Source organism: Gossypium raimondii, chromosome 3 (genome assembly GCF_025698545.1).
Source record: "Gossypium raimondii isolate GPD5lz chromosome 3, ASM2569854v1, whole genome shotgun sequence".
Classification (NCBI taxonomy): Eukaryota; Viridiplantae; Streptophyta; class Magnoliopsida; order Malvales; family Malvaceae; genus Gossypium; species Gossypium raimondii.
This window is the reverse complement of record NC_068567.1, coordinates 59,531,224-59,603,312: the sequence shown is the minus strand read 5'-3', so window position 1 is coordinate 59,603,312 and position 72,089 is coordinate 59,531,224. Positions and strand designations below refer to the sequence as shown.

General features: G+C 32.2%; 6 protein-coding genes across 6 annotated transcripts in view; 4 read left to right on the top strand and 2 right to left on the bottom strand.

Annotated features, from left to right (window-relative positions):
* The window catches only part of LOC128039996 (uncharacterized), an 18,536-nt gene extending 2,757 nt beyond the window's left edge, over positions 1–15,779 (bottom strand). The window contains exons 1-5 of the mRNA XM_052628961.1: positions 15,596–15,779; positions 15,360–15,421; positions 15,101–15,256; positions 11,787–11,845; positions 10,476–10,719 (exon numbers count right to left, since the gene is read on the bottom strand). Coding sequence (XP_052484921.1) covers positions 10,476–10,719; positions 11,787–11,845; positions 15,101–15,256; positions 15,360–15,421; positions 15,596–15,779 — 705 coding nt within the window. The remainder of the gene's footprint in view (positions 1–10,475; positions 10,720–11,786; positions 11,846–15,100; positions 15,257–15,359; positions 15,422–15,595) is intronic.
* Positions 15,780–33,879: 18,100 nt separating this feature from the next.
* Positions 33,880–35,145, top strand: LOC105795109 (uncharacterized). The gene is made up of 2 exons (XM_052628960.1): positions 33,880–35,003; positions 35,103–35,145. Exons 1-2 carry the CDS (start codon positions 33,880–33,882, stop codon positions 35,143–35,145), a joined length of 1,167 nt encoding a protein of 388 aa, XP_052484920.1.
* A 9,645-nt stretch (positions 35,146–44,790) lies between these two features.
* Positions 44,791–46,768, top strand: LOC105795108 (peptidyl-prolyl cis-trans isomerase FKBP12). Its single transcript, XM_012624585.2, has 5 exons — positions 44,791–44,960; positions 45,165–45,198; positions 45,319–45,380; positions 46,093–46,145; positions 46,532–46,768. Exons 1-5 carry the CDS (start codon positions 44,873–44,875, stop codon positions 46,631–46,633), a joined length of 339 nt encoding a protein of 112 aa, XP_012480039.1. The 5' UTR covers positions 44,791–44,872; the 3' UTR covers positions 46,634–46,768.
* Positions 46,769–48,822: 2,054 nt separating this feature from the next.
* Positions 48,823–50,014, top strand: LOC105795107 (mitochondrial uncoupling protein 5). Its single transcript, XM_012624584.2, has one exon. The coding sequence runs from the start codon at positions 48,900–48,902 to the stop codon at positions 49,848–49,850; it is 951 nt and encodes a 316-aa protein (XP_012480038.1). The 5' UTR covers positions 48,823–48,899; the 3' UTR covers positions 49,851–50,014.
* Positions 50,015–55,313: 5,299 nt separating this feature from the next.
* Positions 55,314–59,308, top strand: LOC105795106 (transcription factor bHLH143). The gene is made up of 4 exons (XM_052628651.1): positions 55,314–55,481; positions 56,363–56,926; positions 57,054–57,215; positions 57,308–59,308. The coding sequence occupies exon 4, from the start codon at positions 57,325–57,327 to the stop codon at positions 58,456–58,458; it is 1,134 nt and encodes a 377-aa protein (XP_052484611.1). The 5' UTR covers positions 55,314–55,481; positions 56,363–56,926; positions 57,054–57,215; positions 57,308–57,324; the 3' UTR covers positions 58,459–59,308.
* A 3,987-nt stretch (positions 59,309–63,295) lies between these two features.
* On the bottom strand, positions 63,296–66,201 carry LOC105795105 (root phototropism protein 3). Its single transcript, XM_012624581.2, has 4 exons — positions 65,678–66,201; positions 65,528–65,597; positions 64,133–65,440; positions 63,296–64,059 (listed from the first exon to the last, which is right to left on the bottom strand). The coding sequence occupies exons 1-4, from the start codon at positions 65,788–65,790 to the stop codon at positions 63,511–63,513; spliced, it is 2,040 nt and encodes a 679-aa protein (XP_012480035.1). The 5' UTR covers positions 65,791–66,201; the 3' UTR covers positions 63,296–63,510.
* Between the last annotated feature and the right edge of the window lie 5,888 nt (positions 66,202–72,089).

Sequence of the window (72,089 nt, the reverse complement as noted above, 5' to 3'; positions counted from 1 at the left end):
ATGTTGTCTTGCATAACCCATAATGATAAGCACCAACAACATGTCACCCACATAAAATGACATAGTTACAAAATTTTCTTTCCTTGAGTAAAGTGGTCTTTATCAATTATGATTAAATCAAACTAAACAGTTTCTTAATAATAAAAAAATAGCATACCACTATCTGGAAAATCGCTTAAGATCATAAAATTGATCTTCATAACTTGCCCAGACTATGCATTTGACCTTTGTCAATGAAATCTACTTTGTCTGTGTAGATTCCAGATTTTCATTTGGAAAAGGTAGCTTTTACATCTGTTTGACCAACTCCAAACTCCAAATATCTAAAGTTAGTATATTGGAAAAAATAAGTGTGAAGGTAAATCTCACAACAAGAGAGAAAGTCTATGCATAAGAGGATTGCAAATCAGTTTACAAAACCGATTCCTAGAGATTTTTTAAAGGAATGTCAAAACTCTAGGATTGCAAGTTGAATAATATATTCTTGTCCTCACTTGAGTTAATGTTGATAATGATTAATGCATTCAAAAGTTGTTGGAAAATTTGTAATTTATGGGAACTTTGAGGCATATTTTCAATTGGTAAATGTTGAGAGTTGAATCATAAAATTAAGATTTTATATTCTACTCCATGAGACCTTTACAACGGTATATTATATGCTCAAAATGGTTGAGTGATGAATGAGAAATTTGTGCTCAAAATAAGCTACTTGTGAATATTTGTTGAGGAAAAGAAAAACTTAGATCCCACATTGGTTAAATACCAAGTGCGAGATGTGTATATATATGAGAACCCACATAAAATGATTAAGTTTGGAATCTTGCTTTGCATGTAGGAAGGGCACAAGTCCAAACTTGTTGGGGTTAAAATGTGTATTTATTTATTTATATTTATATATTTTTGTTCTCTAATCAATTTGATTTATGTTCAATAATTTAAATATGAATTATTCACTTTATTTTATTTTTTATATATATTTATTTATTTATATTTATATATTTTTGTTCACTAACGTGTTTTGTCCAACAAAAGTTTAATACTTCGCTTCATGAAAGCATATACAAGTATATATATGTTAAGTACATATATAAGATTAAAGGTATGTCAAACAGATGATTGACCTTCTTACACAGACAATCACCTCTATGGCTTAGTGGTAGATAGAGATTATGACCGAAAGTGAATATAAGATCCCATATTTCACTTTATATGTCTTTTATTCCAGGTGAAAGTCTTGTTGTTGAATCTATTAAGAAAATAAAGTTGTGGACTCGAGTTAGATACTAAGTGTATTTGAATTATCACCTGTATGGTATTTATTTTTTGATAAAGACATACACTTCAAGGAAAGTGAGAGTAATACCATAGCATGTGTTTCATACCACGTGTATTATACGAACAAAATGGGTAATAGAAGATTTGATCTCTGCTTCTATGTTGTGTGAAACCCATGAGATCAACTGAAGATTTATACTAAGTACCCTTATGACCTTTAACTGTTTCTTGAAGTTTTACATCAATATTAGCTATTTTAGTAGGCTATCGATGATCATGTATGATTCAATCTAACGGGACATATCTAGAGAGTAGTTGAATTGAAATAGAGAGATTTGAGGAAAAGGAAAGAACATTAGAGTGTCTCATTTAATTGTATTCACAAGTCGACCAATTATGTTTTATATTGTGAACATAATTGTGAATACAAAAAGTTTATTATATCATTGACAGCAAAAGAGATCATGGGAAACTTTGAAATGTGGCTCAATGAATCTAAGGTACTGCATATTAATTCTACTCATACTTATGAGTGGCTATATATACCTGACAATTGTATGGCAGTCAGTATGTTGGTCCCATGACTTATTTTTAGGGGTGTTCAAACAATTAACCGATCAGTTAACCGAATCGAATTAGTATCTTTAACCGTTAACTAAATCGAAATATTTCGATTAATTCGGCCGATTAATCAAATTAACCGAAATTTATATATTTTATTTTTTTGGTTAAAACAAGTAAAAAAAACATATCAAAAAATCGATAATATTCATTTGACCGAATTAACCAATTTAACCGAATTAGTAATAGTGTAATATTTAGTAAATTTAGTTAATTCGGTTAATTACCCGATTTTGACTTATAAAACAACGAGTAGGTTGGTGGATAGAGTGGGGATTAAAAATAAAATAAAAAAGGTTGAAAGTGTTTTTCTTTCTAAAAATTTAAACAACTTAAAAGTGTGGTTTACAATGGATTATTTTTCTAGTCTCTTGAGTTTGGATTATTCATCAACGATTCAATGTGCTTCTTAATTTTTTAATTATACTAAATTAAGTTAAACTCTTAATTATCTTAACTAAAATATAAAATTGTATTCAACTCATTTAATTTCAATTAACATCTAAAATATGATCAAACATTTCTAATTACCTTAACTAAATTAAAGCTTTAATTATTAGCATATCATTATGTTAATCTATCTTTTATGTCTAACTTATCTAATTCGGCCCTTAATTTAATCCCATAACTAAACCATAATTCAATTGTTTCACAAGTTCAATATCAAATTATTTACTTTTATTTTAAAACAACTTGTATTAATATAAATTTAAATGCATGAATTAATATATTTTAATTTCTTTACACATATATAGGAATATTTTATTCCTATAAATATAATCTCAATCACAATTACTTAATTTCATTCACTTCTTTACTACTATTACATTTAGAGCTGTGTATCCCGGGTAAGAAAATTAGTTTTAAAATATAATTTTGTATCGTTTATACTACTTTTTATAATTTTGTTCATTTTTATATAATTTTATAACTTTTGTAATTTTTTAATATTTTATGATTTTCTAACATGGCTTTGAAGACCCTTTAGCCAAATTTAAAATAATTAAGATTAAAAAATTTTAAAATTTAGTTTAAAATATCAAATTTTATACTACCTAGTACAAGCCGATATTGACCAAAATAGGTCGAAACACACCGAAATAATCAAACATTTGGTACTGATCAAAACCGAAGCAACACATACAGATCAATACCAGTATTGTACCAACTAATGCCATTTTAATACTTACAAGAAATTTGTAATGCTTTAGGGATGCCATGAAATCTTTACTTTTTATTAAAAGAATTTGGCTTACCTAATTGGCTTATGACAATTAAGAGAAGGACCGATTTGAATGATGACACTCCACTTTTACACTTTGCCTTAATTAGTTCAATTTTAACTTAACAATATGTTCAACTTTTTCCTTTTTCTTAGGTTACCTCATATTATGAAAAAGCACCTCCATTGGAATCTAAGATTTTATTAAACAAATGCTTTAAGCAATAATTGCAAGTGTGGACTTAGATAACCTAGCAATTAAATCAACTAGGAGTTGGGATGCTCTAATCCCATTGAATTACTATAGGATATGTTGTGTCAAACCAATAAATTAACCCAAGTAGCCAACTTACTAATTTTTTGATTTATGTATTCTAAATATGTTTCATGTCAAATTTGGACCAACATTTAATGTTCAAATTAATGTTAAGTTGCTAATAGTAACTTCCTCAACTCGGCCTAAACGTTAAGACTGAATTCAAAAGATTACATTGGCTACCGAAACGGCCTACTAGAACTATCGGAGTTTTTATAAAATAGTTGTTTAAAACATTTGCTTATTATTGAAGAAAAACTTTGCGTGTAATCATGTTTTCACTAAAAAATAAAATTTTCCAAAAAAACAATGGATTTTAAAGTTTAGGTAGTAAAAATTGATTTCCAATTCATTTACTTTTTTCAAATTCTTATTTTCATGATATCGTAGCGGAAAAATGATATTCAAAATATATTTAATGATGGAGAAACCATAATTTCATGCATAATTAGTTCAAAATCCATGTTTCAATATCCTAATATTCAAATTAAATGTCATGCATGTCAAATAAACCCAAAACTTAAGTCTCGTGCCAAAGTTCGAATAAAACAATACAATTCCAAATAATAGAAATTATAATAATAAGTCTAAAATACTTTTAATAAAAAAAAATATTAATCTGAGCCAAGACCTTCCAGATGTTGTGTCTGTGTCATAACCTGGTGGGTTATCTATAAAGATGGAAATTAAAAGGGGGTGAACTGAAGCTCAATGTGAGTCCAATCACAAGAAAATCTGTGTAACACAGTGGTCAAAGCATACGAAATAACAATTCTTAGAATAACCACAATCGTATAGCAATTCACAGTATCGGTTTTCCAATTCAACACTTCACTATAATATTTAGAATCCATGGTTTGTATGCACATGTTTATGAATGGCAATGCAATTTCAGTTTATCAGAAAAGGTCCTACCCAACTTCACTGCACACCACACTATGAGTTCCCCAGAACTCTTCCATCCATACACACTGAGTTGTGGATAAATCACCACTGATTTGTATATAAACTACCACTTCGTTGTAAAAATTACGGATAAACAACCAGTATTTTTAGATAAAACATTTGCAGATAAACTGCCACTGGGTTTGTGGACGAGCCACCACTAGGTTGCAGATTATTAAACGGTCACCCTTTCTCCATACATATTGTCCCACCCCATGCAGTGCAATATGGCATGCTTTGTAACAGAACAATACAAAAAAAATAATAGACATGCTTATCATGCATTCAGTTCAACATTAGCAGTAGACATGCTTAACATGTACTCAATAGGGTGGTAACAGTATTATCATTAATAGTTTATCAACATTACAATGACAGTAGGCATGTAATATTCACATCTCATACAATATAAAAATAGGAATTTAGTCATTAAATCACAGATTCTAGAATAAACACAATATCAAGGACTTAATTGGGAGAATGAAAACTCTAAAATAATTCAAGGGATAAACGAGGACTAAATTGAATATATGATAAATTTTTGGGTAAAACTGTAAAGCAGGGTCACACGGCTGTATGGCTAGGCCATGTGAGAATGGTAAGACCCTGTGTAAGGGTTAGACGGTCATGTAACAGCATGATTCCATGTGGAAAATGATAAACCTTACAGGAAAGACACAATCGTGTAACAGGCTGAGGCCGTATGGTTCATGAAGTCCCTAAAATCTACAGGCGCACATGGCCGTGTGGCCTTAATCCTACACAGATCACCACTGATTCACTTGGAAAAGACACACACCTTTCACCACAGTTCCGGTTGATGTTATTCACGCTTGATTTTGGTCTGATTCACCTAAATTTGATTTGTTTCTTGGCAAATATAGAGGTGCTATTGACGACAATTACAAAACTAATAGAAAAATAATTTAATGAAAGATGATTTGATTCAAGAAAGAAAAATAATCAACAACAATTATGATAAAAATGTGGTGTTTGTAACATCCTGAAACCCGATCTAGAAGTTTTGACCTTGCAAGTGAGGGTTCACCAGTGTTTCAAAAAACTAGGGTTCGCAAAAGGGGATACCAGTAAGGAGTTCACCAGTGTTCTAGCGAATAGCTGCACGCCAAATGATGTGGTAAGAGGTTCGCTAGATTCATTGAAAGTTGTGTTCGCCAATCTGTTTAACGAGCTGGGGTTTAACAATTGAGTTACAAACTGGGGGTTCGCCAATCAAAAGTCAAGTTAGACTAAACTTAGGAAATAAATATATTGTGTATCTAGGATACTTTTCATGCACGTAACCTTCTTTTAAACCGTAGAGGGTTCCTAAGTCAAATAGGGTATCCTAAGATCACTAAGATACTTACTACCTATAAATACAATCCTTATTCTAGGAAAAATTCTTTCATCGTTATTTTGTTGTCAAGTCTTTGTTCTGAACCGAATTCGTAGCAACCAAGGTAAGCATTTTTCCTATTAAGGTTTATTGTCCAGAAAGCTAGGTTCGCTTGCATGTGTGAAGTTCGTAGGTTTTGTTTGTTGAAGTAATTTGTGTGTTTATGCATGTTACGAACAAACCAGACCATCTACAGCAAGGATAAAGGCAAAGCAAAACTCATTTAAATTTTCAGTTTTATCGATGAGTGGTTAAGAATTGCCATAAGTGTGGTAACTATCATGTTTTTCGGTATGAATGCTCAGGTTTCGTAACTTGTGTGCGAACTGTTATGTTTTCCAAAAACCTTTTTTTAAAAACTAAGTTCCAAGAGTAAGTTTTTTTTTCCTATAAAACTATGTTTTTAAAAGTTTTGATAATTTGTTTTCAAGATATGTTTTAAGCTATGTTTTAAAGATATGTTTTACGTATGCTCCTATGCAAGCCTATGTTTTAAAGCATGTTTTAAAAGTACAGTTCTATAAGCTATGTTTTTGCTAGCTCTATGTGCTAAGTTTCTGTGCGAGTGCCTTTGTGAGCTTATCTGTTGGATATATTTGTATACCAAAGGATTGTGAGTATTCACCAATAAGTTTTGTGATTTGGGCATTGAGGCTTTGGGACATGTGGAGAGATAAGGGAACGCCAAGCTATGCTTCATTCAATGGGACATGTTGGTGTACAAGAGAGTGTTTAGCTTATGTTACACTTATGGGACATGTTAAGGACTCTTTGAGTCATTCTGAGGCGTTATAAGGAGATCCACATATCCAACAAAATAAGACAAGATAAGATAAGTAAGTTAAGAAAAGTACGAGAACATATTTTATATTCCTCAGCCATTCCGATAAGACAAGTATGTGAGCATGTTTCATTCTATAAAAGATCCATTTTCAAACAAGAACAAGCTAAGTTTTTAAGTATAATTTTCAGTAAGTACATGCGAAACTATTTCCAAACTTATATGACTTTATGACAAGCAGGTTCTATAAAGTGGGTCTCGCACATTCACTGCGAACCCAGCATTCACTGCGAACCCAACACGCGATACGATGTTTTTTTAGACTAAGTCTTCTTTCTATTTTAAACTTCGTATTTTAATCATACGCTGATGATTCCTGATTATTCACCGAGTTCGTAATGAACTCACCCACTCTTCTCTTACTTCGCAGGTAAGTAACTCGCCAATGGCAATAGCGAGGCTATCTCTGAACAAATAATGCGAACCTAGGGAAATAGGAGATGGGGTTTTATTTATGTGGGTTTAGATTTATCATTATATGATTCTGTTAATGAAACAATTTCCCTAAAGTTTAAGTTTATTCTTTTAATATTTTGCGAACCATGAAGTTAAACATTTATTACTAATTTCTTCTCAGCATGAATATACTTTGATGTTTCTTTAATTCTCCTAGCATGAGTACCATGTCGCATTCTTTCAATTTTTCCAAAATATGTATTAACATCATACGCGAGCCAATTTTTTTTGCGAAGTGTTATTTTCTGCGACCTTTGTATGTTTGCGACCCCCTATATGCTTGTGAACCCTTAGGTGCGATAACCTTACTACGTAGCCTTACGTAGTAATTAACATGTGAACCCTTCCCTCATTTTGTTTGATAAGGTTGCATGATTTACATTCTATATGTGATATTATTTCACTGTTATGCTATAACTTATCATAACATACGTTGCAAGTAAGTGGTGTGTTGGAGGTTAGGTTGGGAGTTGATGGAGAGTCACTTCGGTGGCTAATGTAACTCTCCAAATTTGGGTCGAACCTACTCAGCCGGGTTTTGGGGTGTTACATTGGTTTTAAGCTTGCATGATTTACATTATATGTATTATATTATTCCATTGTTATTATATAACTTATCATAATATACGTTGCAAGTAAGTGGTGTGTTAGAGGTTAGATTGGGAGTTAATGGAAAGTCACTTCGGTGGCTAATGTAGCTCGCCAAATTTAGGTCGAACCTATTCGACTGAGTTTAGGGTGTTATAGTGAAAAGAAAGGAAAAGAAAAGAAATATAAGAGAAATATAATATGAGTAGAAATTTTACAAGAATTTGAAAAGAAGCAAAACTAATCCAAATGGGAAAAGAATGATTAAATAGCTAGGGTTTGAAAACCCTAGGGGTGGCACATATTGTCGAAATTCAAAAGAAAAATGGGAGGGGAAAAAGGAAACTTACACCTAAGATCTCTAAGATAGGGGATTAACACTTAACCATTGGACCTATTGCCCATTTCTTATTTATTCTTAATTCCTAGTCGTATATATTTTGAGTGTGACTTTACCCTAAAACTAAGTTGCCAAAAATAAAAAGGAAGGAAGGGAACTCGAACTTAAGTCTCTAAGGTGAATTCTTTAACACTTAGCCATTAAACCTAGTTCATTTCTTATTTATTCATTTCAATGAACCTTCCTATATTTAGGGGTGTGACACTAATATTTTAAACACCCAGTTAGAATCATTTGAAGTTTAAAAACTTATCTAAAATTAGACCAATAAAATTTAAAATATAAATATGATTTTTTTTGAATTTATTAAATAATGGATTGTTATATTATATTCTTATTGTTTAATTTATGGATTTCTTTTCTTGTTTCTTTTGAGATTGATTAATGATGTTTATTGAAGAACATTTTATATTTGATTTATTTAATCTCATTAGTTTGTATTTGTCTCTCTCTTTTTCTTCACGGAAAGTTGTTGTAATTATAAGTTCAACAAATAATAATTAAAAACAAATTTTAATTATATGATGGAGAAGGTTATGTTAATTATAATTATAAATTATTTATAAATTTAATGTATATAAACATAAAATAGTTGTATAATTGAATAATTATTTTTACAATACTTGATATAGTTATAGTTTTAAGAAAATATTTTATAATTAAAATACTATTATCTTATTCAAAATATTGAGATTGATATTATTGAATATGATTAATTTAGGCTTGTATAAAATTTTATAGAAAATATAAGTAAAATATAATTTATTTAACTCAGGGTAAATACAACGTAATATCATTATTTATATATTGCACTTTGGTACTTGAAGTTTCCAACCATGTATTAGCTTGCCCCAATTGTTAACGATGGCGTCACCTAATTCATATTTTCTCCAATCAGGAAAGAAGGGAAATAAAAATATTGGAAAGTTAAATAACTAATTTTCTGCAAATTTCTATCTTTTTGGAAAAACTTTAAAGCTTTCCATATCTTTTAGTTTTAAATTTATTTCATATTTTTCTGAATTTGTTGATATTCTTCTGTATTTTCCTTTTTTTTACTATTGAAAATTATTTTTTTAAATATTTTCAACTTTTTATATTCTTTTGTATTTTCATTTTTTCCTTTTTTAACTATTGAAAATTATTTTTAATTGATTTTTTATATTTTTAAATATTTAAAAGTATTTTTAGAAATTTTGTATACCTTTTCATGTTTTTTTCTGATTTGTTAACTTTGTTTGAGATTTATCTAAATTTGTTTGACAATTTCTTGTATTTTATATATTTTTAAAAATAAAAATAATTTTAAATTTCTTTAAATTTTATATAATTTTACATAAATTTTGGATTTTAGAAAATGATAGTTTTATATTTTTCAATTTTTGAATATATTTCAAGAAAATATGAATTAAAATTTTTAAGTGATACATAGCTATTTCCATTATTAGCTAATGGCGAAAGATTCCTAGATATAACCATTTTTGTAGCATTCAATTATAGAAAACCAAATGTGTGGTTTGGGTAAGAAACCCAGTGGTCTCATACCTCCAGAGGTGATTAAGATTAGATAACCCACAACTAGGAACTTCATCTCCTAATCCCATTCAATTACTTTTGTTCTATCCAACTTACCATTGTAGCTCTATGGGGCAATTAGTTTAAATGTTAAATTAGTATTTACATCTTGAATTTTTTAATTTAATATTATACCAAACATTCTAGTATCTAAGCTTGGGTTCAAGGTTTAAATTAAATATCTAAACTTGGTCTTTTTAGTTCAAATAATTAAGCACTAATTTGAACTAAGAAATCAAGTTCAAGTATCTAATTTAAATTCAACTTTTAAGTTGAGTTCAGGTATCTAAATTGAACCCTAAAGCCAACATGTATAGTTATCTAATATTTAAATTTGATCCACCTAATTTAATTTTTTTAGTAGAGTGCGATAAGAGAGTTAGTACTTACACACCACACATACGCAACTCAAAAAATATTTATTTTTAACTGGGGAAATAGAAAGATATAGTTCACACAAAATTTAAAAGCATTTAATTTTTAACTAACATTAGACAAATGGAAATGGAAAGACTCATTCAGAATATTTTTAAGTTTAAGGATGAGTCTAATTTATCTTCTTCTTTTTTTTTTTCTGGTGATGACAGATGGGTGAGAAAAGGTAGTCTGCTAAGTAGGGGAATAATATCTCAAACAAATAATTAAAAAAGTCTTTCAAATGTGGCTATAAATACCTGAAAAGCAATCCTGCTTTCCTCAAATCTTCAATCTTTAGTTCATCTCTCCAGAAAAAATGGCAGGTTCCAACGTTTTCATTTTATTAGCTTGTTTCATTTTGTTGGGTTTTTCAAGCATGGAGGTTAGCCTAGCAGCTCGAAATCTTCAGCAAGTAACTACTCTTCCACCATTTCCTAGAGTACCAATTCCACCACTTCCTAACCTTACCCCCATTCTTCCACCACTTCCTAGTGTACCAATTCCACCACTTCCTAGAGTACCAATTCCACCACTTCCCAGATTACCAATTCCACCACTTCCTAACCTTACCCCCATTCTTCCACCACTTCCCAGCTTACCAATTCCACCACTTCCCAGCTTACCAATTCCACCACTTCCTCCTATATTGCCTTGAATCCCAAAGCTACCAACAATCCCACCATCTTAGCCTAAGCTTATCACTATTCTTCCACCACTTCCCAGCAGCAGCTTGCCTTCCATTCCTTTCATACCACCACCTCCATCTAACTATTGAAGACAGTTTGATTCCTAATTAGTATCACATATATTACTGAGAATGAACTCTGCTATCACATTCTCTATGATGTTATTTCATGAAACAATGATGTAGCTTCTATTTACATTTTACATATATAATAAAGTGTGGGATTTTTAAGTTATTAAATTATTAAAAATATATGTCCAAAAATATATACATGATTAAATGTTCTATAATCATTTATAAATGTATTCTAATCGATGCTATCAACTCCAACATAGTTATACTTCAAAAAATCATATCATAATCACATTCATGCTTTGCCAATGAGTGATGTGATTATTTTACTCACAAACTCAATCCAACCCCAAGTATTAATATATTAAACTTTGTTGACACTTTATTTGCTCCACTTTTATAGAGGGTGAGATTCAATTATTATATTTATATTTAATCCTTTTATTATATTTATATTTGAGGTTTAGTCTTTATATTTTAATTTAAATAATTTTCTCATCTACTTTTACTATGTCAAATTGTGGCTTTGGTCCTTTTATTATACTTGGATTTGAGAGTTAGTCAAGATAAATTAATTTGAAACATTTTTCATCTACATTTATAACACAATTAGTTAATCTAAATAATTAACATGGTTAATAATTCCAATTAAAACATTAAAGTGAACTTTTCCTTAAATATACTCATTCCAACAAAAATATGTATGTTAGCATGATTAGTTAGAAGGTGATTAAGTAATGATTTAGTTAGTCCAAATAATTAACATGATTAATGTACAAGCCCAATTTTAGCCCGGGCACAAAACCGAAAACAATTAAACCCCCCAAACTAACCTACCAGCCCAACAAATACAACCCCAACTATCCAAACCCTAACAGCCCAAAGCATCAAATCAGAAAAAAGAACAAGTCAAACCCTAGTGCTACAGCGCCGCACCTAGGGTATTCAGACCCTTCTGCCACCACCGTCAGCACATCCCATCGCCACCTGCTTCGCCTGACACCCCCACTTGCCCACTTGCCGCATTAGTTACCTACAAACAATAAAGAGAAAGCAAACCACAACACAAGGGGGAAGATATAGGATTTTGTATTTCGGTATAAAAATCGATTGTAAACCATTGTAATTGGGGGGGTTTTTTTTAAAAAAAACACAAAAAAACAAAGAGAACTAAAATAAAAGCAGAAGTCAGATTTTTTAAAGGTGATTGTTTTTTTCTTTTTTTTATTTTTATTTTTGAAACATTAAATAATAAAAAAGATTTCTTTTACCTAATTGACGACGCCGGAGTGTTCGGAGTGTCGGAGGGACGATTCGGCGTAAAAAGGATAGCTTTTTAGCTTTTCGATCGCCGCACATGGCGGCGCTGGCGTCGGCGACCGGCGGACGGCGTGACGGGCGATGACCGGACCCTTGGCCGGAGAAGAAAAGGGAAGTGAGAGCATTTTTGGTTTTTTTTTTCTCTGGAAAGTGGGGAAATGATTTTTTTGGAAAATTTTTTTACTTTTATAAGCGCGTAAAACGGCGCCGTTTTGGCCCATCTCTAAAACGCTCAAAACGGCGTCATTTTGGCCTAACCCGATCCAACCGACCCGACCCGCAAGCAAGATCCGCGTGTTTTTGCAGAAGGGTTTATTTCGCAATCAGTCCCTCCACTTTTGAGTCGCTTTCAATGTAGTTTTTTCATATATTTGCAATTTTGGCCACAAAATTTTTCTTCTGTTTTAATTTGGTCCCTAGACCATGCACACGCGCCTCATTGGAACGACGTCGTTTGATCAACGAGGGAATATTTCCCTTTTTGGTCTTTTTCCTTTCACACACGTTGTGATTTAGTCCTGTTTGTGCTTTTCTTTTTTTTAATTTCGACCCTAAAACTTTGTTTATTTTTAATTTAATCCCCAATCATTATTGTAGTCATTTTACTACTAAATTAATTGTTTAAATATTATTAATACTATCATCATTAATTTTGTATTAGCATTTATTATTATTATTTATTCGTTTACACCTTTTTAAATCCAAAATTTTGTTTTATATATATAGGCATGCATATATTTTTATAATATACGTACACATTTTTTATATAATTTATATATATACATACTTATATATTCTTTTGTTTATCTTATAATTTATATATTTATGTACACATATATATATGCTTATTATTTTGTATGTTATTTATTTGTCCTTTTATTTGTCTTATTTTCGTTGTTATTGCTCGTATTATTTTTACATCATCGTATTCATTTTTGTTTTATTACGCATATTGACACCGTGTTTCATTTCTACCATTTCGTGTTAGATTAATTTTATTCAATGCATAAATTATGATTTTTGGATAAGCAAAATCTCGTGTTTAGATTCGAGAAGGTCGTACCCTAACTTACTGGGTTTCGATTTTCACAATAAATCTAAATACATGAATCTTTTCAAACTCAAGTTTTAAACGATCTTGAGAATTAAGAAGAGATCGTGTCCTAACTTATTGGGCATGATCCTTTTTTTTCCTCAAGTTTTTAAACGATCTCGGGAATTAAGAAAAGATCGTGTCCTAACTTACTGGGCATGATCCCTTTTCTAAACTCAAGATAATTAAATATCATTTTAAATAAGTAAATTTTGGCATTCATTCGCACATCGGGAATTCAAGACATTATGTTCTAACTTATTGGATATAAGTCTCTTTCTCGATTAATGTGAAATATGTCCTTTTCTCGAAAATTTTCAAACATTTCAATAAAGGATCGTATTTAAAATCTCTTTAAAGTTTTCAATCTTCGACACTAAGACATTAATTAATCAACTAGGTACCAATTTTGGGCGTTACGAGGGTGCTAATCCTTCCTCGTACGTAACCGACTCCCGAACCTATTTTTCTAGATTTCACAGACCAAAATCGTTGTTTTAATAAAATTAAATTGTTTATTAAAAATAACCACTTTTCAATGTGGCCCGATCACACCTCACAGAAAAGGATTGGTGGCAGCTCCCATATTCGTTTTCATTTTTAAAATCCAAGTTGACCCTGTTTTATCAAAAAATGGTGCCAACAGCTTGGCGACTCTACTGGGGACTCAAAATAAGAGAGTCAAGCCACGAGTTGATTATTTTTTGTCTTTTTGTCAAAGATTGAAAACCTAAATTAAATATACAATCCCTTCGTTACATTTTATCCGTCTTTATTATGATCTTCATCATTGTGGTTTATAATTGTTGTGTTAGTTTAAGTTTCGGTATCTTTCTGCACATTGCATTGCATGACCGTTGGTCACACCCTTTTAAGTAGGAGTGAGAAACTACGCCTTCGTGAGGTTTTCACCTCCGCATGGGATAGTGAATCGCTTCCGGGATACATCCGTACCTATGTCTTCGTGAGATTTTCATCTCCTCATAGCCATAGGGAAATGTATTCCCCTGAACTGAACTCGGTCTATATGAGCCTGTGATGGGTGAGGATCGAGGAATCTGCTAGTTCTGGTACCTTTGCTTTAGAACCAAACCACATGTATAAGGCCTTAGGAGCCCGCCCTAGTTAGAGCCACTTCAAACCCTTAGTGGTTACCCGAATAGGTACTCTATTTTTCTTGTTTGCTTCTGCTTTGTACTAACCCGTTTCGTTTTGTTTTGGTTATAATTGCATTGCATTTTCATCTTAGAAAAAATGTGTTGATTCAAATTTGATTACTAAATTAGAAAGCTTGTCATGGAAAACGAATTTTTTGATAAAGTGGAAGATAATATGGCTGCCCGAATATATCCCAAGAAACATAGTAAAAGAAGGGTGATGGAAAAGTACATGACTTTACTTCATGGCCCGAAATTCAAGCTAATTATTTGAGGGTCGCCGACATTCGGACTTCCTTAAAGAAGCTGATGAGCATTACGAGGATGGGCAGACGATGGATCACAACTAGGATCAAGCAAGAAGGAGTTAGTAGTGGCATTTCGTGAGATTCATTTTAACATCCGGATGAAAAAAAAAGATCGATGTTGTTTCTTAGAGTATGAAGGCAAGGCCGTACATGCATCCGTTTTATGTAAAGAAATTTGTTTTTTAGTAAAGTTTTTTAAATGGAATTGAATCAGAATCAATGTCTTTTTGCATTCATGCATCTGTAGTACATTTCATTCCATGCATCAAATTTCACTAAAAGACCCTAATTAAACAAAATCATTTCAGAGTCAATGGAAACTAACCTACCAAACCAACACCCTTGCGTTACCCGAACAGAAACTAAGGGAATGGACCAAAGGTTAGAGAGATTAGAGCAAATGCAAATACAGATGCAAGAGCAATTGACCAAATTTCAACAAGATATGAGGGATCAGCTGATAGAAGTCCAAAGAAATCTGAGGAGCCAGTTAACCTAGTTATTGGATAGAGGGTTAGAAAAAGGAACAAACCCAACGGTCCACTTTGGAGATGATAATGAAGACCCTGCTCATTTTTCAGGCTTTACCGCAACAAACATCCAAGCACAACCAAATACATATCCACAAAGGGTAAGTGTTAACATCCGACCATAATACCAGACCAGTACCTCGACACCAGTGAATTTCGCTACAGGCTCAGGTTCTAATCTTAGGGGCAATCTAACTAATCCTGTTGTCATTGATGATCTAGCGGAAAAAAACAGGTGAGAGTAGAGTTCTCAAAACAATTTGAAGATCGTTACAAATGGAAAGGGCGAGAGTTAAACTCCCAAATCAATACTTTAAAGGCCCCGAAAAAGAATAATGCGGGTAAGTATAACGAGGGTTATTCAAAGCCGATTACCGTAAGCCAGCCAAGGACGGTTATTATTGGCCATCAGATCCCCCCAAGACAAGAATCTGGCACAAAGCAAAACATTGAGAAGTCCCAATTTGACCAATCCCAATGTCGTACTGGGAGCTGTATCAGAGTTTATTTGACGTACATGTTGCCTCCCCTTTCTACTTGAAGCCTTTACATCTGCCATACCCCAAATGGTACGACGCGGATGCATAATGCAACTATCATGCGGGAATTACGGGGCATTCTATAGAAAATTGCACTGCCTTCAAAAAGTTAGTTGAAAGATTCATCACTATGGGCATTATCAAGTTCGATGACTCATCTAATGCAGAAAAGCCGCTACCCAATCATATCGATAATGGGGTGAATGCAATGTATGAAGAAGTGTTGGGAAACGTTCATATCAACGCCATATATGATGACGCAATTGAAAAGGGATCTTGTTAGATACTCGCCCTTATAAACTTGGGAGTGTTCTGAATAATCGGACTGCAGAAGAAATCCCTGTAGTATTTAGAGCTTGCTCAGAGTAATATTCAGAACACACTTGTTGCTTTTAGCCTAGAGGCAATAAGAACTCTTTTGTGAAATAGGTTCATGTCTGAAAATTATTATTTTAATACTTCTTTGTGATCATTTTTGAGCCAATATTCTTTCATCTTTTATGAATAATCATTTTTTATTCTTTCATTCTTTTGGATTTTCTTCCAAATCCTTTATTCATTCATTCACAGCCATACTGTACAAACAATTATTCATAAATTTAAACATTCTTTGTATATTCTTTTGTACCTACAATGGGTCCCTAGATATTAATGACATGAGTGACACTGCTACATACTCAGAATTTCCTTTTGAGCGAGACATGTGTTTAAAGAAATCTCATTACTTTGAAGATGACATAGATTGTGACCTATCTCCGAACTTGTTGAGGATGGTAGAACAAGATGAAAAAATAGATCCTACCTTACAAAAGTCAGTGGACAGTGAGCCTATGAGAAAAGAAAGAGATTGGATCCTGTCTCGCCATCGAAGCAAAGTGAAACGTCATTCTAAGAATTCGAAAATGATTTTGCACAATCGTATCAAGGTATGCCTGAGCTACTAAGATGTGTGGACGCTATTGAGGTCCATAAGGGTGTCTAAGTAACACATGTTAATGGTTTTGCAATGACCAAGTAAATCATGAGATATGGGTACTACTGGTCTACCACGGAAGGGGATTACCTCAGTTATACCCAGAAATGTCATAAGTGCCAAATTTATGGAGACAAGATTTATGTGCCTTCTTTATCTCTTCATGGCCTTTCTCTATGTAGGGCATGAAGGTCATTGAGCTGATCTCGCCAAAAGCTTCTAGCGGGCATCGATTTATCTTTGTTGTCTTCGATTACTTCACTAAGAGGGTGGAAATAGCTTCATATATCAATGTTACAAGGTCGAAGTCATTAAATTCTAATTTCAAAAAAAAAGGATCAGGCATCAATGAGGAATGCCAAAAAAGGACAATGCCAAAAGTTTGTAGTCTGTTCAAAGATTAAACGCCATAGGCAGCCAAAAAGAAAAATAAAACAAGGATCGTGGGAAAGAGGATCGAGACTGGTAAAGATTGGTATAAAAAAGTTATCATTTACCCTCTATGCTCATCAAACGTCGGCCAGAACCTTTACCGGGGCAACACCTGGCCCATTGGTTTATGGAATGTTAAGAGCTATCCGTCATGGTCAGATAATGCGAGCTTACGACAAAGAGGTTCAACCTAGAGAATTTTACGAGGAGGACCTGATGTTGAAAAAGATCCTTCTTATACAGAAGGATTTTAAAGAAAAATGAATGCCAAAATAGGAAGAACCTTGTGTTGTAGAGAAGGCCTTCTCTGGAGGAGCTTTAATTTTGAGCGAGATGGATGCTAAAAACCTGCCAAATCCTGTAAACTCAGACTCAGTCAAGAAACACTTCACTTGAGGAAAGAGAAAGGGACCAAAGTGAAAACCCGCAAAGGGGTATTTTGAGTCCTAAAAAAGACTAAGGTGAAAACCCGCAAAAGGCGCTTTCAAAAAAAAAGGGGAGAGGCCAAGGTGAAAACCCGTAAGGGGCGCCTTGAGACCAAAGGGGATTTGAGTTGAAAACCTGAAAAGGGCGGCTCAAATTTTGACCAGAATGGGATATAATGTGATCAGAACAGCTCAAATTTTTGATTATATTGGGGCATGTGGTGATCTTGTTATACCTGAATCAACAGGAAAGAGTAGGTGACGTCTTGGGGCATCGACAAAGTCCTGTAGATCTCCTAAACACATGTCAAACTCAGAATGGTCTTTCAAAGAGTTAGTACAGAGAAGTTCAAGCTGCGATAGTTGGCGAACCTAATCTTCATGATATTTATATTGAATTTGTTGTCTTGGAATACTTCATTCTTTTTCAAGATACGTGTTCCTAATCAATTCCTCTTTTATTCTTACTATCCTTGATAATTTATTCATTTCGAGCTTTGCTCTTAATAAAATTCCATATTGTCCATTGTGATAATCTTTTTCATTTTATTCATTCTGAATCTTAGCAAAATTTACTATCCTGATTAATTTATTTGTTTAGAGCTTTGCTCTCAATAAAATTTCATCTTGTCTTCTGTGATAATCTTTATCAAGCATTTTCCGTTGAAATAAAGACTAATGGGCTGTTAATATTTAAGCAAAAGGAGTTTTGCATATTACTCTGAAAGCTTCTAAATAATACAGAAGTTTGGAACACACCAAGTTTAAAGGTACAAATGTCTAAGGAGGAAAAGTCTAAATTAAAATTATCCTTTCAGATTTTGTTGTCCAAACATGGATTGAACAAAATGACAAAATGTCGTGTTTGTGACAAAGCTTCAATTAACAAACAAGTAATGATCACCGAGTGATAAGAAAAGGTTTCTCAGAAGAGAAAGTATTACAATTGGGCATAAACATTTGGTACGACACCCTGGGAATGGTGTAGGAGACTAAAGAGATCCAGATCCTATATCCCTGAATTGCAGTGGGAGAGGATTGAGAAAGAGCCAGATCTTATACTCAGTGGAAGGAAGATGGTTCAAATTTTATGTCCCCAGAGATTACAGTGGATTGAACTTTGAAAATTACAGTGGATCGGACATTGAATATTACAGTGGGGGCAAGCTGGTTAAGTAGGATATGAGCATTACCAATAGGACAAGATAGCATTCTAACGTGTTGGCAATAAAGTCTTATTAAGCAATAAGCAATAACAACTCAAGCATTAAGGGATCATTTTCATCTTACATTCATTCATACACAACTAGTTAGAATCATTTGATTCATTTTGATCATAACATCCTAATCACTAGGCATAAATAGGTCCATAAAATAGACTTTACAAGTCATGTTCCCCAGAGAGCAGATCAATGGAGTTACTCATACCCCTGATGTTGCAATTAAAAATATTAAAGCCACAATGGTGAATCTTACTTCCCTGGTGGTGCAGTAGAATAGATTGAAGCTACAACAATGAATCTTGCTTCCCCGACATTGCAATTAAAAAGATTGAAGCCACAACGGCGAATCTTACTTCCCAGGCGGTGTAGTGGAACAGATTGAAGCTACAAAGGCGAATCTTGCTTCCCTGACATTGCAATTTAAAAGATTGAAGCTACAACAGCGGATCTTACTTTTCTGGTGGTGTAGTGGAACAGATTGAAGCTACAACGGTGAATCTTGCTTCCCCGACATTGCAATTTAAAAGATTGAAGCTACAACAACGGATATTATTTTCCTGGCGGTGTAGTGGAATAGATTAAAGCCACAACGGCGAATCTTGCTTCCCCGACATTGCAGTTAAAAAGATTGAAGCTACAACAGTGGATTTTACTTTCCTGGCGGTACAGTGGAACAGATTGAAGCTACAACAGTGAATCTTACTTCCCCAACATTGTAGTTAAAAAGATTGAAGCTACGACAGCGAATCTTACCTCCCTGGCGTTGCAGTGGAACAGATTGAAGCTACAATAGCGAATCTTACTCCCCTGACGAACCTTACTTCCATGGCACAGATTGAAGCTACAACGGCTAATCTTGTTGGCCTGGCGTTGCAGTGGAACAGATTGAAGCTACAACAGCGAATCTTACTTCCCTGACAAACCTTATTTCCCTGGCACAGATGGAACAGACTAAAACCACAAACCTCACCCCCCTAAAGTCACAGCAGAGTGGATTGAAGCCACAAGTCATATCTCTTTTTGAAGTTGCAGTGGAGTAGATCGACGCAAGAAGACACAGTGGACTGGAATGAAGCTACTTGGAGAAAAGAAGCACCAGAACAAGTCCAGAATTGGTGAGATCGGGTAAAATTGACCTTTTTTGGTCTTTGCTATATTCTCGTTACACGACAACGAGCAGAGAGGTGCAGCTGTACAAGCCCAATTTTAACCCGGGCCCAAAACCCAAAATAATTAAACCCCTCAAACTAACCTACCATCCCAACAAATACAAGCCCAACTACCCAAACCCTAACAGCCCAAAGCATCAAATCAGAAAAAAGAACAAGTCAGACCCTATTGCCACAGCGCCGCACCTAGGGTATTCAGACCCTTCTGCTGCCACCATCGGCATGTCTCATCGCCACCTGCTTCGTCTGACACCGCCACTTGCCCACTTGCCGCATCAGTTAAACGCAAACAATAAAGAGAAAGCAAACCACAGCACAATGGGGGAAGAGATAGGATTTTGTATTTCGGTATAAAAACTGATTGTAAACCATTGTAACGGGGTTTTTTTAAAAAAACACAAAAAAACAAAGAGAAATAAAATAAAAGCAGAAGTCAGTTTTTTTAAAGGTGATTGTTTTTTTCTTTTCTTTATTTTTATTTTTGAAGCATTAAATAATAAAAAAAGATTTTTTTACCTATTTGACGACGTCGGAGTGTTCAGAGTGTTGGAAGGACAATTCGGCGTAAAAATGGAAGCTTTTTTTCATCTCGTATACCAAAGCGCCACAATTGTGACGACCCATGACGACGCGACGGGCGATGACCGGACCCTTGGCCGGAGAAGAAGAGGGAAGTGAGAGCATTTTCGGTTTTTTTCTCTGGAAAGGGGGAAATTATGTTTTTGGAAAAAAATTTTACTTTTATAGGCGCGTAAAACGGTTCCGTTTTGGCCCAGCTCCAAAACGCCCAAAACGGAATCATTTTGGCCAAAGCCGATCCAGCTGACCCGACCCGCTAGCAGGATCCGTATGTTTTTGCAGAAGGGTCTATTTCGCAATCAGTCCCTCCACTTTTGAGTCACTTACAATGTAGTTTTTTCATATATTTGCAATTTCGGCCACAAAATTTTTCTTATGTTTTAATTTGGTCCTTAGACCATGCACACTCGCCTTACTGGAATGACGCCGTTTGATCAGCGAGGGAATATTTCCCTTTTCGGTCCTTTTCCTTTTACGAGCGTTGTGAATTAGTCCTTTTTGTGCTTTTCTTTTTTTAATTTCGACCCTAAAACTTTGTTTATTTTTAATTTAATCCTCAATCTGTTATTGTAGTCATTTTACTACTAAATTAATTGTTTAAATATTATTAATACTATCATCATAAATTTTGTATTAGCATTTATTATTATTATTTATTCGTTTACACCTTTTTAAATCCAAAATTTTGTTATATATATATAGGCATGCATACATTTTATAATATACATACACATTTTTTATATAATTTATATATATACATACTTATATATATTTTTGTTTATCTTATAATTTATATATTTATGTACACGATATATATATATGCTTATTATTTTGTATGTTATTGATTTGTCCTTTTATTTGTCTTATTTTCGTTGTTATTGCTCGTATTATTTTTACATCATCGTATTCATTTTTGTTTTATTACGCATATTGACACCGTGTTTCATTTCTACCATTTCGTGTTAGATTAATTTTATTCAATGCATAAATTATGATTTTTGGATAAGCAAAATCTCGTGTTTAGATTCGAGAAGATCGTACCCTAACTTACTGGGTTTCGATTTTCACAATAAATCTAAATACACGAATCTTTTCAAACTCAAGTTTTAAACGATATTGGGAATTAAGAAGAGATAGTGTCCTAACTTACTGGGCATGATCCCTTTTTTTCCTCAAGTTTTAAACGATCTTGGGAATTAAGAAAAGATCATGTCCTAACTTACCGGGCATGATCCCTTTTTTTCCTCAAGTTTTTAAATAATATCGGGAATTAAGAAAAGATCGTGTCCTAACTTACTGGGCATGATCCCTTTTCTAAGCTCGAGATAATTAAATATCATTTTAAATAAGTAAATTTTGGCATTCATTCGCGCATCGAGAATTCAAGACATTGTGTCCTAACTTACTAGATATAAGTCTCTTTCTCGATTAACGTGAAATATGCCCTTTTCTTTAAAATTTTCAAACATTTCAATAAATTGTATTTAAAATCTCTTTAAAGTTTTCAATCTTCGACACTAAGACATTAATTAATCAACTAGGTACCAATTTTGGGCGTTACGAGGGTGTTAATCCTTCCTTGTACGTAACCGACTCCCGAACCTGTTTTTCTAGATTTCATGAACCAAAATCGTTGTTTTAATAAAGTTAAATTGTTTATTAAAAACAACCACTTTTCAAGGTGGCCGGATCACAGCTCATCAAAAAGGATTGGTGGCAACTCCCATATTCGTTTTTATTTTTAAAATCCAAGTCGACCTCGTTTTATCAAAAAAATTACTGTCAACAATTAATAATTTCAAGTAAAATGTTGATGTGGTTTTTCCTTAAACATACTCTTTCCGACAAAAAAAAACTATGTTAGTATGTGTTAGAGTTGTGACCCAAATTCTTATTAAAATAAAATACATGTGGCAAGATAGGGGGATCCACGAGGAAAAAAGCCGAGGGCCGTAGCCCATCGTGGATCCCCAATAAGCAAGATATTGGACTGGGCTTGCAATCAGTGGTGCGGGGGTCGGAGGCCCCCGCGGTACGGTACGGTACATGCTGCACAAAAAGAATCTATATAGAAGTTTACTTCCTCTGTTTGATATTGATTTGAATAAGGTGTTTCAACCTTATTGCATTACTTCTATTAGATGTTGATTAGAATAAGGTTTTCTAAACCTATAAATAGACGCAGTTTATACTCCTTGTAATCATTCGAATTCGACATATTGAATTTTCTTCTCCCATGCCCATGGTTTTTTTCCCGAAAAGGTTTCCACATAAAATCTATGTGTTCTATGTTTCTCTCTTTTCTTGCCATTATCGACATCATATTTTGACAGTATGATTAGTCAAAAAGTGATTAAGCCATTATTTAGTTAGAAGTGGTGATTTTTTAAAAAAAATACACAATGTTATTTTAATTGGCACGATTAAAAGTGTAAGTTATTTAGGATAACTAATGGTATTATAAAATTAAAGGGATCAAATTATGTCAAAATTAAAGTGTAGGGCTTAAATCCTAAATTTTGGCATAATAAAGAGACTAACACCAAGTAATTATAATTTATTAAAAATATTTTAAAATATATTATATATTAATTAAAGAAATTTTAAAACCTCGACATAGAGGGTCACAATTCTAGTAAAATAAAAATAAAAAGACAACATTTATAGAGTAATATCTATTGTTATTAAAAAAGGGTGATTTTTAAGTTTTTTTTTTTTCTTATTGGGCTTGGTTTTCAACTTATTTCTAACATGGATGCTTTATTAGTTCAAATGTTAAGGAGTAAGTATAAACTTGAATTTGGTTGTCCAACGTTTGTGACCAAATCATTTTCTTCTTTTGTTTAGATGTCTTTGTCCAAATTTTGGGATGTGCTATGTGATAGTATTCATTAGGTTGTAAGGGTATGGTCGAGTATTTAAGTTTTGGGAAAACAGCTAGGTGTCAGGTATGGGACCTTTGGTAAGCCATTTCTCAATTCCTTTTGAAATGAAGAATTCTAGTTGTGTGGCTGATTATGTGGCTTCGAGAGGTGGTTAGAATTGGAGTTGTTTTGTTCCTTAAATCAACTATCAAACAACTATCAAACTTGCCACTATGACACCTCCCTCTAACGGTGCCAACCCTGATTTATGTTTGTGGCATGACCCGACCAATGGCAATTGTTCGATGGTAATGGCATATGATAGAGTTATGTGTGACTCTTGGAAACTAACAGATGATAAGTGGAATTGTATTTGGAAAATCCATGGACCTCAACGTGTAAGACAATTCGTTTGGCTGGTAGCCCAAGGCTGTTTATTAACTAATAGTTAGTGCTTAATGTGACACCCCACACCTAATCTGATTACCAGATCTAAATTTGAAATACCACATTCGTTGGTGAAGCAACTCGAACTAACTTCTACTTCACATTCATCAAGTAGTTCAAACAATCATCCATTCAAATCAAATCATTTCCATTGATTAAAAATATTTTCAAGTCATTTAAAACAATTTAGAAACATTTTAAAATGGTTTCTAGGTGATCGGAGGTGTTTAGGACCAAGTTCGGGTCCCAAGGGTCAAAATAACTTGAAATAGGGGAGGGACACTTGTCTTCTTAACTTGTATCGGTACAAGTTTATACCGATACAAGCCCCTGATACTGTAGCAGTTGACATATTGCTTGACTTGTATCATAACATCATCGACCTTTAGATATTGTAATATCCAAATCGAAAGATCTTTCACATATTATCATTCATGTCATTTGTTTTTGTAGTCCTTTAATCTATCCAAGTAAAACTACTTACACATGAATATGGATAATCAATCATTCATAGATTATTTTGTGGCTCTTGTTAATCGAACATGTACTCAAAATAGATACATAGATCAATCTACCATCACACTAATATGATTTGCATCTAGTGCATCATCTATATTCTGAAGTAATATACGCTCTGTGTCGCATCGATATAGATTGAAGTATTGCGTGCCTAACACCTCATCAATACGCCTGAAGCAATATTTGCACCATGCCTCATAGGTATAAACCAAAGAAATCCTTGTATAACTAATCTTATAGTATGCCAACTATACTCGAACTCTATCTAAGACTGTTTAATAGAGAATTCATCATATCAATGTATACAAGTTCACATGTCATTTACTAATTACATAGCATTTTCATATCATGTTCATATCGTTATCATGCTTTGACATACCAATCATATATTGAATCACATTTTCATCATATTCACCATTTCAACATAACACAGGTATATTCACCTCTCACGAGACAAAGAACTTAAACATTACCTTACTTAAATTAACATTAATGAGTTATGTATTGAAATTGAATCATGAAAGCACAAACCAAAATAAGGCTAGTCGTCAATAGCCTTCATCTTTCACTTATCCCGTGATGTCTTGGCATTATCTTTAGCTACATACGATAAATCCAATTATGGAAATGATATCAATTTCACATAAAACTCATAGAAACAATCAATAACTCATGGATTCAGTTTATTCCTTTTTGTCCCTCTCAGCCCTAATATTCGAAAACTTCGTATTTTTTTATTTTACTGATCAAATCTAAATATGACTTTGTATTTATTCATTAGGAACCTGAAGCTTTCAATCTATATCATAATTTTCCAATAGCTTTCATTCTATCCAATTTGATCCCTAATGTCATAAAATTAACTATATAGCTCAACTAAATCTCTACCTTAATCTAACATTACCTACTACATTCTACCATGGTCCTTACATAATTTAAACATATCATCCATAATTTTATCATTATCAAGCTTAAATCTCCTAAAACTCATTAATGGCAACTTGATAAACATTTGAAAATTAAGAAATCTAATACATGGATTAGCTTAATCTCTCATTTCTTCCAAACTACGGACAGGCAAAGAAAAATAAAAGTTGAATCTCTCTTCTCTCTCCCACTCACTTGTGTATATATATATATTCTTAGTGATGAAATTAAGCTTGATGAGCCTTAATTAATAAGAAATAAATGGCTAAGATTTCATGTCACAAAACTTAGTGGAATTTAATGGTAAGGATTGAGCTTAACCACTAACTTATACTTCTAATATGGGAAATTTGCATCTAAGACCTTATTTGAATTGCTACATAAGCCCTCTTGCATTTTTCTAGATGAAAACTCAATAGTAATAATACTTTTACAATTTAGTCTTTATATTATAACTAACGACTTTCTCACTTTAATTACTTGATAATCTAATAATATAATCTCATACCAGATGTGCTAACTCTTCGATTAATAATTTCACTCATTCAATTCACGAAATTTGGCTTCAGAATCGCATTTTTTTAAAATCGACTAAAATCGGGTCGTTACACTTAAAGAGAGCTATAACAACTGTTGATATCTACCCAATTTGCTCTTCTTGTGTTAAAACTACTCTTTATGCCATGCGGGATTGTTTCAATGTCAAAGATGTTTGGGGTCAACTAGTGCCCAATATGGTTAGTAACATTTTCTTTGATGTTGATTTTGATTCTTGGCTAGTAAGGGGCATCATAATCCCTATAATATTATGAGGAAGGAAGGTAATTGGGAGAGTTGTTTTGTGACAACTTGTTATTGTATCTGGAAGTAATGAAATTGGTTTATTTTTTAGGATAAGGGCTTGGACCTTAGAAGAGTTGTGCAGCGAAGCTTATGTATGGCAGAGTGTTATAATGACCCTGATAAAAGTGTTGCTTTTTCTTATCATTTTTCCTATCAGGTTGAAACTTGATTGAAACCTCCACGTCGTGTGGTGAAACTCAACATTAACAATACGCTAAGTAAGACAAGAGTGATGGCTTCAAGAGGAAGGGTCTTCCTATAGCATCCCTGGCATTCCCTAAGAAGTGAACAGTGTCAATTCGAGTTGACACGTTTGAAATATCTGAAGTAGACAGAATAGAATTATTAATATTAGCAGAGAAAGTAATTGGGTATTATAAATAATTAGAAAGACTTTTGACTTTAGGAAAATTAATTTAAGGAAAGGACTAAATTATAAATGTGTGAGAAGTGTTAGACCATAGTTTAAAAATTTTAGAAATAAGAAATGACTAGATTAAATGAATGAGAAAAAAGAGCAACGACTTAGCGTGTAATTTGACCATAAAAGTACATGGAAATGTGGATGAGATTAAAAATGAATGGGCACCATTTGATTGTAATGATGGTGATTAGATTTTATTTTAAATTATTCTAACAAAAAAATTGAAAGATGTTTTGGAAGAAAGTTGTAGAAGAAAGGAGAAAAAAGGCTATTATCTTTTTTTAGATTTTCTCTCTCACGTGTCTCCCTACCCATCTTCATCAAGTTTTATTTTTTTCTTCATTTTAGTCTTCCTCCTCCATTTTTATCCTATTCCAAGCTTTAAACTCAAATTTCCACCATAGGTTTTAGTAAAATAACAATAGAAACTTCATGGCATGATTAGTTTTTGGTGGGATTAGCAAAAATACATCTTGAAGAGAAAAGTGAAGTTACGGGTTAGGAAAGGTTAAGGTAAGGAAGACAATATTTTTCTTAAGAAATTTCATAAACATCTCATTTGACATGCATGGAAGTTATATGTAAATAGTGTATTGATGTGTAAATGTTGTGTATGTGTATTATGTGAATGAAGAGAGAGAAGAAGAGTGAATACCAAGTGGGTGACAAGGGCAAGGAGATAGCAAAAGAGTGAAGGAAGGAAGAAAGAGGTCATTTTCAAGCAATTTTTGTTATAAGTATGTCAAGAATTTTACAAATTGGTTTAGCATTTTATTTGAGATTTATTTATATATGAAATTGATGATTTGATTTTAGGGAATTATTTGAATATGAAATTGTACTTTGTTATGAATTGGAAAGTGTATGTGTAGTGAATTTAATGAATAAGGACTAAATTATAAGAGTGTAAAAGTAAGATAAGTGAAATAGCTATTGATATGAGGTATTAAAGTGAAATGTTAAATGTTGATAAAATAAATGTTAAGTGAAATTTGATGAATGATTGATCTTGTATGAATAAGGACTAATTTGTAAAAATAATAAAGTTTGAATTGTTTCATTTGTTGAGAAAATGTAAATAAATTGTATAGCTTAAATGTCCATGTAGAAAAAATGAGAACTAGTAAGATATAAATGGCATGCCATTAGGAAAGTGACTAAATGCGCAAGTGATAGTGGCGATGCAAGTGAAAGCTGTATTATGGTACAAGTGAATGGCACTTAGGTGCAAAGTGATATACACACATCCGTGTGAAGAATAGTGGCACTTCGGTGCATCTTATTGATATTTTCATATATCCTATTGTGTTCTACTAAGTCTACAATTGGGCAATAGCATTATAGGGTAAGTGAATGTAATGTGGCATAGGTAAGTAAATTAAAACTTGTGGAATTGGTGCTTCAATAAAGTTATTATGGAAACAAAATTTGAATATAGTGATTGAATGAAATGGAAATAGTATATTTATATATATACATATTTTGTAAAAAATTAATTTTAATTGCATGGTATGATTCTTAATATGCTTACTAAGCTCTTGTGAGCTTAACGTATTTCTTTGAAACACGTAGGTGAAGATCATTTTGAAGCTAAGGTGAAAATCGTCTCCAACTCATCTCATTAGATCTCAAGCTTTAGAAGAAGTTTTATTTCAAATTTTGGATATAGATTTGGCATGTACATAGGATTTCATTTAGAATGTTATATATATTAACTAAAGGATGAAGTTGTTGGCTAATGATCTTCATTGTAAACTTTATATTTTAGATATGTTTGAAGCTGTTTCATGATGATTTGAGTAATGTCTAGAGTTGATAAATGTATATAGGCAATGTGTTATTGGTTGTTTGAAAGGGATATAGCCTATGGAAGTGGTTTAATGTGGTTAGAGAGGAAAAGGTGCAGGTTTTGAAGTTGCAGATTTGACGTCGCAACATCGAGATGTTGAAGTCGTGACGAGCTCAAGCCAAATAGTCACGTCATGAAGAGGAATTTCTCGAGGTCGTGACAAGCTATGTCACATAGCTACGAGCTCCCGATAGCTTGAGCCTTTACCCTTTTGTCTTGAGTCGAGTTTTGGCTACTTAGAAAGCTTTCGAAAGTTTGTTTTAAGCTCAATCAAGCTAGAAAATCATATTCTTTATGCATTATGAATGTTTTATTGATATGATATTATTGTAGTTACTCAGATAATGAATGTGACATTTCGATATCTTAATCCGACAATCAGATCAAGTAAGGAGTGTTACACTTCCATGATGAAAAGGACGAGTAGATATTAGGGTTTTCTCGTAATATTGATGTGGATACTATTCTCCCATTTGAGTTATGGGTTATTTGTTTACAGCTTAACACTTGCACCTTATTTGGTTGGGTGTAATGGCTAATCCATTACACCCCGAATCGGTGGCCTCACTCAATCCACCGTTTGGTTTGCTGTATTACCCTAATACGGGCCTAATCCGTTGCAGACGGATTCCGCGTTTTGCCTGCTTCACCACCGATTTCTAATCCCTTGCAAAAGCAAAGATTAGGTAATCGGTGTCTCATTTACCCTCCCCTTGCCAAAATCGACTCCAGCCGACCCTCTCCCTCTCAACATCAACAGAAGGTGCCAAATCTTTCTCCGACTTGACGGTCTCAGATCTCCGGACGGTTTGAATCGGCAAGTGAGTAATCTCCAACTCTCACCAGGTTACTTTCTCATTCTTCCTTCCGTTCTTCATCCCTTCTCCTTCTTCATCCAGGTAACTTTCCTTATTCTACTTCTTCCTTTCTTCATCCTTTATAATCTCTTCCGTTTTTCCTTAGCTGTGTCCGTCTCATATCTTCTCTTCTCAGGCAAATTACACGCTGTTGTTTCGTTTCGCTCAAATCTTCCTCTTCGCAGGGTCTTGGCTTAAGGTATGACATCTTCTTTATCTTCTTTATCATTTTCGTTTCTTCTTGTTCTAGAAAAATGCTTATGGTATGCTATCATTTTGGTTCTATATTTTTATACTATTGAATACCCATTTGTTTTTTGTGCTGAATTAGTGGTGGGTTTTATCTGAAAATGAAGTAGCGTTGGTTTGGGTTTTATGCCTTTCTTTGTTTCTTTATTTTTAATTTTTTTTTGGGTTTGGGATTAAAATATGAAAATGATAATCCAAATGATGAAAATGATAATTATTTTTAACTCAAGATGAGGGTAAAGTTAGATACATGAAGAGGCATATCATTTCAAAATGATGCATTATTTGGAAGTGGAAAGGGATATGCTTAAAAATGATCCTTAGAGCATAAATTTCTCACCATAGGTTGATTTAACAATGCCCAATTTAGACCACATATAACAACATTTATTTTTGTTTTTTTGCTAATCTGCAGTCCAACCCTGTTTTAGAAGCATTTGGTAATGCTAAGACTGTCAGGAACAATAACTCAAGGTGAGTGTATTTTGTTTTAACAAGTTTTACACCCTGCATGTAGTAGATTCTATGTTATAATGTTTTTTTTACCTTTACATGCATGTTTTGAATGATGTAGTCGTTTTGGTAAGTTTGTGGAGATTCAATTTGACCGGAAGGAAAGGATTTCAGGAGCTGCTATTAGGACTTATTAGAAAGATCACGTGTTTGTCAAGTGTCTGATCCTGAGAGAAATTATCACTGTTTCTACATGCTTTGTGCAGCACCACCAGAAGTAAGTAGTTTTTGATTTCTTTAATCAAGTTGCATATAAATTATTTGATACAATGTGTTCTAATGTAGTGTTCCCCGATTAAGCATTTTCCGTGTTTACTTTTAATGATTTCTAGATTATCTTAGTACCAAAATGTTCTGTCTAGAAAAGGATTTGGGTTGGGAAGTTCTATTGTGAGAATGATCTTTCCCTTATTTTTAGCTTGTGATTTCAATATATCTGGATATGCTTAATGCTTGAAGGTTGTAATTTGGGTTGAACTATGATAATTTTTATTATCTCTCATTCTTATCTATCCCCCTTTTCTATTTGATTCTCCATCTCCCTCTTATCTTTGATTTATTTATTGGTGTCATTCACTTAGCCAACAGAAGAACAACTTGCAAGTTAAATAGTTTCACTTTAACGTTCTCTTTGCCAAATTTATTATTGTTGAACTGGGGTCTTTTAGGATGTACATTGGAGGCCCTGAGATAGCATTATTATGGGATTGTGTGATGGCTTCCATGTGATGTGATTATAGACATAAGTCATTTATGGCTCCTACCTAGTTCACCTTCTTTTAATTCCAATCATTAATTTGGGTTCTAAAGCTGCGTTAGTGTATACAATCTATTATCCTCCAAGCTTAGTGTCTAGTGATTTTGTATCAGATTTCCTAGCATGCCAGTGGTCCCAAGAGACATTCACAGCTTGTAATAGTTGTGGTATAGAACATCAAATATGAGGAATTTTCTTGTTTCTAGAAAACCAGTTTTTAGCCTTTTGTTTAACTTAGATGTCATATTACTGTCTTGATCTGAATAAGAAAGGCCTTCAATTTTCTAAATCATTCCACTTCCAATTTTATTAATCTTCTATTTCATGCTTTGATTTTAATTTCTGTCTACCTTTATTCAATGTAATATTAGCTTATTGGGGAAGAAGAATCAACTAAAAAAAGTTAGGTCAGCTTCCACAACTAAGCATTCCACAAGTATGAAAACTCAAAGGTCTTTGCAAAGAGTGTAGAGGGAATAAATGGCAAATCTTTGCAAAGACCATTATATAGAAAATGAGGAACAAGTAAGCTTTTAATTTCTTCTGTTGAATGCTTGCTTTATATTGTAGTTGAACTAAGATCTTGAGGCGATCGCAACTTGTCAACAAATATGCCTTACGGTTTTGGTGCTTTAGAGGAAACATGTGCTCTTGGCAATTTAGCCTTCTGGAGAGGTAAATTACTTTTGATTCATTGTGATTTTTAGCAACCTTACCTCATGGCCTTCTTTTTCCTGATTTATCAATGCATCATATAAATCCAGAATTGGCAGAGATTGCTTTTTCCCTTAACTTGTGGAATGGACACATGAAATTGGAGGTTATTTTCAATGGCAACTTTGGACAGTATTCGTTTTCCTGCTAGATTGGTGAGCTATTTTGTTTGAAGTGAAGAATTGGTTTCATGGAAGGCCAATTGGAGTTGAGAGCAGGGTGAAAGAGATATTGTATCGGCTTGAATTTCTTCTATTGAATGCTTTATATTTTTAGTTGAAGTGAGATATTGAGCAGTACTTCCATTTAATTCAGAATTGTTGTAAATTCAATCGAGTTGTTGATGATAATTCGATATGGTTATGTTTTTTTTTATTTTTTAGAGTTCAATTCTTACTCACTTATGGGATAGGAGAGAATCAATTTTATGAAATTATATATCATTATTAATTATATTTAATATTAATTATTTTAAATTATATAAATTCATATAAGAAAATTTATTATCAAGAATTTTATGAAATTATATATTATTATTAAATTATATGTAATAATAATTATTTTAAATTATACAAATTCATATAAGATAATTTATTAGTTATAATTATTTTAAATTTTATTAAATCATATATTTTAATTAAAATATATTTAATATTAATTATTTCAAATTATCTTTTATAGTATCAAATATTATGATTTGAGTAAATTCATATAAGAATTTTATTAAATTATATATTTTAATTATAATATATTTAATAATAATTATGTTAATTTATATTTTATAGTATCATATATTATGATTTGAGTAAATTCATATAAGAATATTGATTATTAAGAATTTTATTAAATTATATATTTTAATTATAATATATTTAACAATAATTATGTTTAAATATGATTAAATTATTTATTATTGATAATAATAATCTTATTAAAATTTAAATAACAATAACAATAATCATTTACCAAAATAAATTTATGCTAAGGGTATTCTAGTCATTTTAGTTTTTTCCATTATGCTATTAAATCTCTATTCCATTCAACCAAACACAAGATTACTATTACGCATTTATTCCATTACATTCAACAAAACAGTTGATTTGCTATTACACCTCTAATTCAATACAGCGAACCAAACGTGCCCTTGTTGCTTGTGACCGTGGGGGTTTTTTAGATTATAGTGGAAAGTGATGGCATGGAAGTTGTGAAGCTGATTAACAATGGGTGGGACGATTTCTCCTATTTTAATTTGCTCTGGTAAGGGAAATACATGCTTTATGTAGGAGACAATGGACTATTTTGGTGGTCCACGTCCCTTCGAACTTGAATTAATATTAAGCCACAATTAGATAATTTTATTATTATTTGTCTAAGAATTAATATTTTATGGATATCTCAATAATTCAAATCATTTTTAAACTTTGAAATTAGGTTAAAATATGTTATTGGTCCTTATATTTTAATAAAACTTGATATTTAGTTCTTATATTTAAAATTAAAATTAAGTCTTCCAAATTTTTATTTGAAACCTCAGTTTGATAATTAAAATTATAAATATTTTCATTAAACATATCCATCAAATGATGAGGTGTATGATTAATGGAAATTAAACATAATAAATTGAAAATTTTCAAAGGAAACTAAAATTTTAAATTTTTAAAATTAAAATATAAGAACTACAGGAACTAGTAGCATGTTTTAAGGAAGAAAGTTGTTTCTATAAATTTGGGTGTTTTTAGCCAAAATTCCTAAACACCAAAACAAATTTCTTTCATTGAAGACAGTGGCTAAAACAACCTTCAAACAACTAGACAAAATTAAGGTGAATCAAAAAGACCAAAGGAGAATCACACATCGGTACACAACCCACAGCTCATCAAACCCCATATAATTTTAACTCTCCCCTATTTTAAAGCTGACCAAAAAAGAACCCACCCCTTCATTACTCTCCCCCTTCATCCTCTAATGGTTCCATTTCTCTTTTTCTTTGTTCATAAATCCATCTCCAGGAAACTTGAATCTGGGTTTTCCTGGAAATTCACTCATCTGATCTGAACACACACACACACAAAAGGGGGATTTTGAGAAGTAGAACAGCCATGGAGGTAGAAAGGTTTAGGTCATTGCTTTTCCTTTGTTGCAGAACTCGACCCTGTGTTGCTCTTTTGGGTGGTAACCACACTGCTGCTAGGTTTTGTACTCGCTAAAGCATCTTTTTTTTCTTAGCTGTGTTTAGATTTTGACTCTGTTTTTATCATTTGTTTTTCACAAATTTGTGCGAAGGGTAAGGGTTATTTTTCTTTTGCCAAACCAGGCGAAAATTAAGCTCTTTTAGCCACAGATCCGACCATTTGAAATGGAGATGGGAGGTGGTCGGTCTCGACCAAAACCCCATAGCTACAATCAGTTGCAGAGTTCAAGGATTTCGTTAAATCCAGACACTCTTTTGATTATTAAGCTACCTGATCCAAGGTTCTTACTTGTTCTGTCGCGTTCGCTGTTTTTAGCGACGGTGATTATCACTTTGCCTTGCATTAGGTCCTTCTTAAAAGGACCTTCAAGCCCAGTTTTTAATGCCATGGAGTTTCATCAAAGCTCTGGTTGTATCAGCTTGGATTACTGGAATTTGCTTTGGGGAGATTTTGTTAATGAGGGTCTTATAAAAAAAGGGCAAAAAGCTCTCATCTTGAACTCTTTCATTGAAAGCATGGATGATGTTGATGATGATGATGAAGGTTCCATGTTTATAAACAATGGTGACCTTGATTTGGTGATTGAACCTGATTTTCATCGACAAAGTTCTTTACCAAATGACGAGTTTGATTTTGTTTTCGTGTCGGGTTCTATCGATTCCAAGTTTGTGGATCGTTTAGTGAAAATTGGTGGCATTGTTGCTATGCAATTAGGTGATGAAATCTCAACAGGTTATCAAAAACAATCTGATTATATAATTGTGTATCTTAAGAAATATCATTCCACCATTGTTGCAATGAAGAAGCTTGGTTCAAAGAACCATTTATTGGGTTCTTCAGCTAAAAGGAAGCTTTTTCAGTTAACAACGGAAGCTAAAAAGGCAGCATTGAGTGGTTTGGAAGATGTTTTGTTTGAACCACCAAGAAAAGCATGGGCTAAATCACATTCTTACTTGAAGAAAATCAATTTTTTGCCAGATTTGTTAGGGGATTCTCTTGAAAATTACCCTCGTAGAGTGTTCATCGATGTGGGATCTTCCAACGATGATGATGATAAGAACATTGTGATGAAATGGTTTGAGGAAAACTACCCCAAAAGGAACCAAGAATTTGAGGTTTACAGCATCGAAGCAACTGCGAGCATCGATGTTTCAGATTGGTTGATGATGAATGTAAGAGAAGAAGATTACGTTGTAATGAAAGCAGAAGCTGAAGTGGTGGAGAAGATGATAGAAAGGAAAACAATTGGATTGGTGGATGAATTGTTCTTTGAGTGTAACAATCAATGGCAAGATGAAGTGAAGAAGAAGAAGAAGAGGAAGATGGGGAAAAAGAAAAGGAAGAAGAATAAAAGGGCTTATTGGGAATGTGTAGCTTTGTATGGTAGGTTGAGGGATGAAGGAGTTGCAGTGCATCAATGGTGGGAATGAAAATTACCAATCAAGTCACGATTAGAAGACAGATGCTGTCTTTTCGTACTATGAAACTGCATCTACTGCTTGTTTGGTTATGGTGATGGTTGTGTGTGTGTGTGTGTGTGTGTGTGTGTGTGTGTGTGTTAATGTGTGATGTTTTAGGAGGGTTTATGTGGGGGAGTTTAGATGTGATTTTTCCCCAAATAAAAACCATATTATCTCTGTAAGCAGGGTGGTTGATGTTGATGTTGATTGTTGTTTTGATGTTCCTTTTCTTAATAATAAAGATGCAGTGTGGCAATAATTAATGTATTTTTCCAAAAGTAAAATGAGAAGTAGAGGAGAGGTAAAACACCATGCGATAACTCAGCTTTTGCCATGTCGGTGCCCTCTCATTTCATTTTCTAAGCAATGTAAATTATTGGGGTTTTTTCCAAAATAAGTACAAGTACTATCAGCAGCTTACTCTGACAAAGGAAGGACCATCATGTGGGTAACCATTATTGATCTGATCAGGAAAATGAGATTGTATGAAATGGTTTAATGTCACACCATTTTTGGCCTTTTCAAATTGCTTTACATAGAATGAGTTTCCTTTAATTCATATTTTATTCTCTGAACTATACCTTTTTTTTTTATATTTGGATCATTAATATATATATTTAAATTCATTTACATGATTATATCGATAAAAATGACACATGAAGTGGTTTTTATATCAGATATATTAGCAGAGGCTAGTTTCAAAGAAAAAGTGATATAGTTTGAGGGTTGCTTATTCCATTAAAACTTATTATCAATAAGATTAACCATGTCGATTAAGTTTAATTCAGTTAAAATCGTTGCTAGGACCTGAGTCTGAACACACTTAAACATATATTAAAAAAATAACGCTTTTTGTTTAGCCTCCACTCAACAAATTGAATCTAATATTTTCGAAAGTGAAAGCTTCTATTGTTTGAAAAAAAGAACTCTCCATTCGAACCGTATCAATCCAAAACACATAAGATGGCCTTGTTCTCCATTGTGTTTGGGGTTCCAAAAGTACTTTTCAACCACGAAAAAACAATGAAAAATACTTGGCTTTTAGAGTGAGTGTTGTCATAAAAGTGTTTTTCCATTCAAATGTAAAAGGTGAGATTTAGGTCTTTTGGCTTTTGGCTTTTGTGTTTGGAGGTAAAATTATTAAAATATCATTATTTATATTAATTATTTAAAAAGTTAAATTAATTTTTAATTTATATATTATTATATTACATTATTTGTAGCACCCAAAAGATAAAGAGTTAGGTGAAACGAGTAACCAAATAATTGAATAGGATTGATTGTTAAATTTTTTAAAAATCACTTTTCAACCACAATAATAATGGAAAATTAGGCCTCAAAATCAATCCTTGTGTAAAGACAAACTCGGTATAAATAGCATGTGATAATTTATATGAGCTACATGAGGCGAATCTTTTGGCCCCTCAAAATTTGAAAAATTTTGATATTTTTTGAAATTTTAGAAAATTTTAATTAGATCCTCAAATTTTGAAAATTTTTATTAATTTCATAAAAGTTTTCAATTAAATCCCCAATTTTAAAAATTATAATTAAAAGAAATTTTACTAAACCCCTGAAATTTTTTTTGAATAATATCATGATAGATTCTAGTTATATCTGCTCTTTTTATACAATGCCTAGAACTACTCATAACCCTTCCCATAATCTGTAAATAGGAAGATAATACACTTTTGCACATTCAAACCCACATCCTTTTACATTAACAAAAATATTCATATGAAATCAACTACTAAATCCATTAAATTTAATGTCACATCCGCCACTAAACTACTCGGTTAGCTACTTGGCTTGGCGCCTAACATGACAAACATCAAAATGTACCCCTATAACTTTCCCTTGGCTTGTGTCGATATCGGAAAAAGAAAACAAAAATCCACATCATGCCTACCCAACGCCTTTAGTCACCTGCAAGGCATCATCTTCAATCATGGTTTGCTGAGTATGCCCTTTTTCTTTTTCAAACTCAATACCTGCATGCAACTGCTTCACTTCAATTATCATGTTTTTCTTCAACTACAAAATAATGCATTAAATCCGTTTAAAATATGAATTAAGTTGATGATAAAATTTTAATATTCAAAACTTAAAAATAATTATATTCATTTTTAGCAAGGACAAAGTTAGAAAAAATTTTTAGGGATCGAAATTAAATTATAATGTTTACGATAGTAAAAATATAATTTTATTATTTTAATAGCTTATATCTTTATAATTTTAAATGATTAAATCAAATTTTATCATTTTAGAGGAGCCAAAATGTAATTTTACCTTTATTAAAAATTTTAAAGAACCTAAATAAAAAATTTTGTTCCCTTAGCTACCCTTGATTTTCAGGTTGTAATTTTTCATTTCATTTATATATTTATATAAATTATATTATATGAAAGTTAAATATATTTTACTATAACACAAATATTAAAAATATATATTAATTGTTTATACTTAAAATATAATTTTAAAGGTATAATGATAGTCTAAGATATATTTTAAAATTAAAAATAATATGAACGAGTCTAAATAAAATTGAATTACTTACTTAAATAAAATATGAGACTAATATTTTAAATAGAACAAACTTGAATAATTATGTATGATATTAATAGGTTAAAGTACCTAAAAGGTCATTATATTATAGGAATTGTATCAAATTAGTCCTCTATTAGTAAATGGATCAATTTAGTCTCTATACTATTGAGAAGAATCAAATAAGTCCAAATTGTAACAAAGTTAACATTTATTGTATAAAAGATGTTTTTAAAAATCAATTGCAATTTCATTCCAGACTAAAGATTTCATTTACAAAACCATAAAAATTTAAATATATTAACTTTGTTAACCAGTAAATGATATTTTTTATACCGTAAATGTTAACTGTATTCCAATTTAGCCTTATTTGATTCTTTTTAATAGTATAGAGACTAAGGCTTTAGTTTGAATGGATAGTGTGTTTACCTCCGATGAGGTTAAAAACAATGGTGGCAGTGAGATTAGTTACTGTAGCCGTGAGATTGGATATCGTAGCGGTGAGAATAGAAACAACCGTGGGGTGTGTATTTGGATTCAAACGTAGCTGTAGCGATGATGTGAGAATAGAAAATGACCATTAAGGACATTAGATTAGAAATGGTATATAAATAGAAAGTTTTCTAAATTATTTTACTAAACTATTAAAAATTTGTGAATTTATAAATTCATTTAATAAAATCTTAAAATGTATCTTCCGATATTTTATTATAAATATTTTAATTAATTATATAATCAATTTAAAATATTTATTAGATAAAATGATAATTATAAATAAAAGTATAGGCATTATTGTCAACTAAGGACTCATTCTTTTTCACTGTAGGGCAATGCTTCAGTCAAAACTGAGGTTTCAGTGCAGTACAAAAATTGGACTGATGATTCAAACAGATGATTGTGGTGCATTTATGCCAAAACCAAGGGTAAACTGGCTGCACGGGAGACTACCGATCACCCGTAGCCCTCTACCCATAACAAAACGCACGTTTGGTTCGCTGTATTGGATTAGAGGTGTATTGGATTAGAGGTGTAATGGAATAGAGGTGTAATAGCAAATCAACTGTTTGGTTGAATGTAATGGAATAGAGGCGTAATAGTAATCCTGTGTTTGGTTGAATGTAATAGAGGTGTAATAGCATAATGGAAAAAACTAAAATGACTAGAATACCCTTAGCATAAATTTGTTTGGGTAAATGATTATTGTTATTGTTATTTAAATTTTAATAATATTATTATTATCAATAATAAATAATTTAATCATATTTAAACATAATTATTATTAAATATATTTTAATTAAAATATATAATTTAATAAAATTCTTAATAATTAGCGAGAAATTTATTTTGATAAATTATTTGTTATTGTTATTTAAATTTTAATAAGATTATTAATATCGGTAATAAATAATTTAATCATATTTAAACATAATTATTATTAAATATATTATAATTAAATTATATAATTTAATAAAATTCTTAATAATTAATATTCTTACATGAATTTACTCAAATCATAATATATGATCTTGTAAAATATAAATTAACATAATTATTATTAAATATGTTATAATTAAAATATATAATTTAATAAAATTCTTAATAATTACTATTCTTATATGAATTTATTCAAATCATAATATATGATACTATAAAAGAAAATTTGAAATAATTAATATTAAATATATTTAAATTAAAATATATGATTTAATAAAATTTAAAATAATTATAACTAATAAATTATATTTTATGAATTTGTATAATTTAAAATAATAAATATTACATATAATTTAATAATAATATATAATTTCATAAAATTCTTAATAATAAATTTTCTCATATGAATTTATACAATTTAAAATAATTAATATTAAATATAATTTAATAATGATATATAATTTCATAAAATTCTTAATAATAAAATGTTCTTATATGAATTTACTAAAATCAATATATAACTTGAGAATTATAGTCTGCATAAACATAATTAACTTATATTAAGAAAATGTTAGATGAAAATGAAATTCTACATCATAATACATATGTTATATAGTTTTACAACATCAAAAAGTTTGAACATTGATATTTAATGGTGAGAAAGAAATCTTCTTACCCATTCCAATCGGGCAACATAAGGTAAACTAAAGAAAACGATCATTTGAGTTGGATGATCAGGAATTTTACTCAAAGCATCATACCGCTGATCGTCGGTTAAACCTTCAATTGACCATAATGCTGAATATAAATTTGAAGCTTTCTCTTCCATCTTTTGATATTCTTCGACCTGTTTGAACTACCACCTCGAGGCAATACTCCTACCGATTTGATCGCCAACGGCCTGGATTTTTTCCCCCAACAAAGTGGCAGCCTCATCAAATGAAGAATACACATTATCACGAGCATCAGATTTCTTCTTTCTCTTGTTTGAAGATGAGGAACCCCCTTGGTCTCTATCTCGTTGCGGCTCCGCAGCAGAAACATCCATGTCATCCAAAGGGATGTCAGCTTCGCAATCATAGAATGAGTTTCTTTCTTCATCCATACCTGTAGTACGAACATCCTCAGCATTTATTTCTTCAAGAACATCAGCAGCTGTTTGAGCATCTTTCCCAGTTGCTCGATCTCTTGCGTATATGGTAGTAAGCTGGTCGTAGTAAGGGAAAGTACGATATCTGAATTGCGCGGCTTCTCTGTGACTCTAAAAAAATGAGGAAATCATATTAGTCATAAGTTTGGTAAAATAATATAATAAAGACTTGAAATAATCTTACCTTTAAATAGGACTCCCAAACCGCATCTTCACAACAACGAGTCGCTTATGCTCGTCCCAACCAAAACCGCTATTGTTTTGGCCATTAAGCATGTCGTGAGCGATTGACCACTCCTTTTAAGTAACCTAATCCTTGATTCAATATTAGGTTTCGCCTTCAACATTGCATTTGGTAAAACCGTTTGTAGCATTCTCTCCAACTCGTTCAAATAACCGGCTTTGAACCCGGTATCAGCATTAAATGTTCCAACATTGTGCAGGTCCACCATGCAGGAAACTAATGCTGCATCTTCCTCGAACCCATTTTCTTTTGCTTCCTCGAGAAGCTTGAGAAAAGCATTTGATTCGGAACACGACATAATGATCTTAAGAACAAAAAAAACCAAATTATATTAATTACTATTTTAATATCATGATTCAAAAGGTCAACACTTTATAAAATCAAGGAATTAAGTTGAATATCATGAATCAAAAGCTCCATACCACAAAAATTTAAAATTATAACACATCTTTGAATTAGAAGAAATTATATTATAATTCAACAAGTTTAGTACAATACAAAAATCAATACAAAAGTTTTACAAAAGTTTCACAAACTAATTTCTAGATGCTTGCCATTCATCGAACATTTGGTTGGCTAGTTCCATCCTCCAAGTAGCCCAAGCATCCGATGGATGAATATTTGTGATATTCGGTTCATCGTCATCCACCACATTAATTGTAGGTAATCCTTCTCCCACCTCCCATTCTAAATAAGAACCAAATCGCAATTCTACAGATTTCCAACCACATTGTCACAGCAATACCAATTCTTTTACGCCTCACACTTTGTGCAATTAAAGGCAGACGAGCCATTACTGCAAATCATATTAAAATTATAACACACTATCAAAGAATTGAAATTGCAATTACACATTATCAAATAAAAATAAACAGCACAAATTTAGAACACACGAAGCAAAAAAGTATCTATTAAATGATATCGTTGCAACTTTAATTTCATTTTTCCATCAATCACCCAAACAATAATAAAAGAAAAGATATTATACCTTATAATAATTCATATCATTTTGTTCTACTTATAGCAAGCATACATGGAAAGAGGCTAATATTTGTTCTACTTACAGCAATCATACATCGACAAATATCTTTTATTTTTATGTATAATGATAAAGGAGGTGGGTGTTTTATCCCAGCCTAGGAAATATCAATTGCAAATGACGCCACCCTAGGAAATTAAACAGGTGTTGAAACCTAAAGGAGATGGTAATGGCGACTTCTTACCTTGATTGCAATCAATATTTTAGTACTTTGGATGAGATGAGACACAGTGTAGCTGTGGTGCATATTTTGATATGTGTATGAAGGAAAGGAACCGAGTTGCTGAGTTGAAAAGGAAATAGGAAGCTTTGAAGGAGCAGAGGAAACATGACGAAAAGAATAGAAACTTGGCTAAAGAAATGCAAAAAAAGAAAGAAGAAATAGAACAAACAGGAGAACAAGAACAAAAACAAGAAGGAGACGCAACAAAGAAAACTGCCTCTAAAAAAGGTATTAAAAGTTTTAATAATTTGTCTTAAAAGGTTTTTGTGATTTTTAGTAAATATTAGCACTGTACTGGTTTTCATTCTTATTTCAGGCAACCGAAAATAAAAAGATTCAAGCAAATGAGAAGCTTAAGAATCTGTACAAAGCTTCAAAATGCAAATGAGAGAGAGGTGATTGTTTTTCCTTTTTTTTTGACGAATGTGTTTCCGTCAACATGATAGTGAAGAGTAAAATGATGCTTACGAACAAACACATGCTTTCTCGTTGACTCAACTCATTTTACTAAAACAAACACTAGGAAATTATGAATACATTTTCCAAATGTATCAAAGACTCTTTGCTTCTTCGATATCATTGTTTTCACAAAATATTATTTGATCTTTTTATTTGATTGTAATTTGAATTTTTTTTTGAGCTTATATTGTTTTCAATTGGATAAATTAATTATATATTATTTTCAATTTGATTGGTTTGATGATATCAATTATGCATCACTTTCAAATCTTACTTAAAAATAATAACTTTGAGAGCTTTTTTTGATGGCACTAACATTAATAACATATTGCTACCAAATTTGAGATCAATCTTCGTATTAAGCAACTGTAATGGGTTCAATAACAAATGTAATGGTCTTATTTCTGCATCTAATAACAAATGTAATGGGTTCAGTAACATCTAATTGCATAGACGTAAATTGGACAACATCCGCAGCCTATCAACTATCTAGTACCATAGCAGAATCCTCAAGATACTAAATAGGTAAGGAGCATTAATGGAATTCTTGCTTAACTCCATCTTGTGGGACTTCCAAAACTACAACATGACTCTTTCTTGATTAGTTTAAAATAGAAATGAATTAGCATCAAAATAGAAGCGGGGAACTTTTCTGCGATAAAAGATCAACTTAAAAGTAATTTCTCTAAAATAACACGAGACTCTGCGACCAAGTTAACAAACATCAAATTATACATGAAAATAAATACTAATAAGAAGATTAGTATATGGGCTCAATTAATGTATTCAAAATTTACGATAAAGAATATCGGTAAAATAAACATCATTTAGTTGTATAGCATAGAAATCATGAACAATAGCATAAAGCATTTAAAAGTGACTCATTTATCTACCCGGTGCAGGGAAAGCTTCAAACAGAAACAGTACATATAAATACATAAGAAATGAATTTTCACGTGACAATGAACATTCAAATGTTATTTTACTCCTCCTTAATGACTACAAGGTTACAAAGCTAAATATCAAATCTTGTGCCATCGAGAAACAAGTAATGAGCAATACAAAGGTCAGTAATGAGCAATACAAACATACAAACAAAACCATAAATACCAATGGAAAACTAACTGTAATGAGCAAATCGGGGACATTGCGATGAAGAAGTGTTGGAAGAAAGAACACAGTAATGATAAAAGGAAATCGATTAAGTGTTGAGAGCAGCAAAAATCAATAAAGAGGATACTCGTTTGTTGAATTTAATCATTTAATAATTCCAACATTAAATCATTTTTGAAGTTAAAATATTCAACTGAAACCAAGATTGACTATCTATGCTACCCTAAAACAAATAAAATAAATAAACATAGGGTGAGGTCGACATGTAAATGAAATGCACGATGAACAGATCTTTGGAATCTGGAGTTCATTACTTAGTTCTGTAAAACTTTTAATGCCTTTGGATATTGGAGCTAAAGTTCTTTGAAAAGTTGTTCGAATTGGAGCAAGGAATGAAAAATTGATTTTATTACCATAAACAAAACAATATATAATTTTATAGACAATTCTTTCTACCATAATGACATGATATCTCCAAAGCAAATCAACCAATTCCAACACATAAAACAAAGGGATATTTCTACCAAATCAAAGCAATAAGGAACAAGAAACTAAACAACCCAAATATTAGGATGAAACATCAATGAACTAATCCAAAGGAAATAAAACCCAAATATTGATTTGAAAGTTACAGAATCCACCCAAATAAACTTCTAAAAAGAGAAACAGGAAAAAATGAAGAAAAGAAACTTACAAAGGCACTCTTGGAGCGTCGATGGGCGGACACTTAGCATGAAAATCTGGAAAAATACCAACCATGTTTTTCGTTACAAACAAATTGTGGGTAACCGATATAGCATTAGTAAGATTTCGAATAGTAAATATTATAATCGGAAAACACCCTAATTCCAAATCGGAAAATAATTGAGCAGTATTTAGCACCAAAAGAAAAATAAATAAATAGAAGTAGCGAGAAAAAGATGGGGATTTCAGTAACTTTTAACCAAACTTTAAACAAGAAAATCATAAACATTTTAACCAAACGTTGATTCATACCTCAAGATTCAAAAACCAGACGTGCTCCGAGAGAAAAAATGAAGCAGTGGGAAATGAGAGGAGAAAAGATGGGGACAGAAAAAGGAGAGGGAGGGAGGGTAAAACAGAGACTTGGGACACTGAAGCCGGACGTAATAGGGAATCTGAGATTTGGGAAGGGAATAGAAAAGCGGAGATTTTGGGGGCTTAGATCTGTGTTGTAATAGCTGCGTAATACCTATTACAGTGAACCAAACGCTGGAATAGATCAGTAATGGAATAGGCGCGTAATCGGGGCGTAATGATTAGAGATTACACTGAACCAAACACAGTGTCAATCTAATTTTAACCAAAGCATCCTATAATGGGCCTGGCCCGTTTCCAAGATACCCCCCCGGTTTGCCTGCAATACTCTCGAATCTCGACTGTATTTATTGACTACCTGATAATTACCGCCGACAACAGAAAGCAAAAACCCTAAGAAAATCCAGTTAGATTGTCATTCAAACCTGAAAAATGGGAGTCGAGAAGCAAGTCATCAGGCCTGGAACCGGTCCCAAACCCACCCCCGGTCAGACCGTCACCGTTCACTGCACTGGCTACGGTTGCTATTTCTCTTTCTCTACTTTTCTCTCTGGCTGAAATAAAAATCTGTTTCGTTTTTTTCATTTTTGAGTCATCAATATTTTATTTAATCAAAAGGGGTTTCCCTAAAATCCCTAATTTGATGAAAAACTGCTTGCTTTTCGGTGCTGTTTACACGATTTTTTTGTTTCTATGTTTGATGATAATATTTTGTTGGGTGCAGGGAAAAATGGAGATTTGTCTGAGAAATTCTGGAGGTGAGTAATGGTTTTCTACCAGAATGACGAATTGGGGGTTTTTTTTTTCTCTCTTCTTCCTAACACAGCTTTGTTAATATTGAATTATTGATTATTTCTCTGTTTGTATCCATTTTTTAGCACAAAGGATCCAGGGCAGCAACCTTTCTCTTTCCAAATTGGCAAGGGCTCTGTTATAAAAGGTAAATTGTAATGGCTTGTTGCTAGGTTCCTACCTTGCTGAGTTCCATAATATTCCACAAAATTTGATGGTTTTTTTTACTAAAGCAGGAAACTTTATTTTTTGGGCATTTTGATTAAAGAATGTGATTGCATTGGTTCGAGTTGTGTCATAAAGTTTGATATATCGAAATTTTCGATTTGAATGGTGGTTTATTTTCTAGTAGAACTTGTTTTTACCATTGTCTTCTATAGCACCTTGTCTTTTGTTATATCCGAGTGCATTTTTTGTTGGTGACATCAACCTCATTGGCCATTGGAAGTGATGAAATTTCATGTTCTTTCCCCATCAAGTTGTGTACTTGATAGATGACCGACTGAATGCTTATAAATTTGTCTTAGTTATGTCAATCGAGACCATAAGTTGATGATCATTATACCACTCCACTTTATAGATTGGTGAAGAGGTGATCTTATAATGTAATGGTGTAAAAGAATTTGTTATTTAGGACAAACTATAATGTGCATGTTGGTTGAACTCAATATCTATTGAGAAGGAAAAAAAGAAGAAAGAATGCTTGATGCTTTTTTGAAACTTAGGAAACAAGCATTGCTTATTTGCGGTGACTGCCTTTACTCTTTCTATTTCTTTTTTTGCACGTCTTATTGCTTATTGTGGAATACCTAGTACCTCATCTTGGGGGGGAACTAAAAGTTATGTTCAACCTTTTGTAGGATGGGATGAAGGTGTGATGGGAATGCAAGTGGCAGAAGTTGCTCGTCTTCGGGTACTGTTTCACCAAACTCTGAATCCATTTCAAGTGTACTTAGTTGTACTGCAATTACATATTTGAAGTTGAAATGTTTAGATCAATGCCGTGAATGGTAATTCATATCATAAAAGTATATCTTGGGCCTCCCAATGCAAGGTTGATAAATCAATACCACAAAATTCCAAACTTTTGTTGTTTTATCTCTTCCTTTCCTTCTTGTTTTCAAGAGAAGAATCAGGGTGCCTGTTTCTATATGTTGTGTCATAACCTACGTTATGACACCTCAAGTTTCTGTATGTGTTGGATTTGTTGGAAATGCAATATCTTGTCCCTCGGGCCACCGAGGGTCCCTGCATGCTTTGATGAAGCTTCTGATGGACCTTTTTTATACATGTCTGCAGTGCTCCCCAGACTATGCTTATGGTGCTGGTGGGTTTCCTGCATGGGGAATACAGCCAAACTCGGTTCTCGAATTCGAGATTGAAGTCCTAAGCTTGAAGTGAATAGCAGGCAGTTGGTGACTGTCGAGAAATACTATGTAGCCCGAATAACTCACCTGTGATGAACATATATAGATATTATGGGGTAGCATGTATGAATATTAAATGAGTATCAATATGAGTCATCTTATTCATGTATGACAGCTCTTTAGTGTTGACTTTTTCTTCTAATAATATAAGACACTCCGCAGCAGTTTCTCCAGGTAAGGTAGTGACTTTATTTGTTCTTCTTCTCAAGCCCGGCCGACATGCATTTTTGTGCTCCTTTGAGCTAATTAAGATCTGAGTTTTATAATAAGGTTTGTTTCATCAATTGGTGCAAATTGACATTTTGTTATAACATTTTCTCTAAAATGAAGGTCCTGTGTTAGAGTTATATTGAATTATATTGCATTTTATCCCTTCCTCAAAAAATAGATATATTAATTTTTGCATCTTAGATCAAAGAGCAAATTGATTATTTTGTTAAAAATTATCAATTTTGGTACATGTCATTATTTGCCCATAAAATTTTTCACAGAAAAGATCAATCTGCTCTTTAATTTAATGTTCATGGGTTAGTTTGTCTTTTTCATAATATTACATTTTTAATAATGCAAAGATTTCAAAATATGAGAGTAAATTCTTAGATAATTTTACATTTTATGATAACGTGATATTTTGACAATTTTTTGTATTTAATTTGTTTAAATCGAAACAAAATAGTGAAAGCTAATAATTTATATTATTAAGCTCTTTGATATATTTTTCAATTACCATTAGTTGAGAAAAAATATTATATTATGTCTATTTAAATACACCTAATGTAATGAATGTATTATTAATTTTATAATTTTGGTTAAATTTATTTACAAATAATATGTTTTCATAAAAATATTTTTCTTTTTTCGTATTCCTATTACTTTACTTGAAGAGATGCTTTAACTATTTACTGTTGATCCCAAATTTTAGTTTATTTATTCGAAAAATAGATATGAAATTAAATTATAAAAGAAATTGTATAAATTTATGGGTTAAATATCAAAATAGTCGCTTTTATATGTCTCAAGTTACATTTTAGTTGCTTGTGTTTGAAATGTTACATTTTAGTCACTTACGTTGCCATGTTGTAACATTTTAGTCACTGAACTATTAATTATCGTCAACAGTGTAACGGCAAGCTAATGTGGCATTCGAACAAAAAATTTAAGTTAAATTCTTCAATTGGTTCTTTTTTTTTTTGAGTAATTTATTTTTTTACTTTACGTTCTTTAAACTTTTTTTTCTCATTCTCTTTTGCTTCTCTCTCTGTTTTTCTCCCTTCTTTATTTCTTTTAACGTAATTTTTCTATGTTTTCATTTATTAAAACTAGTTCAAAAGCTTGTCTCACTCAAAAAATTAAATTGTTCAAAAAATAAAAGTATATGGACTAGTTTTAACAAATAGAAAACATAGGAAAACTACCTTAAAAAAAATGGAGAAACAGAGGGGAAGCAGAAGAGAATGGAAAATAAAGAAAAAAAGTTAAAAAATAAAAAAGAAAAAATTAAATTGCTCAAAACGAAACAAATATGGGACCAATTGTATAAATTAACTTAAAATTTTTGTTTGAAATGATGATTTAATATGACATGTCAGCTTAACATTACACCGTTAATGACAATTAATGGCTCAATGACTAAAATGTTATAACGCAATAACGTAAGTGACTAAAACGTAACATTTTAAGCTTAAATAACTAAAATGTAATCTGAGGTAAAAAAAGTGATTGTTTTGATAGTTTACCCTACATTTATTATTGAAATACCATAAGCCAAATCAATTAAATGGGTTTATAATCAGCATTAAGAGACAAAGGCAAGATGGGAAAGTTGTGTGTTTTAATTTCTGAAATAGACTGCTCTCTAACAGCTCAAGTTGAATGGTGAGAGTGACCAAAACATGCAAATTGGGCAGGCAGACCTGATCTCTTCCAGCCCCATTGGTATAGAGCAAATTCAAAGTATGCGTAGCCATTAAAACACCCAGTGGCCAGTACCCACAATTGAAAAAGCAAAAAGTACCGTCAAAGTCAACAACACACGACCTAATATGCTTCAATTAATAATGCTCCACCGCGTTGAACATTTAATAATTGAACAACCAAGAAGGTTTCCATCACATTCTTTCTTCCAACTTCAATCCCTTTGCTGTGTATATAAATCTACTCTCCCTGCACTTCTTTCCAACACAACACATATTTCTTCCATTTTCTCTCTTTTACTTCCTTACTTTTCTCCAATTGCAACCATGGGTTTGAAAGGTTTCGTTGAGGGAGGCATTGCATCTATCGTCGCCGGCGCTTCAACTCATCCTCTCGACCTTATCAAGGTCCGTATGCAACTTCAAGGTGAATCTCATCTCCCTAATCCTTCCCTTCAACTTTATCGTCCGGCACTTGCCGTCAACTCTGCTGCCGTTGGGAATGTTTCGATCTCGCAACCTCGTGTTGGTCCCATTTCCATCGGTGTCCGTATCATCCAATTGGAAGGTGTAGCGGCTCTTTTCTCCGGTGTCTCCGCCACGATGCTTCGACAAACGTTGTATTCTACCACCCGTATGGGACTTTATGAAATTATAAAGAACAAATGGACTGACAAGGAAACTGGGAATTTGCCACTTACGAGCAAGATATTGGCTGGACTTATTGCCGGGGGTGTCGGCGCCGCCGTTGGCAACCCCGCTGACGTAGCAATGGTTCGAATGCAAGCTGATGGGCGACTCCCTATTGATCAGCGACGCAATTACAAGAGTGTGATCGATGCATTGAGTCGAATGACAAAACAAGAAGGTGTGAGCAGCTTGTGGCGCGGCTCAGCTCTCACGGTGAATCGCGCAATGATCGTCACCGCATCGCAGCTCGCGACGTACGATCAAGTCAAGGAGACGATACTGGAAAAAGGAGTGATGGGTGATGGGATTGGAACCCACGTAACGGCCAGCTTCGCGGCGGGGTTCGTGGCGGCAGTGGCGTCCAACCCCATTGACGTGATCAAGACGAGGGTGATGAACATGAAGGTGGCGCCTGGGGCGGAACCGCCGTACTCGGGTGCTTTGGATTGTGCATTGAAGACGGTAAGAGCGGAGGGGCCTATGGCATTGTACAAAGGCTTCATCCCCACAATTTCAAGGCAGGGACCGTTCACGGTGGTGCTGTTTGTGACATTGGAGCAAGTGAGGAAGCTGCTCAAAGATTTTTGATCGTTGAATTAACGATGAACAACGAAATTGGTTTAACCAATTTGAAATTTAACCAAATTTAAATTTAAATTATTAAAAATTGAGGAGATGTATCATTTAACCAAAAGCTGTAAGTGAAAGATTCTTTACATGCATTAAATAAAAATTCCAAAATTCAACCCAAATTTACTACAACTTTTTATTAGATTGAGGACAAAATAAGTAGAAAATATATTATATATAAAATGTTAATAAACAAAAATATATATAACTATCAAATATTAAATTAAAAATGTATTAAGTAACGGGCTTAAAATGAGTTTGGATTAGCTATTTACAAATACGAGTAAATTTGAGCAAAATTTAGACTTATATTTCAGGTTGGACCAAACTTGGACAATATAAAATGTGTTAAAACTATTAAATATGTTTAATTTGAATATTTAATACTTGATTTTTATAGATCGAGCTTTTGTTTTCTGCAAAATCTTGTTTCTATTCCAACTTGAGTCATTAATAATTTTGTTTAAAGTGTTGTTTTCTTGCCTATTGAGGTAATTTTACAATTTCATGTTATATTGTCTAATTTTTTTCAATTTTTATTTTTAAAAGTAATCATATTCAATACATGTATAAATATTTAAATATGATGTAGTACATATATTTTTTAAACAAATATGTCTATATTCAATCCTAACCTCTATCTTCTACTAATGTAATAATATAATACGAAGTAAAGTTTCTATAACAAAATTCATTAAATTTGAATTTAGCAACTATTCGTATATTTTGGTCTAAGTTCGGCTTGTACTTAGCAGCAATTGTTCTCACATTGAGCATCTAAAGATCAGGGCCTCAACCTTTGGTTATTGATCTATTTTATTTTCTTTTTAGAGTTTATAGATAAAAAGGCCATACAATAACGAATACAAATACATACAGATGGAGAATTGGAATATGACTCTCCATACATAGGATTAATTATGGACCCAGGAGAAAATTTGAGTTGTGTTTAGTCTTTTATTTTTGTGTTTAAGATCTTATATATCTAGATAAAAATATATCTATAAAAAATATAGATAATATAATTAGCTCAATCCTTTTAGTAAAAGATTGGGCTGAGTTTAATTGCAATTCAACAAACCGACAGTAATTACTGGATTACAAAATATCCATTACATCAAATTCAAATTTGATTTATCAAGCTGGTTTATCTAATTTATCCACTGCCTCGAATTCAAATTATAAAATCTTGGTAATTGATTGTGCATGGTGAGATTGGAATAATGAGACTCGAATTTAAATAATTAAGGCATAATAACTTATTTAGCCCTCCAATTTTAAAAAATCATTTTAGCTCTCATTTTATTTTTTCACCTTTTTTTAGTCTTTGAACTTGAGTTGTTTATCAAATCATCTTAAAATGGATGAAAAAGTTAACGTATAACATAGGGGCGAAGCCATAAATTTTTTTTAGTGCAGGCTGAATTAAATTATAATTTTTATGATAGTAAATATGTGATTTCACCATTTTAATACCCTAAATCTTTATAATTTTTCAAGGATTAATTTTTTTTATTTTTTAGGGGGACTAAAGTGTAATTTTACTTTACTAATTTAAAATTTTAAAAGTCCTAAATGAAATTTTTTCATTTTATAGGGGTCAGCCCCTACCATCCCCCTAACTATGCCCCTAGTATAATGTTGTTGATGTGGCATACAATCCATTTGGAGAATGGTTTGATAAATAGCGCACGTTCAAGGACTAAAAGAGATAAAAAAAATTAAATGGTAAGCTAAAATAACTTTTTTTTTTGTAAAGTTGAAGGAGTGCCAAATAAATCATTATACCAATAATTAAAGACCTAAAAGCTCAACTTTTACTAATAATACCAAAGTTTCATTGCTCCATTATTATTTACTATTATTTTGAATAATAATCTCATTATAAGTTCTTATCATATCGGTTCTTTTTGATATAATGCCTAAAACTACTCATAGCCCCTCCCCAAATAGGAGGATAATGTGTTTCAGCGCACTCAAACTCATGTCCTCTTGCACTGATAACAATACCGATATCAATCAAGATAAGACTCAATCGACCCGTTATTATTATTTTAATAAAAAGAATAAAGGTAGTAGCTATCAAATTTGGGAAGTATTCTATGAATTTACAAATCTCCATCAACGCCACAATTAACGGTGGCATATGCAACCCCCAAAAGTTTAATATGTAGACTTCCATTTTAATTAAAATTAGAAGTATATATTGTGCATGTTATGGCATAAGTATTGCGATGCCAAAATCCCAACCTAATATACCTTTTTTTTTAAAATTTAATTTTTTGTATTTATTTTGCTTTATTCAGCACATTTATTTAATTAATTAAATAAAGAAGCTTTCTAAGCATGGCTGCTTTTATAAAAGCGTTGCCTAGTGATTATTCAAAGTCTCAACACTTTTATGTCTTTCAATTAAAATACAATTTATTATTATGGGGTTAAATCTTTCCACTAATTACACATAAGGTACCATTTTCAAAGTTATTATATGTCATAATTATTTTTATTAAATGCATTGAAATTGATGAGTAAAGTTAACTAACAATTTGCATTTGCTACACAATGAGTCAAATCATCAACTCTTAAATTTAACATAACATGAATTGCATATAATTTTAAATATTAATTTAATACACATTGCATTCCTGAGGGGAGGAAGACGACATTGCTAGGAAGGGTAGCCACGAACCCCGAATATAAACCGTAAAACGGACATGAAGTTTATAAAAAAATATTAATTTTTAACTAATTAATTAATTTTTTATGAGTTTTGAGTAGAGTTGTCCATTGGTCGGGCTAGGCCAGGCCCTAACAGAGTTTTAGGCTCAGTCTGGCCCGGCCCAAAAAATGAGTCTAAATTTTAGTCCAAGTCTAACCCAGATAAAAATACCAAAATTTGGGCCCGGCTTGGCCGTGTTAATTTTTAAAATTTTTTATTTTTTATATAAAAATTTTAAAATATAATACACCAAATATACTAAAAATATTAAAATAAATATTTCCCAACAAATTCAAAATAAATTTTAAAAAATCTTTAAATTTAAATTATACTAAAATAAGTGCAACTTAACAAGCAAATGCCTCTAAAATAGTAGCAAAATTAACCATAAAACAAGTGTTATACAATATCTAAACACTAATAACAAAATAGTAACAAAACAGTAGCAAAAAATGGGAAAACAACAGCAAAACAAAAAAGATTTTTTCTATTGCAAATTCGAGCTAGGTGGCCTAGGCAAAAAAACCCTACCTAAGGTCCACCTATTTTTTAAGCAGGTTTTATTTTTTTGACCAAACCCATTTTTAAGACTTATTTTTTTTAGATCACCCCACGCATTTACATCTTTAATTTTGAGTTACTAATTGAATGAAAAAACTTAAATGTACAATATCAATGCATCTACTTTATAATCTCAATTTTATATTATTGAAATATAAACAAAAATGATCAATCAAGCACAATAAAATGCAATTTTAGTTTCAATGAAATTTTTTTTAATATAATTTTAAAAATATATAATAAATCAAAAATATTAAAATATTATATACTTAAATAATATTAAAATAGGTGCAACTTAACAAGTAAATATCTTTAAAATAATAACAAAATTAACAATAAAACAAGAGTTAATACAATATTCAATCAAGTAGTAACAACATAATATTAAAATGGTAACAAAATAGTAAGAAAACAACAAGAAAATAACAACAAAACAGTAAAAACAACAAAAAAAAGTTTTCTTTTTCAAATTTAGGTCAGGCGAGACAGGTCTAGTAATTTGACATTGCACAATAAAATACAATTTTAGTTTCAATAAAATATTTTTATATTCAAAATTTAATAATAAAATTAAAATATCATTGTCAAATGAACAATTCAATAAAAAAATATTTGCTTTTATTAAAAAAATTGTTTAAAATTCTCTTAAAATACCCAAAATTTATGATTTAAATAATTTGGGGATGAGGTTTAATACACGAGGATTATAATTAAAATAGAAAAATGATTGATGGAGGTGGAGGAGTGGATAATTCTAAAATGTCCCACCTAACTCACACTTTACCATTATTGTTGTGGGATCATGGCTCATTCCTTGTTACAACTTATTAAAATTTTCTTTGAATTGGGTAATCACCTGCTTAGATTGCCAATGAGTGTATGGCACGTGTTTTTGTCTCTCTGCTTCATTCACTACATGTTGCATGCTTTTTCAGCACCTCAAACATTAGATAATTTCACCACTCTTCCGAGGATTGGGGCTGGAATTGAGTTATGTATTTTTACGAGAGTTAAAATACAATCTCATTATTTTATTAATTTATATATTTATAATTTTTAAAGGATTAAATTGAAATTTTATTATTTTTGAAAGTCAAAATACAATTTTGACCCTGGTAGATAGAGTATCTTTTTGGGATTGCATAAATCGATATTATTTTCTTCGGATGTCTATTAATTCAATAAATATTCATTATTTTAAAGTGTGCTCTTCAAGTGTAAATCAGGGTAGAGGTGAAGTTAAAAATTATGTTACAGGGAGAGGGACACAAAGTTTAAAATTTTGTATTAAAATGACTTTAATTGAACTTTTTAACTTTTGAAATGAGCCAAAATTTACAAATTTTATATTTAAAACAATCTAAAGAGAATGAAATTGAACTATTTATATTGGAAAGTACTAAAATAACAATTAAACCATTCAACCAGGCCTCTGCCCTTTGGCTACACCCTGAACCAAACACCTCTTACCTATATGCGATTAAAAACAAAACAAAACTAAATGTAGTATAGGGTAGAGTAAAAAAAAATTGAAAATGGACTCAAATTGAAATATTTTAATATGGTGTTAATTGAGTCTTATCTCGATTAGTATTGACATTTTTGTCAGTGTAGGAGGATGGGAGTTCAAGTGTGGTGAAGCGAATTATTCACCTATTTAAAATGTTGGGAAGGGACTATTGATAGTTCTAGATATTATAGCAAAAAGAGCGGATATGATAAAAACCTATTGAGATTAATGATTAATGTTAAAAAATTATGGTTATCCGAAACAGAATTGAATTTACTAAAATTATATTTTAAAATTATTATATAAAATCTATTAAATTTCTGATTAGATTTACCTTAATATATTAATAGATTATAAAATTTTACCCAAAAAAAGGATTTTTTTCTTGAAAAAAGAGAAACATGGCTTAGTTTAATAAGCCTGGATCAAATACAGGCCCGTTTATTGAAATTCAGTCAAAAAAAATGTAAAGGAAAAATAAACCAACGGTAATTAAAGATTTAATTTAACCACTGAAATGGGTAAATTACTGTACATGGAACAGTGAAAAAAATGGTATAGCATAGCAATAATTGGCGGAAGAAATGGTGGGTAAATTGGGCAGCCAAATTACCAAATTCTCTATATATTCTCACTGTCCCTTAACACACTCACCTCTTTTACACACATTTGTTTCCTCTTTTGAGTTTTAACTGTTCTCTTCTTTTTTTCTCTCTTAGTTCTCTTAAGATTCTGTCTTCAGCTTATCTCTTTGGTACCTTTGGGATCCCATAATATCAAGCTTTCGTTTTTTTTTTCTGTAAGTTTTTATATTCAAAGTTTCATCCTTTTTACAGGTTCTTGTATGTTGTTTGCTTGATGGGCTTGTTTTGTTTCTGTTTGTTGACTAAAAGGGGGAAGGTTTTGATTTCCCATATTATTTCTGGGTTTTTGAGGATCTTGTTCTTGGATGTTGATTTCTGATAAATTGTTAAAATTTTGGAGAAAAAAAAGAAGAAGGCTTCTTTGGGTTTTATATAATCAATTTCTTTGAGGGGGGTTGATTTCATCATAGTTTGTATTTTATCTTATATATATATTCCATTTTGAAGAATTAAGAGAATATATATTGAGTTGAATTTGGTGTTTTGTGACTTTTATCACTTTCTTCGGTTGTCATCTCTCTAGGGTTTATTGTACTTGTTCTTTCTTTTTGGGTTTCTTATAATATTTCAGTTTCCAGGATTTTTTAGTCATGTGTTCCTTTTTATATAATGAAATTTGTTTATATCAGTAGTTACATTTAATTCTAGAATTAAATTTTGCTTGGTTTATATATCAGTTTATTTATTTAGTGTTATTATGAGAAATGATGGGACTGAAATGAAATTGGAATTTGTATGTGATGAACTTTTATATTCTAAGATATCTCATGGGGCTCAATGTAAGTGCTTGGATGAGTGTATCCCCATATACTGTTTGAATATGGTGTCGAACATAGGTACTTTAGAGAAGATGAAGAGTTAACATAGGCTCTATGAAGAAAAATTGCATCATCCATATTCATAAGAATTGTTTTATGTTATGTTCGTATTCATATTAATAAGTGGTTTATGCTGTTTTGACTGCCATATTCATATCTTATGTTTTCAATTTTTCGTAGTAGTGCCTCTCTTCTAATTAGACCTTTCCTTTTTGCAGAAATATCTGGTTGTGTACCAACAAAGAACATAAAAGCTGGGGACAATTTGGTAAAACATAGAAGGGAAACGGCATGCCTTGGTGGAGTGTCTTGGTTGATGTGTTCCGAATCGTTGTGCGATTGAATTTGTACTGCCGAGTTATTTTGTAAAATTTATGCCTTTTCAATTTACCTTAATTTTCTATTAGCTACCTTGTTCGGCCATCAATGGGATCTACCCACTTTTTTTCCTTTTTTCGTGATCAATATAGGATTAGTTAGAAAAGATTGTCAGTTAAACACTAGTCGTAATTTGAGCTCCTTCTGCCACTTCTTCCAATCAAACCATTTCTTTAGTACTAGGTAGATATTTTATTTGTCTTATATCTTGGTCAATTTGGTTAGCTTTGTTCTCATCCATTATCGATAGGAGTGATTAATCCAAGGAGAAATACGTAGTTATGGTGTGCCAAGCAGCTAGTCAAACAAGATTTAGAGCGTTGAAACACGAAAACGGGATTGCCGGAAAACCAACAATTGTAGTTAGAGTAATTGCATGCTTTCAACCAATGGAGGATTGCCAGGTTAGTTGAAATTTTATTTTCATTCATTTCCTTTTTTACTCAACAGTTGCTTCAATTAATTCTTTGTATCGATAATTATTATAAATGGATGTTTAAACTGATATTATGTCAATTTTATGTTTTCCAGGCTGAGTACTTTCGTCATCTGCTTAAACCTGTCACGTAGATTGAATCCTTATCTTTGATATATTATCAAGCTGGAATTTATAAAGTTTTTCTTTTCAACATTTGTTCCTTAAAGAAGAGTTTAAAAATTGAAACTACGGTATTGAGCATTGTCCATCGCCTGGTATGTTGTTACCACTTGCCTCATCTTGTTTTGCATCGGTATTAATTTATTGGTTTGGTTCCCGTGACAAAATTATTACTTGTAATCTGCAGGAGTTTGTTCTAGTTGGATGGTTAAGACCAATAATTCTTGGGTTTTCCCGCAGCATTCTTCTCGGCAACTGCCCGAGTTAAGTTGCATGAGTGCATCGTTAGAGCCCAGGCAGCCAGAATGCTTGCCTGCATGTATAAATCCTAGCAGTCACATGCTTTCTGCGAGTGTGTCAAAATTGGGGTCTTTGGTTCCTGGTATGAATTATGGCACTCATTTGCTTCCTGCAAAAATTGCAATGCCTGGGTCTGCAGATATTTCTGTCTTAAAAACGGAACAAAAGTATCAACCTCATGGGTTGCTTCAGCAGTTATACCCCAGTTTCCCTACTTCGTTGCCCTGTCGAGGTTCATTTCTCAATGAGCAGCAATTCAAGATTGCTAATGGGCACACTGGCAGGGCTGCAGCTAATTTTGTGTCTGGCTCCTTGCAGAAAGGGCTGATAATTTTTGATCATTCAGGGAGTCAGACAAGGTTAATTTGTGGCTCTTTCCGATCACCGCATCAGCATGCGGCAACTGCCATTACGGAGCTAGCTTCATCTCTTGATATCCATGAAGGGGTGCAAGCAGTTAAGACAAATAGTCTTATTCCGACACCACCAGCTTTACAGAAGGAATATGATGAGAACCATTTGGGGGTTGAAGGGAGTGAGATGCGTGAAGACACTGAAGAACTTAATGCTTTGCTTTACTCTGATGAAGAGGAGGAGGATTTTGGTGTCGGTGATGATGATTGTGATGATGATGAAGTAATGAGCACCGCTCACTCTCCAATTGGAATTAAGCGAAGCTATCAGAATCAAGGCCATGATTATGATGTAATTGAGCAAGTTGCTAGTTCTGATGGTCCAAACAAAAGGCAAAAACTACTGAATGGTGGGCATAAGCAATTGATAATGGTGGATGGCGCTTGTTCAGTGAAATTGGAAGGCTCTCACGAGTATGACAGCAATGCAGAATCAAGCTACCGAGGGGAGATTTTACATACTGAACAGTCGATGAAGGATAAGATTCACTTGACACTAAAAATCCTTGAGAGCATAATACCTGGTACAAAAGGAAAGGACCCATTACTGGTCCTTGATGAATCTGTAGATTACCTGAAGTCTTTAAAGCTCGAAGCCGAGACTTTAGGAGTGAACCACTTCTAGGTTACACTCCTTCCTTTCTAGTAACTTGTTGGCTAAGTGGTGGGAAAAGAAGGATGAAATTTAAAAAAAAAAAAGAAAAAAGAAACAAAACCAAAGTCTTAACCAAGAATGATTGATGAATTTGAAATCACTACACCGGCTTTAGCTCTGTGGGGACGGTTTGTTTGTCATCTTTTACTTTCTCAAGGGAGCCTTATATAATGGGGGGCCAACAAAGGCAGCAATGCAAGGTATGCTATTAGCTCTTTTTGCTTAAAAAAAGAAGGGTTTTGTTTGTTGACCTGAAATGATGATCATGGATAGCTTTTTTGCCATGGGATGTGTCAAGTGACCAATGCTTTGAACGCATGGGGAGGCTGGTAGTAGTGGTATGTGCTGTAAAAACTAGGTCCCTCCTGAGCCCCCAAGGATTTAGTGCATGCGCGTTAGGTGAAACTGGGTCCCATTTCCCACCCTGTTCCTCTTTTATTATTACCTTTGAAAACACATCATGTTTGATATTTTAATCTTTGTTACAAGCATGAAGACAAAAGTTTCTAGGGTGGGGATGCAGATGTACATGCATGCAGTGAACTGAAGAGAGGTTATTTAGTTTCTTTTTTTCTATTCTTCTTTTCAAGGTTCCACCTTCCATCAAATCCTGTAGTAAAAAAAGTTTGGTCTTTTTCTTTTTCTGGTTCATGTACAAGTTATATGTGTGTTTCCTTCTTTATGGCTCTGCAGGGTCTTTGTTTGTATTCATAATTGGAGCATGACACTGTTGAGTTTAAAGCTCCAAACTATGGCTTGTTTGTTTGTTGTACTCTCATTTTCAGTTTTAATGTAATAATATTGGTTGTGATTTCCTTTAGTTTTTCCAATAATCAACTTTATATTTCAATGATGGCTACGAGAGTTATTATTTTCATATTTTTAATTTGAAGTTTAAATTTGTATTAGTTATTCTTTATTTTATGTTGCAATAAATAATTTTTTTTCTCATGTTATTACACTAAATTTTAAATGTATATTAAAGTAGAAAAGAAAAGGTAATATCACAATTACCCTTACCATTTATTCACAGTTAAATTTGATCACCAATCTTTTAAAGAAGTTAACAATTAAATAAAAAAAAAGGATGAAATTGACAAAGGGTTAAATTCATTTCTAGAAAAAAGGAAGTTACAGCATTTCTGGCGAAAAAGAATGAAAAGACAAAAGAGGAAACCCAAAAATCACTCCCATAGACAAAAGAAAAGTGGACTTTTGAGGCATTTTATGGGTTCATGCATCGCCTTTTTTCTCATTGCCTAAAACTGTAGGGTTAGATATTTTTTGTCTCCCACCTCTCCAGGATATACATATATTCGGTCCACTTTAGAAGCCATACATATGAACCATGCATGCATTGGTGCCCATTTCAAGATCATCACATCTCATTCAACACAAAGACATATATATATATATATATATATTTGTTTTTTCATGTTGGGGGTTCGTGATTATTCTTTTCAACAATTTTATCTGTAAAATTTAAATATTATTCTCTTTTTAAAAATATAATATACCTTATTACTACTGCAGAGGTATGTTTTAAATGCTTATCAAAATATGTTTATGGTCACATTATATTATCATAATTGCAGTTGATGGTAGGGTTGTTAATTAAAAGAAAAAAAGAAAAAGGTAAGGTGGTGGTTGTTTAGAAGAAAATTTATATAATCTTGATATTCTATTATTATTTTTTCTTTTTTAATTTAAATCAGTTAAAAGTTTATTTTAATTAAGAGTGTATCTAAAACCATTTTTAATTGAATTAATACATCTTATTTTAATAACACATGCATAATCATTTTAATTAATAAATTCCATTAAATTAAGTGTTTATTCCAATTCTTATTAAAGTGCTGAGAATTAGAGGAATAACATAAATTTAATTAGTACGATGAGTTTTTTTTAATATATTTTACGTGCCATCGAAGATTGCTCTACAACTAAGGAAACTTAGATGCAAGTTGTGCCAAATGTGTTATGTGAGCGTTTCTTTGCAGGCGATGTTGTTCGGCCAAGCCTAGTTGGTTTGTTAGCTTGGAGAATATAGAAAAACCGGAACCTTTTCATCTTCCAAGGGGTCCCTTGGAAAGCAGTTGATACATTGTGAATAATTCTTATACATGGGCAGAACAGTATGCCTCTTTCATAAGAAGGATTTATCTAGACAGCAGACGCCGAGGCCAATCTTTCACATGCTGGAGAATTGGATCAATTTATGCACTGATGGTGCGGTTCAAGCTGTGTCCAGTACAGCTGCTACTGGATGAGCACTAAGGTATGGTAATGGGATTGGATTATGGGATATAATAGATTTTTGGGTGAATGTTCTGTCTTTGATATTGAATTGTGGGGCATTCTAGATGGGTTGTCCCTTATTCAAGATAAACATTTTGAGGGCGTCTTGATTCAAGTAGATAGTCCGAAGATGATTGATGCTATTCAGGAATTCTCATCTACCCTTATTAGAAGAATTCATCAAATTTTAGCAAAGATTGGGCATTGAGTCATTGAATACATTCCCAATGAGTTAAATGAAATTGCAGATCAAAACCTGACAGTTTTTGAAGAAATCCCAAAAGAGGTATTAGCAATCTCCTCTATTAATAAGGCTAGTGTTAGCCTTGCTCAAAATTTCCCTTTGTAATTAGTTTGTATTTAGGTTTCTTCTAAAAAAAAAGTAATGATTAGTTTCAAGTTTTTTCAAAAATATTTTCTAAGTTATAGCATTAAAATTTCTTACACTTACAAAAATATATATAATTGTCATCCTAATCCTAATAATTACACCTTGTTGAGTAACATCCAAAACTACAAAATAAGGATGATACTATAATGTCAGAATATGTGGACAAAATTGTAGCTTCTTTGTTATCTCTCAAATCACACACTCTTGCTTATTGTTGCCATATCTATTTCATGCCTGCATATATGATGTATGTATGTGAAAGAAAGCTTTATATTTTGTGATTCCATTGCTGGAGAGCTGTCTTTTCCTGTTTTTGGTGATTAGTGTGAAACTATTGATGAGATTATTGTTTAATTTGAGGGATTTGAGGGTACGTTTTGAAATTTGTGGCCTTTGATTCAACCCATGGCATAAAATATCAGTTCTCAGGATTCTATACATGGAATGATTTGTTAAGCTGGTTTAAGTGTCCGTTTTATTTAAAAATAGGTAAATTAGTTCTTATACATTAGATAAAAGAGCAAATTGGTCTCTCTGATAGTAATTCCATCCATTTCTATTGTTAAAAATTGGTCTTTGTACGTCAGCAACGTGTCAATATATGGTTATTCCGTCAGCCACACTATTTTTTAACAGTACAAATGGATGAAATTTTTAACAGAAAAGTCAACTATGCTTTTTAACCTAATGTACAATGACTAATTTATCCATTTTTTGAGTAAAAAAAGAAAAATGCAATCTGACTCCTAATATAGAGATCTCCATAGTACATTTACCACTTCAAGTGCTACTATATAAGCTACACAATTCATATCCCTTAGCTAAAATGTAATGTACAAAATATATCATTAATTAGTAATTCGACGGTGATGAAAACGACGTTTAAAATTTGGGGCTTAATTAAAATTTTTAAAAATTAAAGAATTTAATAACTTTTTTTAAATGGGGGTTAGTGAAATTTTATTAAAAGTAGGGTTTAATTAATAATTCCAAAAAAAAAGAAATTAGAGATTTAATGAATTTTTAAAAAAAAATGGAGGATTTAATTAAAACTTTGAAAAGAAATTAGAAAAGTTAATAAGAATTGAAATGAATTTTGTTTTGAATTTTGAAAAAAGAGAGAGAATTTCATATAAATTCAAGCAAGTTCTTTTCAATTTCATTTTGTTGGTGGGACTTATTTGTTTTTGTTGGGTTTTAACTACTCACATGAATGATATTAGGGTTTGGTTCTTCTAATTTGTACCATAACCTTATCCCTGCACCATATAATTAAATTATTGGTAGTTCATTATGATTGTTTGTGTTAGATTAGGGATGCAAAATCTAGAATCGATTTGTTTTGAATGGAGTTTTTTTGTTTAAATCTGTCACGCGCTATCTTCTATCAGTAGTTGTTTGATATCTCTCGTTTTAAGCACACAAATGTCTCTTTGCCCAGGAGATCCCGAGTGACTGTTTAAGGTTTTAGTTGTAGTCACGGTGGTCGACTTTTTGGGCGTTGAATAGCCAGCCACCAACCCCTACACTGTCCCTGACTCTGTCTCAATGTCAAACTCCAGATGAGGAGAAGCCATCGAAATAAGAAATTCCAGGTGGCCTAAGGGTCGAGTCGTGCTTTAGTGCTCGAGTCCAATGATGGTTCGCGTTCTCTAAGCCCTAGTGACTTTCGGTCTATTGAGCAATGAACTGTATAGAGACTCTCACCGTATCATAATTGATGGCAAAAGGTGTGTTGGTTGAGAAGGCATAGAAATTGTGTTGGTGCTCTTTTTGTTTCTATTTAGGCGAAAGGGTTGATTCAAGCAATGGACCCCTTCTCTCCGTTACTAGTCTTTCAAGATATTCTATTGCTTTCTTTACTTATGCATCTGGGTTTGTGGCTTTCTTGGGCTTTGTCGGACTTTGTTAAAGAAGTTTAGTACATTCTATTTACGGTTTATTTACTAATTCAATAAAATATTTCACATTTGATATTTAATATTTATCTTAAAAGCAACAATATATTATGCAATAAACCTCAAGAGCGGTGATAGATTTAACAATATCTATGTGCCCTGTTCCATTAGCATATTTGATTTGGCAGGCATTGGGACTAAATTGGGAATTACAGAAGAATGAACACATCAAACAAAATCACATAGAAACACAAACAAATTTTGAATGACAATTTGAAGTTATTTTCATGGTGGTGGCTTTTTCTTTTTCTTTTTCTTTTTTATCATGGTAATCACTGTAAAACATCAACACTGCAATTTCCTCAAAAATTTCAAGACAAAATAAGAGGGAAGGCTAACACTTGATGGGAAATGTAGAGTTTTAAGGCACCTCTTTTACGAAATCGAATTTCTCCATCTTCTCGGCGTCTTTCGAGTCTGTTCTGCCGCCGTCGAAATTTGAGGTCCGATGTCGTGGTTTTCCACGGCTGTCATCTTGGTGAGTTTGCTCAGTTTCTTCCATCCGCTTGTCCATGCCGATGTTTGTTTTTGCTTCGACATCTTTTCGAATTGTCGTTGTAAGTTCTCCATGTCGTTTTGGAGCTCGAGGTACTTGGCCTTGACGCTCTCGAGCTCGAACTTGAGTGTGTTGATGTCCTTCTTAGCGGCTGCCCATCCTTCTTGGAACGATAACGGCGTTGCTTCGAGTAATGTCTTGTGGTTCGGTATCAATGGTTGGTATTGAGTTTCCGCAGGGTCTTTGAGTGTGCTGTTGGCCAATGCATTGCTTATTTTCACTTGCTCCGAGAAGAGAACTTGTACCACGATTCGCAGGGGGAGCCGTTCATTTTGTGCAGCATGCATGCAGGCATCGATCGAGAGCTTTTGGCAGTCCATGACACGGCAGAGTCGCTTCCTTTCATGTTCGGAGAGTGTCGGATGTGCCTGCAATTGAATTTTGTTACCCCATTTGATCTCAATGATACCACCATTTGCAATATGTGGATAAAGAGGTTACCTTAAGATAGGAATCGATAGCTCGATAAAGTCCGTCATCGCAGGTCCTTGCAGATTCCGGCAAAGCTTCAGCCAGTACCTGAAACTTTGTCAATGACAGGTTTCGATCTCTCGAAACTTCCGTAAGATAACTATCAACAAGCCTGGCAACTCTCATCTTGGCATTCGGATTATTGCTCCTTTGTGTTCCTTCATACATGTGTTTGTCCGAAAAAGGCGGTCTACTCGGGCTCGAACTTTCCGTCTGTTCTTGAACAAGGAAATGTTCCAATAGTCTCTGAACAAGGTCCACATCGTACATGGTTTCACTTTTATTGTAAGAAGGAATGAGAAGATCCGCCAGAGTAGCTTGTTCAAACTGCATCCCGACTCGTTTCTCCAATTCGGTTACCAAAGCTGGTGCCACTTTCAACATGTTAGCCATCCGCAAAAGCCGAAGTAAGAAACTGCAGGAAACGCTGTCTTTCTGCGGCGGGATTATGCTAATCAGGCTCTCGATGATCATCCGTTGATCTTTAGCCTGAATCGATGGAGTATCGTCCTTCGTCCCGGCTACAATCATATGTAGTCCGCCTTTCCAACTACTACTACCAGTACCGCCACTACTATTACTATTGGTACTAATACTCATATCATCCGCTGGCCCCTGACCCTGACCATCTTTTATCAACCCTGGAAGCCATTTCGCCGCGTAATGCATGATCGATGCCCCGATCAACTCGAACCGCATACCCTTCACCTTGATCGCCGTAATAACCCTCACGAAATGATCGGTCCTAAGGATCGAAACGTCCTCGAACCACCAATCTGGAGGCACAGGTTGACTCCTACTGGGGCTAGAATCCTTCAAATCATTCCATTTCGGACTCGAAACCTTACTTGGTTTCCCAGTATACGCCCACTTAATCCCTTTCGGATTAGCACAAGCCTTCCAAGCTATAGACTCACTGCAGCGCCGCACAATTTGAAGGTTCTCCGCCCATGGCGACAGTTTCTCACAGCTTTTCAACACTAGTATCGAATCCCTCCATGAAGATAACACCACATAGCTTAAAAACGCTTCGGTTTTGAATATAAGGTTACCTTCGTCCAAATCCTCTGTCATTTCAAGGTACTCTGCAGCACATCGTAAACCAGATATGTTCCCTGCTGTTAAATCCACTGCAATCCCATAGCAGAATTTAGCTGCTAACTCAAATGCTTCGGGTCCACCAGGGAGATCTTCCAAAGCAATTTTGTTTAAATCTGGGTGGTTGTTTGATTCATATATAAGCCTATTCACTTTTCCACTTCGAGAAAGCATAGGATACTTTCCCGGGAAAATAAAAATAAGTGAGAAGAAATTTATGGTTTTAGAGCTTTAAATTTTTTTTTGAAGTTTTAGATAAACAGCTACCTTGTGCAAGTGAAAATTGACATCTCCAACTTGAACTAAAAGGTCACTTGGAATATCAGTAGCAACATACCTGCAAACAAAATAAATGTAAACCTAGAAACAAAAAGAAAAACCCAGAAAGTTAAGTAAGGTCCATGAACATAAATATACCAGGACTGGCCTCTAAGTTCAAACCCATCAGTTTTGACACCATGTTTGTTGGAGCTAAGAACACCATTGCCATACTCTCTACCTCTGACAGATTCAGTCTCTGATTCCCACATATTCGAACTGGGTTTTGGCTCTGGTTAAAGTGACTCTTACACTAAAAAAAGGAAGAGAAAATGAGGGGAAAAAATTACAGAAAAAAGAAAACAAAGAAGAACTACTAAGTGGTGACACAATAACAAAGAGAGAGTTGATGAGAGGAAGAAAAGGAAGAATCCCACATGGGATGCTTGGAATTATCTTGAAATTGTCGGCTTTCTCACGGATTTTCAAGGTGTTTTTTTTTTGCTTACAGGCTGTGAAGTAATGGGGACTTGTAGTATAGTATCTCACTGTTCTTGGATCAATTTTGGATGGTTTTGCCTTGCAAAAATTTTGATACTTTTTTTATAAAAGAAGAAAAAGAAAAAAAAAAACAGTGGAGAATGGAGATTCAATTTCTTTTCCTCTCTCTACCATTGTTATGTTACTGTTTTTTTTTTCATCTTTTTTATAAATTTTAAATGCATAATCTTAAAAAAAAAAACATTCCTCGGTTTGACAGAGATAGAATATAGAGCTGCTATGTTTACGTAACACGACCCAACAGGTGTTTGACGAAAGGTTTGAATTACCAAAGGGCCATTGCTAAAATATACACTATGCACTTAAATTTATGTTTTTTTTAATGTAAGGGTTCTCTTTTCAGGCACCCAAAGTAAAATATTCTCAATTTAAATATCCATGATCCGTAATTTTGACAGTTAAAAAATTGGTATAATAATAAATTTAGCCTTCAACTTTTATGTATTATATCAATTTAGTCAGAATTTTAAAAAATTAACCTTCAAAATTTATAAATGTTCTCAATTTATCCTAATTCTAAAAAAAGTATATATAAAAATACATAATAAGAGATTTAAATTTTATAATAATATTTAATAGAATAAAAATCCCTTCACCCCCTTCCCTCTCCCTCTCTACTGCTAATCCTTAATTTGCAGCAAGAGGTGGAACTAAATGTATATCATCTCTTCAGCTTACCTCTAAGGCTCTAACTAAACTTCCTTTCCACAAATATATGGTTGGAAGCATGGAAGAAGAGTTTCGCGATGTCTTTGTCATTAGGTACGATATCTACGCTGTCATGCACGTTAGTAACCAGTAACCAGTAACCACTTAGAATTTATGAAAAATACAGTCTTTATGACTGCTATACTAACATAGATGCATGACTTGTATTGGTTTTTCTCCTTCTATAGCTGCAATTTGATTTGCTTATATTTGGCTCTCTCTTGTAACCTGCCCTTCTGGATTTATTTGCAAATGCTAATCCTTAATTTGTAGCAATAGAGAGGGAGAGGAACGATGGTGGGGAGGGGGACAGGTCCGGTGGGGAAGGGAGACGCTGGAGATTTTTATTTAATTTAATTCTTATGTATTTATATATATATATATATTTTATTTTTTAAAATTAGGATCAAATTGAGAATATTTATAAATTTTAAGAGTTAATTTTTAAGATTATAACTAAATTGATATAATATGTAAAAGTTAAGAGCTAAATTTATTATTATACTAATTTTTTAACTGCATTTAACCAAAGTGACCAAAATGACTAAACTATACAAAGTGAGTGCTTAAATTACAACTTTTTCATCTTAAGTGCCTAAAATGAATTTTTTTATAGTTGACAGATTATCTATGTAGTTTATCCTAAATTTAATTATAATTAATTGGCAGACATAGGCATGTAATCTAATGAACACAATCTAATTTTCTATGTAATTTTGTAGATTGATCCAAGAATATTGGAATAATCAATGCATTATTATAATCTAATTTAATAATACTTATTATTTTTTATTTTCTATGTCTATTTTATGGTTCATATTTAAGATCCGTGATTATTTCTCCTAACAATGTTCTTTCTAAGGTTTGAACATTCATACTTTCATTAAAAATATAATGTGTCTTACCATCGTACCCGACCACATGTTGATATTTAATAATGCTTATCAATATCATTTTAATGAAAATATTTATTAATGCTTACTGGTATTAGTTAAATGTGATATTTATAAAACATAGCATATACTTAATTATTTTATATTTAATTCTTATAAATATAATAAAAGTATTTCTTAACTAGTGTCTATGGGCACAATTAATAGAATCCTCGTTTAATTAGTATTAAAAATGTTGGGTATAATAATAAGTTACATTGCATTTTTAATGGAAGAACGGGATACGAACTTTGAAAATGATATTATTAAGAGAGACAATCTCAAACCCTAAACATGTATTGTAAAATAGACATAAAATATATATAAAAAAATAATTTAATACTGCTAAGGGATTTTCAACTCCTTGGAGAGAAAATTTTAAAGTGGCATTCATTCCAAAATTAAAGAGGTCGACAATGAAAGTGTAGTTGCTCATAAATGCCCTATATGTTATAGAGCACGGCTTCAAATTCTACCAAAATGTAAATATTGAAATTTTCTTCATTTGCGGTCGTTTGCACATGCACAATCCGTTTCTTTCGACACTCGTCCAAAGAATGTTTTAATTTTTAATATTATTTCGAAAAATCAATTTTAATTTAAATAAAATTTAATTAAAGTTAAACATTTAATTATAAACATTAGTGCAGAAATATTTTAATTTGTAATAATAAATCAAAATTTTAAACCAGCTAATTCAATTTTAGATATAATAATAATAGTAAACCCCATAATTCATAGACACTAATTAGCATGTTCCTATTTTCCATGATTGCTATTCAAATGAGCCGGATGTTAAGGAAGAGCATTTTAGATCAACCTAGCTAGACTCTATATTAATCAATTCAAAACAATATGATGAACTTTCTCACTATTTTTTACATTTTTATTCATTAATTACTTGTATCCTTTTTCCATTTTTTTTCACCATGGACTAGGGATTCATTTTATCCCATCAATAAATAAATATGCAAATTACTAATTCTTAAAAAATATGTAAATATAGCCGATCGAGTCTTAGCTCGATTGGTATGAGTATTGTTGGCAATGCAGGAGGACGTGAGTTTGAGTGTGCTGAAGCGCATTATCCTCCTATTTATGGGTTGGGGAGAGACTATGGATAGTTCTAAGCATCGTATCAAAATGAACAGATTGTTCAAAAAAATATATGTAAATATATAAGTTTATGTAATACTATTGGTAAAAGATTAAAAACCATTCGTATAGAAGTGTTGAGAGTCGTCTAAATATATTTACATGAACTAGTAGAGAAATGAAAGGTTCTTTAGTTAATTTTGGTTGAGTGTCGGAATAAAGTAATGTCTTGAAATGATTCAGTAAGTGGAAAGAGTTTATATAGACTGATGTAAGTCTTTTGAACAAGTGTTTTGTGGAGGACAGGTAGTTGAGTCATGGTGGACCTTTTGCACGTATATTTGAATGTGATTAAAGAGTTTATTATCTTGTTGTGATGTCTCTGAGTGAGTATAGTGTGACCTGAAGTGTTTTTTGAATACTAAACATGCAAGAGATATGCGTCGAAAGGTGTAAGGCAAGTTTGATGATCATGTAGTACCTTATTAGTTGTTCTTATCGACAAAAAACTTCCTTACCCTAAGTAAGAGGATCTCCTCCGTATTTTCTTTTTTAATTTAAAGTGATTGATACATAAGTATATAGAATAAAATGCTTAATTTTTTAAAAATTCTTTAATATTCCACAATCATATTAGACTTGATTAAATTTGAAGTTGAGCTTAATCGAATCATTAAATAGAACAAAACTCTTTTAATACTATGTATTTCATTCACAAAATTCGGACATAAAACTTTACTTAAAGTACATTAAATCCTTTATTATTTAAATCCTATCCAAATAAATTTGGAATTGATTTTTACCTAACTCGAATTAATTTGGTTTTTTTCAATTTTATATTACCGAGATCAACCCTTTTACTCGATGAATAAAAATTAAAAATTACATATACATATTTTTTGGTGAAAGATAAAAGAAACAATTACATCAAACTACTATGAAACCAAAGCATCACTTGTTGTAACAAACTTTAAAATAGCTACGAGCTCCCCAGAGACTTGGTCAAAAACCTGAGCACCTTCCTTCCTATCAGAAGATATTTTGGGTAAAAAGTCTACAGCTTTGTTTTCTTCCCTAGAAACATTCCTTAATCTCCATTGTTCTTATCAGTGTAGATCCTCACTTGTGAAAGAGAATCAGACCATCCACAATTTCTTAGTTGAACATCAAACATTGATTTATGGCTAATTAATTTAGTTTAAATCAAATAGATCTTCAATTTTCGATTGAATCAGTTGGAGAAATTTATCAATAAATTTAATAAGTATATTTTGGGCATGCAGAAAGATTTGGAAAAATATAATCCAATTGCATGAAAGAATTAAAGGTAGTTTTGAGAATGTATTGAGCTAAAACGTGGGTCTTTTTTCCTTTTTCTTTGTTTTTCGATGTATAGCTCTTGCCCTTTACTTTTTTTTTTTTTTTAAAATGACTCAAATTAAAAGCTTTATGAATAGGGTAATGGTATGGTACAAAAAAGAGTATAATTGTGGGAGCATTTATGTGAATTTACCTTATGAAAAAGGAATAAAAGAAGTGGTCCATTTATGGAATTGTTGCCTTTTTCTTCTACCCCATGCGACATGAAAGTGAAATTACTTGCGCTTTTAAGGGCTGCATTTTCCGTACATTCTCTGCTTTTCTGCAATCCTTTTGTGTTTTTCCGGTTGCTTTGCTCTGCTTTGGTTTAAGGATTTTAATATTTTTAGAGATTAGATTTTGAAAATTGATTATAATTTTTTTAGTTTTTATAATCTTTTATGTTTTATTATTTTTTATTTTCTTAATTTTAAGTAATTTTTTTGATACGTCTCATTGATTGGTTTAATTATTTAACGAAAAATTAAATTGGGTTAAAGAATTACAGATATAATGGTCAAATTGATAAATAATAATAATATAGGTATCAAAGTGATAATTTAACTATAGATAATAAAAAAAAAAAGTAGATCCTTGTATCTTTTTTATCACTTGGAAAGAGAAGTTTTAGTTGATGAAGGGTGAGTTTGGATAGACGGTACATTTACCTGCGATTAATTAGTGTAAAAACAACGGTGACGATGAGATTAGATACTGTAGTGTGAGATAAAAAGTACGCTAAACGCACCACTCATCCAAACTCACACTAACACTCTTCCCAATCCCAATTTATTTATTTATAATATATATGAAATTAATTTACTAGAGAAATATATATATATATATTAAGTTATCAGTAAAGTAAAACACTACAAGTTTCAACCTTTGTATATTAACACTAAAAATAGGTAAATTTCATAAGGATAAGTTAGTAAAATATGTTTTAAAGTAATTTTATATTCGATCAACCAAACATAAAAACATCACATTTCAACTAAATGAATCAAACAAGACAATGTAATCGTTAATGTGTTAAGCAATATACATTTCGAGTAATCATATTATCAATGATAATCTTACATTTTGTAAACCAAACATCTCTTAGAATTTGTTTGGACAACACAAAGTAATTGGATGAAAATGTAATTATTATGATACTAATTACACTCTTTTGTAATTATAAAGAATTGTAATTCTTTAGACGCGATTAGTTGAAAGAATGTAATTACATTAGAATTCCATATGCCACGTAATAATAATTGTAATTACACGGTTATATAATTTATAAGAAATTGAACTCACAACTACATAATTTACATAATTATTAATATGGTTTTTTCTTTATCCCAATTAAGTACCTACAGTTTTTAGTAATGTACACATGTCATACATTCATTGGACCACATGATGCCATTTAGTTTATATTGAACCTTGAAGTCAAACTCAGGTATCAAGTTAAACATTAGAACCAAACTCAAGTACCAAATGCTACATTAACCTTAAAAATAATGACTTAGTTTTTTTTTATGATTGAATTAATGTCATGAGTTAATTATTTTCTAACTAAGTTGATGTTCGGTTAACTCATGAAACTGACTCAATCTTTATTTGTAGGTGTTAAGTGTAATTTTAGATTTAGGGTGTGTTATTCATTACATTGAAAAAATACTTTTAGGTTAAATGTGCTTTTCCACTATAGAAGTAGATCTGCTCATGGGTTGGGCCGCCTGGCCCAGGCCGAAGGCCTACTCGAAAAGTGTGAGGGTTTGAATAAAAATATAAGCCCGAAAAATGGGCTTAGGAAAAAAAAAAGACCTGTGAAAATAGGCTTACCTCGGGTAAGGCTTTTTCGGCCCGACCCGAATATGTAAAAAAAACTGCATTTTTTTTACTTTTTTTTTACTATTTTACTATAA

Excerpts from the sequence above, each read along its gene's own strand:
- LOC105795109 (XM_052628960.1), top strand. The coding sequence starts at position 33,880 with ATGGAGATGGGAGGTGGTCGGTCTCGACCAAAACCCCATAGCTACAAT. Across the intron at positions 35,004-35,102 it reads TTTGAGTGTAACAATCAATG|GTTGAGGGATGAAGGAGTTG; the intron begins GCAAGATGAAGT and ends TTTGTATGGTAG.
- LOC105795108 (XM_012624585.2), top strand. The coding sequence starts at position 44,873 with ATGGGAGTCGAGAAGCAAGTCATCAGGCCTGGAACCGGTCCCAAACCC. Across the intron at positions 44,961-45,164 it reads CGTTCACTGCACTGGCTACG|GGAAAAATGGAGATTTGTCT; the intron begins GTTGCTATTTCT and ends TGTTGGGTGCAG. Across the intron at positions 45,199-45,318 it reads TTGTCTGAGAAATTCTGGAG|CACAAAGGATCCAGGGCAGC; the intron begins GTGAGTAATGGT and ends TCCATTTTTTAG.
- LOC105795107 (XM_012624584.2), top strand. The coding sequence starts at position 48,900 with ATGGGTTTGAAAGGTTTCGTTGAGGGAGGCATTGCATCTATCGTCGCC.
- LOC105795106 (XM_052628651.1), top strand. The coding sequence starts at position 57,325 with ATGGTTAAGACCAATAATTCTTGGGTTTTCCCGCAGCATTCTTCTCGG.
- LOC105795105 (XM_012624581.2), bottom strand. The coding sequence starts at position 65,790 with ATGTGGGAATCAGAGACTGAATCTGTCAGAGGTAGAGAGTATGGCAAT. Across the intron at positions 65,441-65,527 it reads TCAATTTTCACTTGCACAAG|TATCCTATGCTTTCTCGAAG; the intron begins GTAGCTGTTTAT and ends TTCCCGGGAAAG. Across the intron at positions 64,060-64,132 it reads CTATCGATTCCTATCTTAAG|GCACATCCGACACTCTCCGA; the intron begins GTAACCTCTTTA and ends ATTCAATTGCAG.